At 38.8% G+C, this 69,880-nt stretch overlaps 2 protein-coding genes across 2 annotated transcripts; one reads left to right on the forward strand and one right to left on the reverse strand.

Annotated features, from left to right (window-relative positions):
• The first annotated feature begins 44 nt into the window (after positions 1-44).
• LOC110737486 lies at positions 45-839 on the forward strand. Its single transcript, XM_021917844.1, has 3 exons — positions 45-220; positions 362-530; positions 576-839. Exons 1-3 carry the CDS (start codon positions 45-47, stop codon positions 837-839), a joined length of 609 nt encoding a protein of 202 aa, XP_021773536.1.
• An 18,963-nt stretch (positions 840-19,802) lies between these two features.
• On the reverse strand, positions 19,803-32,964 carry LOC110737731 (protein SAWADEE HOMEODOMAIN HOMOLOG 2-like). Its single transcript, XM_021918062.1, has 9 exons — positions 32,713-32,964; positions 31,407-31,492; positions 31,279-31,324; positions 31,015-31,171; positions 24,688-24,763; positions 24,511-24,562; positions 22,041-22,184; positions 21,839-21,958; positions 19,803-21,121 (listed from the first exon to the last, which is right to left on the reverse strand). Exons 1-9 carry the CDS (start codon positions 32,764-32,766, stop codon positions 19,970-19,972), a joined length of 1,887 nt encoding a protein of 628 aa, XP_021773754.1. The 5' UTR covers positions 32,767-32,964; the 3' UTR covers positions 19,803-19,969.
• Between the last annotated feature and the right edge of the window lie 36,916 nt (positions 32,965-69,880).

Consider the following 69,880-nt stretch of genomic DNA (forward strand, 5'->3'; position numbering starts at 1 on the left):
TATTACAGAAGGTTTGTGAAAGATTTACAAGGATTGCGAAGCCCATGACAAGTTTGATGAAAAAGGAGCATAAGTTTGCATGGACCCAAGAGTGTGAGGAGGCGTTTAAGATCTTGAAAGAAAGGTTAACCACAACACCTGTGCTGGCTTTGCCGAATGGGAGTGATCTATATGACGTGTATAGTGATGCATCGAAGTTGGGATTGGGATGTGAGTTGATGTAAAATCGAAGAGTGATTGCGTATGCCTCAAGGCAGTTAAAGGTTCACGAAGGGAATTACCCAACCCATGATTTGGAGTTAGCTGCAATAGTGTTTGCCTTAAAAATTTTGAGACATTACTTGTGTGGGGTGACTTGTAGGATTTTCACGGACCATAAGAGTTTGAAGTACATTTTCACCCAGACGCACTTTAATGGGAGGCAGAGACGATGGTTAGAATATATGAGTGATTATACATTGGATATTCAGTATCACAAGGGAAAGGCTAATGTGGTGGCAGATGCTTTGAGCAGAAAGTCAGAACATATGGTGAATGTGATGGTAGTACTGGATCAGTTGTGTGTGGAATTTTAGAAGTTGAACTTGGAAGTAATAGAGCATGGTGACATGGCTAGGATGTTGAATACCTTGGTGGTTAAACCATCCATTTATGATAAGATAAGGGAAAGCCAATTGGAAGATGAGAAGTTAAAGGCAATTAAGAAGAAGATTGATGAAGGAGAAGTGTTGGATTTCACCATTGGTGATGAGGGGAGTATTCGATTTAAGGGAAGATGGTGTGCACCACAAAATTGTGGAAATCTAAAACAAATATTGATCGAAGAAGCCCATGAATAATTCTCCTTATTCAATGCATCCTGGAGGGATAAGTTGTATAAATACATGAAGAAGACTTTTTGGTGGCCCAATACGAAGAGAGAAGTGGCTGAATTTGTGGCTAAGTGTTTGACATGTCAGAAGGTGAAGATTGAGCATCGTAGGACCTAAGGAAAGGTCCAATCCTTGGAGGTGCCCAAGTGGAAATGGGATTCGATTTCTATGGATTTTGTGGGAGCTTTTCCAAAGACTAAGGCAGGGAATGACACTATTTGGGTAATAGTGGACAGGTTGACGGAGTCAGCAGCATTCATACCCATGAGAAGTACTTGGACCATGGATCAATTGGGAAGAGCATACGTGAAGTTTGTGGAGAAGTACCATGAGGTACCCACGGATATCATTTCGAATAGAGATTCATGATTTTGTGTAACTTTTGGCAAAGTTTGCAAAAGGCGATGGGATCTAAGTTGTTGATGAGCACAACATTTCACCCAACGACAGATGGTCAGACAGAAGAACGATTTAGACATTTGAGGACGTGTGAAGAGCTTGTCTGATGGAGTATCAAGGGTCTTGGGAAGAGCACTTGGACTTGTTAGAGTTCTCTTACAACAATAGTTACCATGCAAGCATTAGAATGGCACCGGTTGAAGCTTTGTATGGTCGGAAGTGTAGAAGCCTAGTTTGTTGGAATGATATAAGTGAGACTATGGTTCTTGGACCAGAGATGATTGAGGATATGGTGAAGCAGGTCAAGTTTATCTAATAAAAGATTAAAGCAATCTAAGATCGACAAAAACGTTATGTTGATTTGAAAAGGAGGGAAGAGGAATATGAAGTAGGAGAGAAAGTTTTGTTGAAAATTTCACCCATGAAAGGTGTGATGAAGTTCGGGAAGAAAGGGAAACTAAGCCAAAAGTAAATAGGGCCTTATGTGATCTTCTAAAAAGTGGGGAAAGTGGCTTATAAGTTGGATTTGTCTAACGAGCTTGAAAGGTTTCACAATGTGTTCCATGTGAGCCAAAATACCCTGATGTGACACATGTATTACAACCAAAAACCATTGAGATGGATGAAAATTTGACTTGTAAGGAAAGACAAGTAAAGATTCTTGACTCTAAGGTCAAAAGCACAAGGAACAAGGATGTGAGCATTGTGAAAGTGTTGTGGTAAAATCAGAAAACGAAAGAGGCTACATGGGAAGCTGAGGCTGATATGAGGAAACATTACCCAAAGTTGTTTGCCTTAAGTTAGTGGTCGAGTTACGGGGGCGTAACTCCTTTTAAGGGGGGTAAAGGGCGATAGAGTTTTGTGCGTCTACTTTTCGAGTCATTTTTGAGTGATTTGGAGTCTTACTTGAGTCTGGTTGGAGTCTTGAGTCAAGTTAGGATTGTGCATGAACCAATAATTTCAAAATGATTTTCGTTTCTTTTGGCTAAGTTTCGGGTCAAAACTTATTTTAAGGGGGTATACTGTAATACCCCGTATTTCATACGTATTTTCTAATTAATTAATTAAGAAGTATTTTATAAAAAGGGTATTTTAGTAAATTTATTATTTGGAGCCAAAATAATATTTGAATTTTAGCGCCAAAAGCATTTTGAAAACTAATAATTATTTTGGATAAGATTTATTTATCCATTTATCCTATTTAAAAATTGGATTATTTATATTATATCGGTTATTTTATTTAAGCCAAAAATATATTAATTCATTAATTAATATGTCTGAAAATTCCCATTAATTAGCTAGGAATTTTTTATTTCCTATGTGTAGAAAAATCTGATTTTTCTTAGTTATTTTGTTGGTGAATAATTGGTATTTAGTTAATTAATTATTTTATATTATTACACAATTATTTTATTCCTTAAAAACCTAGCAAATTCTTCTTAAATATATTTATAGGAGTCCGAAAATTTGAGCTATGATAAGCTAAATATTTTCGGCCGTATTGAATTATTTTGGGGGAATTTAATTAGTAAATTATATATTTTTTAATTATCTCCCAAATTCTCTTATTTTTCCTTAATTAATTCTCCATATTTTTAATATCTAATCATCATATTTTCTCGCCAATCATACTTCTTAATTATTCCGCAAGAAATTCTAATTTCCTTATTATTTTTCATGACATACATACCTTCCATATTCAAGTATACACAATCACCTTAATATCCAAACTTTCCTTAATTCTTTTACTCACTTCTCCAAGTAATCCCATAAACCCTACTTCCCATAATTCTTCCCACATTTTCTTGCCATAATTCTTGCATGAGCTAGCCTATAAATACCCCTTCATACCTCTCACATTCTTTCACACCAATTCTCTTCTATTCTTCTCCTCGATTTTACACAAATCATCTCGTTTATCTTTGAAGCCAATTTTTGGGCACTTCTGGTCAGTTTTTGGGGGTATTGACGTTTCACAGAAGATTGTTCCTCTTGAAAAATCCTTGAGTTTAGACTCAAGAATCACCAAATTAGGAGTTTTATAAAAAAGCAAAGTAACAATGAAAAACCATTGCCTATTATTAAAAAAGTGTTGCCTTGTACCTAAGGCAACACATATGAGGCGTAGTTTATGTCCCCGTTTTCTATTCCTAAGGCAACACATTTTAGTACAAAGAAAACATTTTAAAAGTCAAGGTAATATGATACCTAAGGCAACAATTTTACAAAGGCAATAAAAGAAAATTGTTGCCATCTTAGGAGACAATTTAAAATTATCACCTTATGTTTTGATATGCAACAATATGTTCACTTGTTGTATTTGATAGTAATAATATAAAAGCGTTGCCAAATATTTTAAAGACAATGTTTAGTAAAACTGTTATATAATGAATACTAAAATGAATCGGTAATTTTTTTTTTCTATTATAATATTTACTACGTTATGTTGAAAGAATGGAAATGCATCATATTCTTGTGAATTAGTTATATTAGAAAATTTTTAACATTAAAACATGTAATAAGCATTTAATTAGGAAATCCTAAACTTATAAAATTGATAAGTAAAAAAATAGTTAAAGGAATATCCAAATGTTTACAACATCATATCCTATCTAAATAAACTACTGTTTCATAATATTACTCTATCTAATAAATAAAAGAACATAATTGTGTCAGAGCAAGAAATAACATTAAAAAGTTTAGAGCAACTTCAAATTGAACTACGACGTCTGATATGTCTAATTTATATAGTGTTTTACCCCCGTCCCAAGGTCATAATTAGTAGTGTTTTTGGCTCTTTAGAGCCACTTTTATTACTAATTTGTGTTTTCTAGTGTTTTTGTAGTTTTGCTTGAGTTTTATAGGAAATTGCACACTTGGAGCGTTTTCCGGGTTTTTCACGAAGCAACTACGAGCATTAAGAGGACACGACCATTTTTGAAGCCCAGGACCGGTGAGAGCCAGTGATTAAGGGCTCGGTATGTGATACCGGGGCATATGGATCGAGTATTCAAGACCCGAAGGGGAAATCCGGATTGGGCCGAAGAATCGAGCCCAATTGAAGTCCAAGCCTCGAAGAAGAAGCCGGGCCCGATCGAGCAAGCTTGCGCCCGATCGGGCGGGCGCGCACAAAGATGCAGCAAGAAGAAACGCGTGCCCGATCGGGAGAGCATAGGCTCAATCGGGCACGGTTGTTTGGAAAAGTACGTAGAGAAAAAGGCGGGCCCGATCGGGCGGCCCATCGCCTGATCGGGCGCGTGTTTTTTTTAGAGACCTGATTAGTTTTCGTTTAGGATTTGTTTTAGGGATGTTTAAGTATGATTTTTGTACATAATTTTTGATTACCTTCTCTTTTAGATTTTCTCTCTCTACTTAGCTTTTAGATTAGTTTCTTTCTCTAATACTTTGTTCTTAACTTTATTCTTAATTCCAGATTTCTTTGGTAATAATTTCTCTTCTCTTAATCTTAGTTATTTATTTATATTCCTTTGATCATGTCTTGTTTTATTACTTTGATTAGTTTAGTTTAATTATGTGTGGGTAGTTCTATTTCGAGGGTTTGTGGGGATCCATAAATAATATGAAGGGGTAATTTATTGTTTTTAATTGTCAATGCTAGATTAATTTCCTATTGATTGATTTTAATGCTTTGTGACTAGATTTGCGTAGATCTTTTATGCATAAATTTAACAATATTGATTCGAGATTCGACAGATGAGAACTAATGTTTAGGTATAGTTTCAATAGGTAGGTTAATTTATAAATGATTAAGTCGAGAATCGAGAGATGAGATTTAATATCGGTAAATTAATTGTGTGATTGTAATACGTAGCGAAAGCCCTTTATAATCTGATTAATTTATGCATTGATGATTGGTTATTATGTTTTACCCTGGAATATTATTTATTGGTGAACCTATGCCCTAGGCCTTTTATTCATTGTTTTATCCTTATTCTTAATTTTTGTAGTTTAGTTTCCTTCGATTATAATATTTTGATTACCTAATAATCTAGATTATATTAATTAATTAGAAACAGAAAGACTCGTTTCTCTGTGGTTTCGACCCTACTTCCCTATCTACATTAGTTAGAGGATTTAGGAATTACTTTTGATTAGATGATACGACTTTAGCCTGTCAAAATTTGGCGTCGTTGCCGGGGAAACGGCTTTATTTTTATTTCTAATTATTATTAGAGTCTAGATTATTTTGTCTTTATTTTTATTTTTTTATGAGTTGAGAATATCCATGCGTACACCACTACAAGAATTATATGATTTTTATGCAGCACCTGAATACTGTTGTTGTGAATATCGTCTTTGTCATGAAAATCCTAAATGCCCTTATAGTGAGTTTTTTATGCGTGCTCCAGATGATTTTAGAGTCTTTCCACATACATATGATCATATTCGGAAACGATTAGTTGCTAATGAAAGTTATTGGAAGGATCTTGATGAAAAAGTCTATGGACACTATAATAATAAGAGTCCTATTAAGGATGAAGAACCTGTTATAGAATATGTGGTTGAAAAATCATTAGTTGACGAATCAGTGATTAAAAAATCATTAGTTGTAGAAACAGTGGTTGAAAATTCCTTTGTTGATGATGAGGTTATTCGTAAGGGTGAAATTTTCAAGTCATTATTGGATGATAAAGACAATGACTACCTCTATGTTCGTTCTATTAATTATAAATTTTTAATGGAGAAAGTAGAAGGTTGTGGTGTATTTTCATCTCTTTATTTTGATTTTTCCTTCTACCTTGAGTTCTCTTTATGTGCTCCTAACCTTTTCTTTGTAGGGATTAATGGACTTGCTATTAAGCCCTATATAGTGTTTAATGAAATGTTTGCAGGAGCGTTTGATAAGTTACTCAAGGCATTGAATTCTTCCGATTGAGAGAAAGAGTATGGTCGAGCGGGACCTTGATAAACTAGCGCCCGTGCTTTATTTTGCTTTTTAGTTTTTTTTTTTTTTTGTGTGTGTGTGTGTTATTTTATTTTATTTTATTTTTAGCGAGGTAATAAGAGTGTAACTTATGACTGTGGGAATTTGTTTTTGTGCACATTTTTAGATAGAGAAGGCTTCAATCACGCTGGAACTGCACTCGTATTCGATCGGGCAGAGCTCGCCCGATCGGGCGCACGTACGCGTCAGCAAAGTTTGTCAACTTTGAAAGGCCGTAACTTTTGCGTTTCTTATCGGGTTTTTGCGTGTTACCTATCATTGGAAAGCTCTTCAAGTCTAGTTTCCAACCCAATTGGAATAACTGTATTATCAATTATATATCAAAAGTTATGATCAAAATAGTTCACCTGACTCAAATTTGGACTTTTTCCCACCAACACTTTGTTTCTTTCTTGCCCAAATTTGTTCCAAAGAGATGCATTGCAATCCTCGAGGCTTTGGTGACATTATTGTGGTGATGTTGAGAAGTAGTCACCTTGACTACTAGCTTCCCTTTAAGACAATGAGGACATTGTCTGATTTAGCTTGGGGGGAGGTTCTCGTGTTCGTATGGTATATCTTTCACTCTCTCTTTTTATTTCTTTATTTATTTTTCTTGGTGTGCTTAGTATAGATTTTATTGCTTTTATAGGTTAGTTTTTATTGCTTTAAAAAATACTAAAATACGTTCCAATGAATTTTAAATCATGTTTCCCTGTGCCCCTTGATGAAATTTTTTCGAAATTGTTTTGATTCTTGGTTTTTGATGATAGATATTGTGGATTAGTTGATCATGATTTAATGTTTGATTGTCTTGGAACCTTAACATGAGTCAATTTTGCCCAACTACCATACTTGTGAATATAGTGCTTGACTAGTTGATTTGGCGAGGAATGTGTGTTAGTTCCTGGTATGTCAATGACTTTGAGTATTGGTTTTTAACTTTGAGTAATGTTTATATGACTCATTATTATGTACATTGAGGAGGAAGAAGGCGTTTATTCTATTAGGTGGCCTTTAGACGATATTATATACATTTGTTCTCTTCTTGTTACTCATGTTGTTGCTTGTGCCCTTTTATTGTTTATTTAGCCACATTACAAGCCTGTGAAAACAATTTTTTTTTTAAAAAAAAAACAAAACAAAAGCCTTGTAAAATTTTCAAACTTAATAATATCGCACAAATGCAACAAAAAAAAAATGAAAAACCTTAGCCACTTATCTACCTCTACTTGCGTAGTATAGAAATTAAAAGGTTTTTACCTTGGATGTAGAAGTTGAAGAATGAAGTCAAATCATTTATGCAATATTATCATCCTTATCAAATTGACTATCAAGAAATAAAGTGCCAAACATGCTTAGATCAAAAGACATTTGAGGATTTTGTTGTTGAAGTTGAGAAATGATGGAGCTAAGACCATTTGCAATCTCCTTTCTATCTTGTTGCCTTTTACCCTCATAATCTTTTAGTAAAGCTTAAACCTCTAGAGCATGCTTCTCTTCAACATCCTTCATCAAAGCCTTTTGCTTTAATTAAGTTGATGAAACACCTCTTCCATGAAAATTTAATCGAGACTTTTTCATGTTATCAAAACCAATAATAGTTGAAATCACACTTTTTTCAACCTCCTTTTCAGAATCTAATTTCTTAAGTTCATTCTTGATTTTAAAAGATAAAGAAAAAAAATTAATATTGATAAAATTTAATGCAAAAAAAATTAATATAAAATGAGAATGAATTTTACCATCAATTTGTCCCTTAGGTTACCAGGCTTACGCTTTGTTAGCTTTTCCTTGCGTGTTGCTATGAACATTTGAGCTAGAGTAGGATTTTGTGTTGTCTTATTATCCTTTTTCTATACAAGAGTGATGAGTGTAAATCATTTTAATGAAGAAAATAAAACCAATGAGAAAAGAAAACAAACACACACACAATAAACAAACTCACCCACTCATCATATAGAACCCTAGCAAAACTCTTTGATCCTAAAGTATGCATAATGTTCCGATCCTTTCCAACTAATAGATTTGCTTTATTTTGCATACATCGTTCCTGAAAAATAAAGAAGGTGAACTAAATAAAATAACCTAGCTTTTTCTTTATACAAGAAATATACAATCCGTTATAAAGGGGGAGAAATATAAAACTTGTATAAATGTAAATACCTCATATTTGTCATCATTCCAAATCTTTAACAAGTCCTGGAACATTTTTTTTGGGACTCGTTTTGGTCGTTTGATCATCCTTACTTTATCATTGTCATATTCATGAAAGTGTACTATTTTCAAATAACATTTATACCTTCTCCAAGCAGCGCCAATGGTTTGCAAAACCCATTTTTTGGGCTCAATTGGGACAATATATTGTTTCTACAACAATTAAAAAAAAGAGTAGGTTATACCAAATTGATCAAATTGGCAATGTTAAACAACTCACTGCCACTTAATTAATCTAATCACAAATCAAGAACATAAGAAAATAACTCACTGAAAGTCTGAAACCTATTCTACCACTTAGAAAACATGTCACCGAGCATAAAACGCAGTAGGCAGCCAAGCAGAACACCAGGTTGGCTCGCAACTGCTCTGCCAGCCGCATTAGATCAACAACAACAATGACAGTAGGGTATTCAATTTTTTTTTTACATAAGATATGTTAATCAAGAAAGTTTAATATGACATGATAGCAAGGACCATATAGGACAAGTTAAGCAGTTATTATAAAACATTTCTATCATATTTATTTAAATGAATAAGTAACTCACCAAGACATAATCCCAAAGTCCTTCTTTCTTCTCGTTCCTTAGTATGGGCCAATTCTTCACAGTCAATGGTAGGATATTTGCTTTTCTATCTATTATTCCTAAGAAGCTAATGAACTCATTGCATGTTTTTTCATCAGGACCAACAGGTTATCCATGTTCATTCAAAGTAATTTCCGAGCATTCTACTTCGCTGGGTCCATGGACTTTGTAGCACATAGTGGGTCCTCTTCTAGGCTTATCCTCTGCAGCTAACATGAGCAAAGAAATTCAAAAGTTAACACAAATAATGAATGATCATGCATGCAAGTAAAGATTTTTAAATACAAAAATGAAAGATAGCTTGCCATTTTCTTTATCATTCTTGTCATTTTTTAAGTGTTCAACTTCTAATCCGAGCATTTCAACCGGTTCTAGTGATGTATGATTAGGGGTTGATGAGCCACCATGTGAAGAACCCAAATCAACATTCTGCTGACATTTTGCCAAAGCTGTTGTCACTGCCTTTCGAGTTAGAGCCTTCATTTTGCGAATTTGCAATTAGGAACAAACATGGAAAACATAAAGAGATATAGTACTCTAATATATGTATGTACAAACGTTATATAATAAAACATAACTTCAAATAAAAAAAAAAGTTACACACAATAGCTCTTGCTAAATATATAAGCATTTTTTTAAACAATTTATAAGCAATTAAATGATCATAGACCACACATACATAAGAGCATATATAAGCAATTAAACATAATGTCTAACTAAGCATGTGCTTCATGTAGCCTTGGGAATTGTGTTCTTTAGTGTTTCAGACACCATATTAACATAAGAGGCCACATTTGAGCTGAACTTTAGGTATATGAGCATACAAGGAAAATGAGATGGACCAAACTAATGGGTCACCACAGCTCAAGCCCAAACCTGTATTGCAAAATCAGGGAAGGGGAAAACCACAGCGGCACAAGGGAACAAAATTAATTAATTGCTAACGAATGAAGGACCGGGGAAAAGGGAAGTCTGCAGGAAAGGGGAACAACACTCACTAGTGGAGCAGTAAACTTGGAGCAGCATGTCAGAGTAGCTGGATATAAGACAAAGTGAATTAAGGCAGCCTCTTCTATATTAGACAGAAGCCTTGTATATATAAGACAAAATATAGAAGCACATTCTAAATTTAATACCCACATTCTCAATTTTAAACCCACATATATATATATATATAGCAGCACATCACATTCTGATGCATACAAAAATTATATTTGCAAAGAACAAAGAGATGCTTATTTATAAATGTATAGCAGAAAAACAACTACCTTCCATTGAATAGAATTGGACTTGTCTCTACTGTTAGACTGTGGAACGGGTAACTCTTCATCGGTGGAATCAAGCTCATGCTCCATATCTTGGTTAGGCCTATAGAGCTCATTGTCTACCCAAACCTTTTTCTTTTTATTCTTACTTTGATTGCCTCTATTGTTTTGAACTTGCGCCATCAGTGACTTAGCCTGTTCCTTCAAATCTAATTCTTCCATTCTCGTTAATTTTTTTTTAATCGTTTACATTCTCAGCCTCTCATATTCTACCATTCTTGGTTCACGAATTTGATGCTCATCACCTGAACCTCTTATAGCTCTAAGCTTAGTGGAATTTTTCTTTGTCATACTTGGAGCTAATTGATTTCGAAAACGAATCCAATTTATACAGAAGAGAAAAAAGAATCATATATATATATATATATATATATATATATATATATATATATATATATATATATATATATATATATATATATATAATAAAGCAAAGTTGTACAAATAAAGAGTAAGGACTACACAACCAAACAATAGCTATATGCATATTGACTAACATAAAAACAAATGAGATGAAAAAACATGAATATCAAATTCCAATTTCAGTTCAGAATCAATTAAGAAATCATTGAAGAAATAATGTAGTTTTGGTAATGAGAGAAAAATGATGTAAAAGACCCAATATCCAGACCACAGTTACAGCTTTACACCAAGAGTAATCATAAAAGGGAAGGCCCTAGAGGAAAAGCACAAACAGCACACTCTGTAGGGCTAACAGGGCATTAAAGCACAACAGCACAAATGTAATTAATTCTTTACTCAAGGAGGGAGCTGAGCAAGGTGAAATTGGAGTTGCAGAGCTGATTCTTCAATAAAATAGTGAAAAAATCCTTTAATGTTAGGTTCACTTATAAACTTGTAAGCTTGAGTATATATAGGAATTAAGGCAGTAGTAGTCATTATGTTTGCATTGTGAGGAATTTTGTAAAAGAGACAGTTAACTGGAAGTTACCCATCATTGAGACTGATTGCCTAAGTTGTCAAGTTATCCCTTCTTGCCAGAGTTAATAAAAAATACTCACGCTTTATTTTTTCTTACATTGTTATTACAAGGTTGGTCTTCAAATATCAATCTATACCGAATGACACACAACGACTCCATAAAAAAAAAAAATATTGATGCTTCACAAGCAAATTTCGGCAACACATGCCTTAGCTTGAATCCCCTAACATAGTTCAATCATTAAAAAAAAGGGATGAGCTGTGACCTCAAGCTATAATTAACACATCTCTACCATACCTTGTTGCTTTTGAAAGACCGTCATCAAGGGACAATTCTATCATAAAGTATGTACTTTAATATTCTTAAGCAATTTAGCATAAAGTTGAATGCATTGGAAGCACTTTTACTAATAACAAATTGCCTACCATTCAGCACTGTTGGGGTTTGGTGAGTCCGACTCACCGCGGAAACAACCCCGACCCAAGGAACCACTCGCACTTAATAAAACCATAAAGCATAAATAAATAATCACAAGAAAGGAAGAACGAATCTTACCCTCGAAGCGAGCTTCGCCCTTACAAAAACGGGCTCTTACTTGAAAGCTTCGAGCACCGCAAGCGTCGTGCCTCCAACGGTATCCACCCACAAAGGACGAACACGACTTTAAGGTCCGCTACCTTGGAGTTAGCAAGGTCCGACCAAAACCCGAGTGTTATTAGAGTTTAAGAGTTTTCCCAAAAATATGGAATGCTCTTTCTAACTCTCACTCAAGCAAAGAATTCTCAAGCCATGCCATGACTATTTATAAGGAAGTATGCCTTGTGAATTTCACTCATCTTTCAATGTGGGACTTTTCACAAAAAGAACCCACATGGAAAGATTGGTGAATTCAATCCTTAGTTAAATAAACAAAGGAACAAGTAACAAGTGTCACATGGTTAGGTGTGGACCACTTTCTCACTTGGTCCCCAAGGCATTTCACATGCAATGTGAACTAACCATATGTCACCCAACCTTGAGCCCCAAGTTGGGTTCGGTTGGCCCATTTTATTTTGGCCCATGTCCATGACCCATCAACCCGGGTCCACGGCCATTTCCACATGTGTCGCCACCGTGGTGCGCCGCCACCATGGCGCTGCCACAGGCTCGCTGCCACTTGGTGGCTGCCACTAGGTGGCTGCCAATGTGGCGGTTGCCAACGTGGCGGCCACGTGTGCTGCCACATGGAGTTTTTGCCATGTGTGCTGCCACGTGGCATGCTCCTATTGGGCATGCATTCCTAGCCTTTTGCGTGGCTAGGATTTTACTTGTTACTTGATGCATTTTCCCGTCTCGCCAAATCCTAAATTTTGGCTCGACATTTGAGATTCTCCAACGCTCGGTTTCGACGCTCCAAACTCGAATTTCCGACGTCTAAATGTTTAACACTCGGGCGACGAATTAATTTCTTCCGAATTAATTCGTCGAGTCAGTTCGTATATTTTGCTTGGGTGTGACCCGAAGGGTTCAGTCAAGATTAAGCTATAATATTAATTATATTAATATTACTGATCGGAAGCAGCCTCCACCCAGGCATTCCGATCACTTGACCTTGCTGAATATATTAGCTTTCTAATAATTCTGAACCCGCTATAAGAATAATACACTTGTTGGAAGGACACCATTCCTTTCAATCTCCCACTTGTCCTTCCGGACAAGTGTGTATTTAGTGTATAGCCCCTTTCCTATGTCTCTTCATGAACTACAGAGTAAGATTACTCGTCATCTCTGTTACGTCCAGAAGTGTTTCTCGAAATCCGAGTTTGACTGTCGATAAGCAGATGATTTCTAAAATCCATCTGAGCATGGCCATGCATTTTCAAAGTCTCGCTCTTCGAGAGGCCTTGTAAACAACAAGACATGTTCCCTATTGTTAGTAGGGGGACATTTCCAGTCTTGTAATGTAGCTTCTCTTACTAAGAGGACTCACCCGCCTGATATCTGTCTTTATAATCCCCAGTTACGGCAGACGTTTGGCGGATACCAAAGCGGACCAGTACTCCAACAAGAGATCTCCCACTACTCATGGTCAAAGGAAAAGAGTTCCGATAGTAATAATGAGAAAATACTTATGACGATTTTTTAAATCTATTAAAGTATCCTCATAGGTAGATCCAGTATGGTTCTAAACCAATACCTGTGCAAATGATTTATATCCTCATAGCACAAGAAACGGTGCTATAAATCATACTACACACTAATCTCTGACCTTGATTAGGGATAATTTTCGATTAAAATATTCAATGTTCACTTAATAGGTGTTTCTTTATCCAAGCCATTGACTTGATACCCTATTTTGAATATTTATTAAAATCGAATGGACTCATTATTTAATTCTAAACCACAATTAAATAGTTTTGTGGAATATTTAGAAATATTTTATTCCACTATGAAACTTCACAATGTTTCATCTTATGATAAATGTTTTTTTCCCAAATGTTTTAAGAGTAGTACTCTTCATAAAACATTCATAAAAATCACACTCATATTTGATATGCTTGATTTCTTTCATGCAATTATGAATGTTGTCGTTCACTTATTGCATAGGTTTAGTTATAATTACTTTGCAAACCTTAGCATCTTCATTATCCACCATTTCCATAATAAGATGATAAAATTTTGAGAGTGTTAATGGATTACATGTGATTAAGGATTTATTGTCCAAGCAATGGCACCCACTCATTTTTATGATTCGAGACCTTCTACTTGACAACCTACAATCATCAACGTTCAACAACGAGCTTTTCCATTTAACATCTTTCCTTATTATTGCCTTTAAGGCAACAATATTCTCAACATATATTTTAGTAGACTCCCTGATGATGCCTTGCTTGGGTTTCACTCCAAGCGACTCACAACGATTTGGGATACCCTAATCACTTGTGAGCATGGAAATTTTCCTTAAATTCCCGCACATTATACATGGATGCACATCCATGTTACCATTCTCAAGCCACGACACTTCTTGCCTCGTGCTTATAAATGGCTTCCTTTCTAAGGATCTAATCCTTGTTAAGGTTTGTGCTTGCAACATCAAAACTCAAATTATATTTGTTTCCATGCGTCAAGAACTCATCCAACTACTTATCTAAGTTCTTTGGATGTTCTTGACTATAATCTAATGATCTAATACTTAGATTAATGTCGATTGGTATTATATACGTACTTCACATGCTCTAAGCATTTAAGTCATCTGACGATTCCATATCATAGCTTTACATGATGGATTTAATTCTAGAATTATTCTCAATTTTATTCCATCCATGTAACATTTAGCTCATACAGTTACACTGAGTCTTTCCAAGTTGTTCGCTATATGATGTGGTTGAAAGTCTCTTACTAGAGTCTTTCTCGTTTGACTTAGTACTTAGCCTGGCTTATACATAGGTCAAACATTTACTTAGCTTCATACATATGGGTCGAAAGCCTTTCAAAGTCCTTCATGTGTTAACATGGTAATTTCTTTTACTCATTTAAACATTTAATTAAGACTATACCATAGAACTTAATTCCCAACATGTACTAAGTATCGTCTTTAGCTCGGTCCATTGTCGAAAATACTTTCAAATCTAAACATTTAGCATTTGATGGTTATTTTACAATAGAGTTCGTAAACTTCTTGTTGGACCATTACTTTTGCTCCCACTAAAATTTTTGTTCATCAGAATTTCTATGTTTCTCCATAAGTCAATCCTCTTATTAACTTTATGAGAAAACACGTTCCAATTCCTTCATGCAATGCTTCCTTTAATCCTATGATGGATTCCATGTGCTTGCTTTCAAATCTAGCATTATTTAGATTTTCAAAACCCTTAGAATATTCCATAGTCACTTCCAAAATCCTATTTTGGGTAGGCGGTTTTTGTATCTATTTTGCCACATTTCATATGTGCAATTTTACTAGATCAATCACGAAAAGACTTGAGCATTCCGATTGGTGAATGGGATTTTATTAAAATCAACTCCTTGATATTAATTATATCCTTTACAACCAATCTAGCTATGTATGCATATACATTTCCACATTTGCTAGTTTTCTCCTTGAAAACTTATTTGCAATCGATGGGTCTTTCACCTTTCATGCAAATTAATCAAGTTTCAAACATGATTTTCAAACATGGAGTCTATTTTGGATTTTCATGGTCTTTAACCATTATTCGGAATTTGGATTTGTCGTAGCTATCTTACAAGACATTATTCCTTTACTATCTAATAGTAAATAGTATGCTTGTAAGTCTTAGTTTTGTTTCTAACTTAATAGAAAATTTATAGGATTCAATCCAAGCCTTTGGTGAATTCTATACCTATACGGGGCAATTGCATCAAACACTGAGTTTTAAGGCGCTTTCAAAGCCCTTTTATTATGTTGATCTTACTCCAACATTTTTAATGTTTTGTGAGTAATGAATTCTATTTTAAGGCACTTGTAAAATCCTTTTGAGTATTCTTGATCAAGCATTCTCATGAAGTCCTTTAAGGTCTTCCGAGATTCTCAGTTCTAGTTTGTTGCTAAGTTCGATGGTCATCGAGTTCATTTGTCTCCCACTTGTCGTTTTGGAAACATGTTACTTTCCAAAAAGACACTACTTAGAGCAACAAACAATTTTTGTTCTCAATTAGGATGTGGAGGTAATACCCGTAGTCTCACTTGTATGCTTACAAAGAGACATGTATATTGCCTTTGGGTAAAAGTTCGTTGTGAAACAAACAATTAGCTCCTACTTGAGCTATCTTAGTCTTTATTGAGCCATTCAGCTCCCACTGAGTCACCTAGCTCCCACTGAGCCACTTTGCTCCCACTAAGCTAGTGAACTCCCACTGAGACTAAGAGCCTTAGACATATACTTGAAAAGACTTTTAGAAGTTATTTCTATCCATAACTGAATATGGCGTCCTTTCTAAGCTTCGACACATTGTTTAGTGTAACATTAGTCATTTGTGAAAATCTTTAAGAACTTTATAGGAAGGGTTGTGAACCATCATTGTTCGAGTCATTTTCAAATGACACCGAGGTCTCCATGAAGACACACTATGTTCTTTGTGGAGTTATTTATGAAAATTTCCATTCATAACTTTGAGATAGTCACGCTGGGCTCAAGCAAACATCGCTCGATCTAATCTAGACGTTTTGATATATTGCCAAGTCGATTCTGTACTTCACTGAACTCTTGAGCTACTCAAGTCAAGTTTGTTCACATTTGATGAATATAGCCATATCCTTTCAAATTCTTTGTGAAACGTTGAAGTAATTGAATCCTCTTTAGCCTTCGGAGTCAACTGTCTATACCAAGAACAATAGCTCTCTGTTTTGTCGGTTTCAACAAGTAAGACTTGCTTGTCTTAGAACGATTCCAAATCGAGAAACTATCAAGAGTCTATCTAATAGAGCCTTTGAGTACGTTCTTGTCAATGTGACATTGCTAAAGATGTTCGGAATGCAAATCAAGCCCATGACTTGAACTTAGTGAGTTTATCATGTTTAGGGAAATGTTTGTTTATAATCAGGCATTCTTGACTCAATGCTTGGATAACCATGCCTTTCAAGTAAATCTCGCAACTATTGCTCATTACTTTAAATGTGAGTCTTTCCGTGTGTAAACGGATCAATTGCTGATTATGGGACATAATAACCATTACTTGTTCCAGCCTTTGGCTTAAAAGGTCTTTAAACAAAACATACGACCTTACAACTGATGTAGCTCTTCTTGCTTCATTCTAAGCTTGTAAGTCGATAACTTAGCTTAACTTCAATAGTTTGAGGTCACTATCATAGTGGAACACTCAAGCAGTATCCGATACTTGTGAAGATAACGAATTGCTAAGTTAACTACAATAACATGAACTCATGAGTTGAAATGAAATCTAATTCCTTTTCTTCGTTCCTTCTTTCCTATATTTCTTATCATACAATATCTCATAATCTTACTTTAAGAATCATTTCTTTAAGTACCTTGACTCTTATACTTTGTTAGGCATAATCAAGCACCTAGTGCGCCGTAAAACAAAGTTCCATCTTTTCCATTAATTCTTACTCGAATTACTACATCAATGAGTCCTACTCAATTATGTATGATGCGAAAGGATACGTTGGTTGTCAATCTTGAGATTGCAACTCAATTCCTCATGTTTTATCAAAACTACATAGTATTTTGAATACATGATGTCCAACCGTCATTTCGGACTTAGTTATAAAAGTCATTTATGAGAATTGTATTTTAGAAATGCTTCTTCCTGTCTTTGAGATCTATTCTCAAAGATTTCCTTTACCAATCATGGAAACAATATTATTTGATTTAGAATACTATAAATATAAGTGCTAAGTATAACCATTTATCAAGAACATAATAAGTTTGAAATTTAATAGCATTCATGCAAACTTCAATCTTATTAAACGTCTTATTTACGCATAATAATTGTCCCTATTTGGCGAAAATAAGGCGATTCCAAGATCCGAAGAAACAAAGAGTGGTTAAGCATGTTTTGGCTTGTCTTAAACACTCAATCTTCTAGGGTAAGCATTGCCTTGCTAATGGCTCTAAGCCACTCTTGGTTAGACAATCGTCCATCTAATGCATCTTTGACGATGTATCTCTTTTGCCACGGTATGTGAGGACTCCTCACTCATACCGATGAGTTAAACCAAAACCAACGTGCACACCCGGTGTGCCTTACGCGCCTTGGAGAAGTGATGGCACCTCGCTTTGGCGTGGCCTACCATCATCCTCGTCCGGTCAATAAGTGTCGTTTTGGAAAGGCAAGTTTGACTCAATATTATTAGGGACCTAGGATTTCTATGTTGGTTGATTTAAGTGAACTTAACTAATCATCGCAACATCAAGAAAACTAAACATGCATCTAACGAATAGTTCACATATATATAAGCATAAAATATAAAGCGAAATTATAGATGCATATTGGCAACTAGCATGAACCCTTGAATTCTTCAAATCTTCAAAAGGTCTTCATTTGCAATTCAAGGCTTTGTCTTCCAAGATACGCCATCTTCAAGACTTAACCAAACTATGCAAATTACTAGTGTCTACGACTAGGAATAATCTAAATATAAAGGTACAAAAATACTTAACGGTGCGTAGACCGTATTTAGATTTACAAAAATACATAACGACACGTAGTCCGTATTTTCTATCCTAGTCGGATCCCACTAGTTGCCATTTCATAAAACCTGTGAGAGAGAATATACATTCCATTCATCCATTCACTATTTGTGAATGGCCCATGCAATTTACAAAATCAAACAAGTAAAATGCATTTAAACAACTCGCACACTAGTAACTAATCTAGGTGGTTAATCCGATTAACACGCCTAATTAAAACTAGTCAAAGTTGTTTAACCGATTATGTAACTGACGTCATTAATAATTGAAGCTCCCACTAAATTCCGCATTTCCCTTAATTAATCTAATTAATTAAGTCGGTAGCACCCAAACTTGTCAAAATAAAATTTTGCCAATGCCGCACAAAACCGAGGCCTAGCCTCCCAAAATTTTAATTAAAATAAACAAAATTAATTAAAATAAATAAAATGGCAAAATAAGCAATATTACGGCTAGTCACCTCACCGCACCAAGCATACGCACACACCCAAAAACCCGCCCACACGGCCCACGGCACGCGGCCACATACTACTGCCACGGCACGCCCGCGCGTGGCTGCTGCAGCCTGTGTGCTGCTGCCGCGCGTGTGTTGCTGTCGCGCGTATGGGCGCACGCAAGGTGGGGCAGCCACCTTGGCAGCCACATGCGGGCTGCTGTGCAGCCCGGCTCGCCAAGGTGGTTCTTTGCCTCGTTTTGCGTGCCATGGCCTCGGGATTTGATCCCTTTTCGGGAGACAAAATTAATTAATTCTAAATTAATTTTAGAACTAATTTAATGAGCAAAATAAAAAAAAAAATCTAAACAAGTCTAACTTAATAAAATTTTTAAAGTGCAAATAACCAAAATAATTCCAAGAACCATTCTTAATTAAATTGGTTTAGCTTGGTGCAAAATTAAATTGAGGTAATTTCTCACTTTCAATTTAATCAATTTGAATTAAACTTGAGAATTTGACAAAGTAAGGGGAAGTAGGAAAAATATGAACTTTAATGTTCAAATGAAAATTCCAACATCTAAATTTTGTGAATCCTTGAAATTATATCTTCCAACATGAAGATAACCAAATTTCTATCACAAAAATTGAAACTTTATGTTTCCAATCAACTCAAAATGATTAAAACAACAAAGTTTAACATAAAATAACATGGAATTTAGTGGTTTTTAAAGTTTCAATCACTTATCACAAATAAAGATTGAATCTTTAACACTTAGGAAGCCTCAAAAATAAAATTTTCACACTAAAAAGCAATTAGTTTGCAATTATGTGAAAATAAATCAACCTTTAAGCATCAAATACTAGCAAGTAAGTGTGCTTTAAGGGGACTTAAAAATTCAGAAAATATACAACTACAATCAAGCATTGCGATAGTTATAGAGTTGATTTCTATATGAAGTATTAAAATACACTACAACTGTCAAATACTGCAGCAGTCAAAAGAGCAGCTGAGCAGATGAAGCAAGAAATAATGGGTCTAAAAACAAGATAAGAAATTAGGAACTAATTTAACCTAAGCTACATTCCATGTTTCATTCCTTTGTATCCTCAGCCGACACAGCCTGATTGCTACTCTCTGCCTTCGTTGAAAGACTTGAAACAATTGGACTACTACCGGTTGTTGCAGTGCTCACTGCCATAGCCTGTTCAATCGGTTCAATTACTCCAGGTTTTTCTGATCCAGGAATTGTTATTGAAGGATTATCACTTGTTTCTCCCTGAGAGATGTTGCTTCCTGCAAACATAGAACTTTCCAGATTTTGTCCCTCTTCCTTCTTGACTTCTACAATCTCGCTAGCAGCACCAGGATTGATAATGTTCTCAGCAAAAGCTTCAGTAGCTGAAGTTCTTAAATTGCCACTCTTAGTCTTTCCCAATTCTGGAGCTGCAGCTGGAATAGAAAACAGAACTGGAGCTGGAGTAGTAACTAGAACTGGGTCTGGAGGTGGAGCCGAAGCAGAATCTGGAACAGAAATCGGAATAGCAGTAGCACTCACAGATGGACTTGGAGCACAAGCCAGACTCGGAGACAGAGTTGAAGCACAAGTCAGACTCGGAGATGAATATGGTGCAGAAATTGGAATGGAAGATGAAGCTACAGCTGGATCTGGAGAAAGGGTTGGAGCCGGGATTAAAGCCGCAGCCGCAGCCGGAGCTGGAGCTGGAGCTTGAGCCAGATCTGGAGCCAAGGCTGGAGCCGAAGCCGCAGCCAGAGTTGCAATTGAAGTTGAATTTAAAGCAGGAGCCCGCTCAGCCTCAGCAGAAACAGCAACAGAAGTTGAATCTAAAGCAGGAGCTGGAACTGAAGTTGATGCTAAAGCATTAGCCAAAGCTGGAGCTGGAGTTGAAACTGAATTTGAAGTAGGAGCAGGAGATGGGATTGAAGCTAAAGCAGGACCAGTTGCTGGAGTTGGAGCAGGTGCTACAGTTGGAACTGGAGTTGCAGTTGTAGTTGGATGTGGACCACCAGCCCCTGCACTCATAATAGTAGGAGCAGATACTCCAACAAAAGCACTGGGATTATGACTAGTCACCCTCAATGAGCTGCTTGAAGCAGGGTCAACTACAGCCTTTTTGGAGTCTGCAGAAACAGATGCTGATGCTGATTCATTGGCAGCATGAAGCACCTGCAACCTGTAATCAGTTTCTGGCCGACGACATACTTTTCTTAAGGGCACAATTTCCTAAAGGCAGAAACAAAAGAACAATGAGTGTTTCTTTGATTAACTTTGAAAAGAATCAATAAATTAAATTAAAAAACCCTTTTCATCCTCCTAAGTTCATACATTAAAAAGTAAATTTAAAGCTGGATGTCAGGAGATTGTATGCATCAGGCCCATATAACTTCCATTTGGCTGGCTTCTTCCTTCGTTAAAGGGTGGGGGGGGGGGGGGAGTGCAGCAATTTAGGAGACCCATGTATCAGGGGAGGGAGAGAGATGAAATATCTTGCCCATGTGACTACTAAAAACCTAATTTGAAACTTCATACAAAGAAATGTATTACGACTATTAGAAAACTAAGAGAAACTGAGAAAGTAATCTTATTTTCCTTAACAAAACTTCAAACTCAAAGCATGGGAACATGGTCTTCTACTAAGTGCACCAAAATTTAAAGTATAGCCAAGATGTCAATTCAATGACAGGTAAGATAAATCATTCAGCTCCTATCGCACAAGATACACCATATGATTTCAGTGGGAATTACATAACCCGATACAAAAGGATAAATGCAGATATAAGATCTACAATTTGAGCCATTTCTTTGCACAAATTAAGGATTAACAACAACTTTCTACAGCTTCAAACACAGAGGTATTGTTTTTTCTCCCTCGGGTATCTCTTATGTTAAGAAATCTTGTAGAATATCAAAAGTAGCAGAAACACAGAGGTGGAGAAATACCTCAGACTGATCATGATCGTAACGGACCAGAAACCTGCAGCGACAGCCTCTTACATCATGTCTCCTCCTTTGAGCATCAAGGACATGAGCATCAAAGTAAAGAGCTTGCTCTTTTCCTTCCTGAATATATATTTGAAGTACAAAAGCACAGTGTCAGAATGTATTGCCAATTCTAAGTCATAATTGAATGATCAAGTCCTACCTGAAAGCAGAGGATGAGATCCCCAGGAAGAACTGCAACACACTCTGATGATTCACATGGAAGTGACCTCTGTCTAACATGTTTGCGAACATTAACCCACTCATCTTCTTCTGGCCCAAATCCAGAAAAACGGATCAGAACTTCCTGAAACCCATAATTCAGACATGGGTACGAGTGTCAGGTATGAGCACAAATTCAAGTGTTAGACATGCAAAGATCCAAATTTGGACAAGTATGCAGGGACACAGCATTAGTGAAACACATTCCTGATTCTACATTACTTATGTCAATTCACATTACAAATATTTTAGAATTACTTGTTTCCTAGTTGTGATTAACATCCTTATCTATAGCTCATATTTTAGCACATATTGGCTTATTTTCTTTCTGTTTGCCATCCTTCTATATTAAAGTTTATCTCTACCAATATGTTAATCAAGATCATTAGGTCTAGATGAAATCAAAGTGATGGGTAAAAATTTCATACACGTCACAGTGTCGAGTGTTGACATGAAAATCCAAGATAATAAGAAGAGTGATAAAATAGACAAGAACAAAGATAATTCTACATCTAGAATTATTCAGCACATATCTGATAAAGAGCTAAATATTAATCAACAACAAGACTGTCCTATATAGGATACCACAAATGAGCACAAGATGTAGATAGGCCAACACCCTAAACCAGCAACAACTCTGAATAACTAGGAGCCAAGCTATCATGGTTTTATTTAAAAGCAGCGTAACCAAAGATCACTAGTAAACTAGATCTACGTCACCATGGATCCATGAGAGAATCAAATAGGACTCATTTAACTAAAATTATATTGACTGTTGTAACAGAATCCAATTCTATTGTATTCTGCAAGTTATTAAGCTTCGAGAATATACTCAAATTTTTAAAGGTAAATATTAAGATATATTGATGAATGTTGAGATGATTTAATTTAAATGTGTTGTAGTCTAGTAGATATTTCTCATATCTTACTTGATTCCAAATTGATTCAGAAAGCTTTCTCTTCTGTAGAGTTATAAATAAGTTAATAAATATATAAATGATTATCAAGATTATAAAACAAGCAGAGAAGAGGGGAAAAGAAAGGCAGGCAAAGAGGTAACATTTTCCTACAAAATTTTGTAGTTGAAGAAGCATTTAGATTCCGATAACTCTTCTTGCTCCCAGACAGATACAGATAATCCATACACCAAAAAAAAACAAAAAAAAGGTGGGTGGGCGGAAGAACAAAGTGAATAGGGTAAGAAAGAGTGAGTGGAAATGTGTAAACATTGTGGACTAGGATAGTAAAGAGGATATGACAAAGCAACATGTTAAGAACATTTTTGAAACATACCAAAATGACAAATGTTAAAATCATTGTGAAACTAAGGTAGTATGTTCGTGCTTGACTTGTACAAATTCGGGCATATATTGTACAACTTGTACCTTGCGAAAGGCCTTAAAGCTGAAACCCCACGTATATGTGGAGCAGTGATAAAACACCCAGCTATAGCGACATATTTATATTGGTAAGCGAGTACCTGAATGGTCCATCATAATTAGATTGCAGTTATAAGTGTAATTTCTACCCATGACAACATAATACGTGATAAAAAATAATATAGAAGTATTCCGACATAAGATATAATTCTGATTACAGAGTTCTCTGTTCATTCACAAAAATCAAGTAATTTAATAATAAAGAAGTGAAACTTTTTCAAAAACTGAAAATATTTCGAGGTTGGTTCCAGCAACCACGACCAAATATGAGCCTTGGTAACTTTAAAGTTACAAACTTGCTTGCTGACACCAAGGAGGGTAACAGACAAGGTAGCAAGGGCTCTCTAACTTAGTCTTGATGGTAATGAAGGGGCTGAGGATTTGGTTAGATTCCTAGGCATTAATGAGTGATTTTTGAAGGTTTGGTAGGCCAAAGAAGAGGCTGTACTGAGGTATGAGAGGATTGGAGAGAAGAGGTTATAATTCTTGCCACAGGCTTTCTCTAGATCTCAACCAAAAAAAATAAAAATAGATAAATAGGATCAATTTCTTCCAATCTATTGACATTTTAAAATGTAAGAAAAAAGAAACATAGATTCAAACTTGGAACCACCATCATTATACTGGCCTCCAGAGTCCATACTCCATACCCACCTCCCAGCATTGTTATCGCTGGTCAACACAGGAAGTTTTTGTAATGAAATAAATGTGGAGGTGAAAGGTTGAAGTTGCGATTACCACCCCCCCTCCCCCCACCCCACCCACGCCGACTACAAAATATAATGGCAATGGGTTTCATGGGAAGAAAAGTGAGCTAAAATGACACAGAAGGAATGCAGATCCTCAAAACCTATTCATGAAGTCAGAAACCATCACTAAGTCTTTCTCGTAACTCGGCAAGGCCAAAAAGGTTACATATACCTCCAAATTTAATAGTTTTTTATGAAAATCAGATGAATTCTGAACACTTACGGGATTACCAGTCTCAAGATATCTATGAGAATGAAATGCTTGGACATCATACCTAACAGATAGAGATATCAAGTATTAGTTTCTGAATAAACAATTAATGACAAATATAAAAATTATAAAGTTACCAAAAGATTAAATATGTATTACTATCAATATTTAAATAGAAGATCTATTTACCATGCCCCATCCCTAGCAGATTTGGCTTCAAATTCCATTAAAGGATTTTCGGTTGTATTTTTTGCCACATTATGACCTAAAAAGACATATTAGGACTTGTTAGGATGTAAAGAACATTTATATCATTGTGCATTCTTATCAAAAGAGCAAATGCAACTCCATAAACACGCCTGGATATATCACTCCTTGACAAACAAAGTGCAAAAGATAAATAAACAAATACCATTCAGCAAACATGGAAAATATCTGTTCAGTATACAAGACATGACTATGCTACAAGTGATGCAGAGCAGATTAGTTGAAAGAGAGAAATCGAAAAGCTAGATGCATCCAACTACATAGAGAATTTGACTTTTAGTCTAAAAATCCACAGAATAATTTTCCTGCATCAAAATATCACTCTAAATCTAACTTTGTTCACATCACAGATTAGTAAAATTGCCTCTAAGAGCATCATGCTAGGTTCATATAAAGAGAGATAAGAGAGAGAGGAGGAAATATAAGTGAGGAATTCTCAGAATCTCAGCGCTAATTTGAGAAGAAAATAGAAGAGGAGATAAATCGATAATGGAGGGGACACAAAACCCTACTTCACGATACAATTTTACAAAAAACTCAAAAGAGGGATATAGAGTGACAGAAAGCATTCCAGCCACTACTACTCAACCTCGAATCTTACCGATTTTAGGTGCTGAGTATTCCTTCAAAGGAACAGAACGCTTCATGTTGTCGGATCAGAGGGTAAACAAAGCCCTGAGATCTCCTTTCAAAGGAAGAGAGAAGAGAGGCTCAAAAAGAGAGTTAAAGATGAAAAATGTGACAAGGGAAAAACAAACAAAAAACGGTAGCGAAATAAAGGCCGGAAAATCCGGATATAATGGCCAGAATTAAATGCTGAAGATATCTTTCCTCCATTCCTCTTCTTTCTCTCTATTCAAAAAAAATGAGGGGCAAATTTCCTCCATTCCCTTGTTCTTTACCCCTTCACATTACCCCTACTGGCCAAACAAGCCATAGTAAATTATGCTGCAAAAGTTCAACGTAAAAATTGATCAACTGAAGTGTCAACAACAAACACTTCTGCTATTTATGCAACAGTTGAGTTGACCAACAGGTTATATAGTGGTAGTATGTAAAACAGAGACACTATATATAAACTTGTCACAAAATAGGAATGCTAGAGAGTGCATTGTATACAGCGGAAAATCCCCATCACCATAACTTATAATTCTCCCTATTGCTATTTCTTAATTTTATTAAGGCTATATTTTATGAACAGTAAATTTTTCATTCTGGAAATTTATTTTGAGTCTCATTTGGTTAAAATGGGCAAGGGTTAATGCAACATTAAATTAGACTGCACAGTCTGGATTTAACTGTTGTTGTACCAGTATTTTGAAACATGCACAATCCATAAAGTAATAAATAACAATAATCATCATAAAGTAGGAAACAATAATTCTCATCCATTTCTTCTTTCCATCAGTTTACATCATTTATTCTTACCTGTGTCTCCTCGCTCTTCCAAGAAAAACTAACCAATATGCTAAAACAGAATAAATTAGTCTACTAGATTCAGATATGCCACCAATAATTCTCTTTAATGTAGAACAAGTTCAAAAATTAATTAGAACTAGGTTGTCATAAAAAGTGAAGGCCAGTTAGGTTACAATACTCCTTGAGCAGTTTATGTGAACAAGCTGTAAAAAGTTAGCCTTCAATATTATACAAGGTAGGCCAACTTCTTATATATGATAGCTTCTCAAGATCAGGAGGGTGGATCTTGTTCTTGCAACGATTTGTACTTTTGATTGATGTCCTGTTTGCTTTACGACTTAAATTATGCCTGGTAAAAGAAGAAAATCTTCCCAAACTACCAACACATGTAGAAGATTCTAGCCAATTCCATTCTTCTAGAGGTCTGTACAATTGTGTTTTTAGATATCTTAATTTCTTTTTAGTAACATTAATATAGCCATGAGAAAAAAATGTAAGTAAACCAATAATTTGTTCCCTTTGTTCCGATGGAGGTTGACAAAAAAATTATGGTTATAGGCCTTCCCGCCTGTTCCTTAAAAACATTAGTCAGTAAAACAGCACCAATTTGGCTTTCTTGCAGCGCTGTAAAGCTAAAAATCTAGGCATTCTCTACAAAGATGCAAATATTAACGAAGAATTGGACTAGGTCATTATTTCATTAACAGTCTTATGAGTAAAATTAATGCCCCGTTGTTAGCTTTCCACCCAATTTTGCATAACAAGGTAATTAATGTTAAAATATATATTATATTTCCTCTTGTTCTATATATTTGCAACACTTTGACTTTTGCACAATTCATATGATTGCTTTGACCACAATACCTCCTCAGTTCTCTTTTAATCGCAACGTTCGACTTTTTCCACAATTTACACTCTTTTAACCATCTTTTGTGATTTATATGTTAGAAGAAACACAATCATGTCTGATCTTGCTTGATTTACCTCGATTGCTTTTTATAATTTTAGATAAAATAAAAGATATTAATAGCATAAGATGTGCATCGACAAGCATGATATGCCTAATGTTGCAATTAAAAGAATGGAGAAAGTATATAAATGACAAAATCACCACGAGTATGTAAAATGTTTGATTTAGCTCAATATATAGTCAGATTTAGCTCAATGGATAATATCAATTTTGTAATCTTTACCAATATATAAGCGAAAATATAACTGGTCAATTTTGTACATTGGCAAACGTTAAAGTCAATGTGTTGAAAGTAATTTTAAAGCATGAAAAATCTGAACAATATTAAAGTATAATTAATTTAAATAAAAAATAATAATAATAATAATTAAAAAAAAAAAAAAAAAAAAAACACTACTCTATTTATACAGGAATATCTGAATATATGTTCATATGGCTATGGATTTTTTTTCTTTCAATTTATTAATTTACAATAAATGGGTGAACATTGGCCGTAAAAAATCATCATCACAAAAAAAATCAAACAAACTGAGGAATGTTGGATATGCTAATATTCCAGGAGAATAAAAACTTCTCATGACCACTTTATAAAACTACTTCCATAATGTTCTTACATAAGAATAAATGCAAAACTCAAGTAAAAGAAATCTAGTAGTGTCTACATCCATAAAATCTTAGAACTCAACTACTCATAGAAAAAATTCCCTCTATTCTCCTCCATTTATATTTATACAATATGTTGTTCAACCTATTCAACTACAATCGTCGAACTGGGTTTTTCATAAACTTTGAAAAGGTCGACAAATTGGTTTTGGGGAAAAGTGACCTTAAATGGTCATTTATATTCAGATAGAGTGAGTAAAAAGGTAATTTTGTAAAAGTGCACTATTAAGAATGCTTTCAAATATAAACCTATATAGCCTCTGTTTCTTTTTGATGTTCTTGTTTTGAATTACACACTTTTTTCAATGCACATTTTTTACCATTGAGATCTCTAATTGCGAATAGTAAATATACTATAAACTTGATATTCTAAAAGCACTCATCGAGACAAATTAAATAAGACCTCATATGTCATGTACTCGTGTTTTTACAACATGAATTGGAAAGAATTTAAAACATTTTCTCAAGTTGTGATTAGCTGCAAGATTTCAAACAAGAACATAAAAAAAAAAAAAAAAAAAAAAACGAAGGGTGGAGTATAACTCTTGATCCTAAGGTCTTAAAGAGAAAAGGAGGCAACCAAAAAGAATGCAAGGAGTTATATTAGAACATATTTCAAATCAACTTAATTTGCATATGAACTCAAAGAGGCAAAAGGTTAAGTTTCAAATTGTCCAAAGTCCAAACTAAACAATTCTTTAACGGATTAAATCTTTAAACATATGGAACTTTTGTTTGGAATTGGAATAGGATATCTGGATCCAAAAAAGACATAAATGTATCATTTTTAAAAATAATATACAATAGAGCACAAAAATTAGGCCCAAACAGGTGAATGTAATAGTGCATTTGAAGGTATGTGAGCCAAGTTATGAGTTTGATAAGGTTAATTATTCATTAATTTGTACATAAATGTATATGGCCCATCACAAAATATCAATATTCCCTCCATTCCGAGATATTTAATGTATATGGCCCATCACAAAATTTTAATATTCCCTCCGTTCCTACATAAAAAGTTGAATTGCTTTTTGCTCATGTTTGTAAGGATCAATCAATCAATCAAAGCCTTAATCCCATAAGTGGGGTCGGCTACATGAACCAAATTTGAATAAGAATTAATACAATGGGGTATAGTTGATTAAAAGTGAAAAATAAAAAACAAGATAGTGAATTTTGGTTTATTGAAAGGGGAAATACCTAATTCCTAACCTACAAATCAAGTGGCATTCTTGAAAATAAAATGAACTTTTATAATAATAATAATAAAAATAAATTAAAAAAAAAATAAATAATAATAATAATAATAATAATAAATGAAAAAGCAGAGTTAGCTGTTTATGCATTTAACGGTTGTCAACTCACAGAGTTATGTTTTATGTTTCCAAAAAGTGAAGTATGGTTCATGCAAAATTTCATTTTCTCTCCCAAAAAAATTCATGGCAGCAAACCACTTAAATTTGTCCACCCTTCACGCCACAAAACATAGAGAAAACTTCATGACGCTTTTTTTTTTTTGGTAATTGGTACCAAATGTATGTTAATTTTACCAAACAGAAGTCAGCTTGGTACTAAATTTATGTCAATATTACACCAATTGTTTCATTTGGTACCAAGTTGAAATCAATTTGGTACCTCCTTCCTTTGGATGATATTTGGGCAAATGGCTGTTGAATCTTCTTGAATTTATAAAACTCCATTTGGAAGAGGGATGAACAAAGATCTGATCAAAGTGAAGAGGGTTGACAATGATGAAGCTTCACGTTGAGGGGCGCAAATTTGTGCAAGAGAGGAGTGAGAAAAAAGTAACAGGAGAAAAAAGAGAAAGCACATAATCAAATAGCCAAGAACCGAAATCAACTCAAAAAGAAGAGTAAATTTAGATGAGGGCTTCAAAGAGGAAAATCCTAGCAAGAGGGCATGAAAGTACAAGAAGGAAGGAGAGAGAAATTATGAAAATGAAAGTTAAGGTTTTTGGGGTTTGAAAATGATCTGTAACATAAAACCATTACCGTCAATTGAAGGTCATTTGACAGTCTTTAAGGAACAAGTGGATAGTTAATATGCAATTACCGATTTGTCCCTTAATAAGTTTTATAAACTTATCAAGGTTAGAAATTGGGCAGCCTTCTATTCAAAATGAATAAAGTAATAAGAAAGTGGGGTTTGGTTGACTAAAAGTGAAATAAGAAATAGATAAGTGGAATGGGACTTTTTATAGACAAGTTTTTGGGTGAGATAGGACTTTTACTTAGGAGTGGAGGGAGTAATTTGGCTTGGATACAAAGTAGCAAGTTTAGATTTGGTTTCAATTAGGCTTAGATCGGGACTCAATCAAAAAAAACAAGAGGAATGTTTTCTGTTCGAATTTGGACTTAAGCCAAGTCCAAATTGTTTAATCTAATATAAAACCCTTATCAATCTAGTGTAAGAAAGAGTAGAGATTCAGCAGTACAAGCCATTTTCCCTTGCATGCTTTGTCAAATATGTAAAAAGTAATTCCTTGATTTGGCATTCTCGCTCTCAGTAACTTCTTTCAGTCATCAACTTGAAATTCCGATTGAAATGACTCAAATAGGTGCAATTAAAGCTAGAGTTTTAGTAATAAAATCTCAAGCTGCGTTGCAAGTGTTGTTTTGTCTTGCAACACATTTTCATTCATAAACCATATCGTGTTCCATTCAATAGCCCAAGGTCTAATCATTAACCAGCAAAATCAGCACTACCACCAAAGACGCACACAGGTTCACGTGTTCATCCACCAATCTTAATCTCCTCTACAAATCTAAACCATACTTTTTTAAAGGAGAGGGAAATGGTTATACTAAGGTGGTCCTTACAATGCATTGGCAAAAAAGTAAACAAAAATGAATATTGATATCCCTAGAGCAACAAACATATGATACAATGAATACAAAACCAGGAAATTGTTTGAGCATATATCCAAGGTAATTTTATAAATCAGAACTAACGCTCAATTCAAAATCAGTCTAGGTCTAGAAGCCAAATTGGAAAAACCATTTGTATTAGAGGTCAAGAAATCAATATGCCAAGGAAGAAGCAGGATGAAAGGATACATGATATTCATGTTACTGTTACATAAATACACATGATAATTCCAAAGTTAAATGTAGGGAAACGTCCTACGACTATAGATACTATGGGTATAGCATGCTTGGTGATCAAACTCATCCTACCTGACGGTGATGGTGCAATTGTCTGTTGAGGAACAGAGGGTACATTTCTCACTGGAGTAACTTCAGCCTGCGGATTAGGTGGCATATTCGGGTTCCCAGGTGCCTTGACCAATTTTGACCTCAGGGCATAACGCCTATTTTGGAACCAGTTCCAGACCTACAACATAAGCAATAGAAATTCAGTGATCAAACATTACTTTAAAAGCCAAGAACATAGTGACAGCCATGGGTTAATCAATTGATTTCTAAGATTTAATTCGATACCTGCTTCATTTGTACTGTGATTTTTCCAGATCGCTCCGATGAATTACTGCACTCATGATAAATATCCCTCGATCAGATAAACCAAAATAGGAATTAACAGCTTACCTTATTTGAAAAAGGTAACAAACCTGAATCTATCAGCAAGCGCCATAAGAACCTCTCTAGCTGGAACATGACCACCATGTTCTCGTAAAAGAGCTTCCATTTGTGCAACCTAAAAGCAAACAAATTCCACCTTGAATTAAAAGAAATGCAAACAGTTGAAATACTATGCAAGCAACCAAACAAATTCTTGATGCATATAATACAATTTACATAGTTGTCCATAGAGCTTCCACTAATAAGACAAGGTCAGTTTTCAGAAGAACGTATGCCTTGAACAAAACAACTCTAGAGATTGAAAGGGTGAATTATACACCTTTCACCAAATGCAATATTCTTCTATATTACTCCATAAAAATAGTCTAAACGGCTGAAACCTCCCCTCCTCCCCAACCCCACCCCCGGGCGCCCCATTTGTCAGTGTATAGGAGAAGACTTAGTAACAAATTGTCACAAATTAAAAATACAAAGGGCCAAAGGTCTGTACTGATACAAACCTTAAACACCCTCTACTTCTTTTTCTTTGACACATTTCTTTAGTCACACTTGCTAATTCACAAATTCAACCATTAATATCTTAATTACCAGTAAGCAAAAATTATAAATTCTTGATATATTTAAATTATGCATCGAAACAAATCTAACAAGACCTCACATGAATTCATAACAAAAATAAAAAAATAAAAACACGATCAAATACCAAAAAGAAACAGAGGAAGTATATGCAAAAACCCAGCAGCAGGAAATTGATTTTACAACCAAATTAAAAGCATAGCGTCCTAGTCAACTGCCATTCCACATGAAACATACAAGAATTTATATTTATCCGAATGCATCTCCTTTAGTAAGCAGAATTGTTTCAATCAAAGTATCAATTATGATACTCAAAGTATCCAATTAACTGGAATGGCGATTTCCATCAAGCAAATGAACTACAAGTGTCATTCACAGCATAAACCGAGTCATCTTCTTCAATCAGAATGAATAATTTAGCTGTATACAACATTCATATAAATACATCAAATTTTACATTAACAAAAAACCAAATTTTACATTAACAAAAAACCAAATTTTTTTTTATAAAAAAAATCAGATAATTAAAACAACTATGATCATGCTCATAATTTCAACAAAATTCAGACCAAAAAATGTACTTCAACAACACATTAAAATCCCAACATAACCCAAATTTTTAAAACACCAACATATTTAAATCCAATTTACAAAAAAATTCACTAAATTTGCATGTAACCCACATTGAATTATTCAAAAATACATGACCCCAGAAATGAAGTTGAATGAAAGACGGAAAAAGAGGAGGGAGAAAGTGACCTCGGCAGGGAAGAAGCGGAAAGACGGGGCGCCATGAGTAGGAGGACGACCCATGAATGAGTAATTGAATTGCAGAACCCTTCACTTGGATTCGTAAATTGAAGGCTAAATCCGCTTATATAGCGGGTCGGATTTTGAGAAATTCCGGTGAATTGATGTTGATTTGCTGTTTAATTGTCGCTGTTCATCAACTCCGGTTAAGCTTCTCTTCTCAGGATTTTTACCCTCTTCCTAGTACTGCTGATTTTCTTTCTTCGCTTCAAATAAAAAGAAAAAAACGTATGAGTAATTACTATTACGGTTTTTTTTACTACAAAGAGTGAAGAATTCTGAGGTGGCATGTGAAAAAAGTCTTATAATATCGGGTTAATCTTGAAAAACTTAAATAGAGTATTCTCTCGGTTTTTAATATTGGAAAAATTGAAATAACTAATATAATCTTTAAGCGGTTGAAATTAAATAAGACAACCTTTTGATTAATTCATAATATTACAACATTTGGGAAGTATTAATTTTAAACAAGTCGAAACCAATTGTAACCTGTTGAACAAGTTTACAATGTCACGTGCTGCTCTATGATTAGCTTAAAAAAAATTTAATTTTTTACTAGTATTTCTTTTCAATCACCACTCCACCACCAGCACTGCTCCACCTCCGGCACCCCCTCTTCCCATCCACAACCATCGGGAAATGTGCCACCTCCTAATCCCCACCCTTAAAACCCACCCCATCTCGAGCCCCATCGCCCCCTCCTCGAAACCCAACCCCAAAAACCGCCCTGCCCTTCCCGAAAACCACACCCTCTCAAAAACCCAGCCCCAAAAACCATCTTTCCCCTTCACAGACACCGCCTGCCCATAATACCCCACCCTTCACAAGCCCTAACCCCTCACCCCTCCACGAGCCCAGAAACCCGACCCCAACCTCCACCATAACAGAAAGCCCCTCAAAACAGGTCAAGGTCAGGTGGGAGAGAGGAGGGTCGGTGGTCGGTGGTGGGGGATAGCAAGATCAAGGGGGTTGGTGGTCATGGTGGGCGAGTGATATGTCTATTGTATATAATGATTTACCCCCGTCCCTTGGTCATATTTTGGAGTATTTTTGGCTCTACGGAGCCACTTTTATTACTAATATACGTTTTCTAGTGTTTCCGTAGTTTTGGTATTGTTTTATAGGAAATTGCGGATTTAGAGATTTTTTCCGGACTTATTTGAGCCACTACGAGCATTGGAGTAGGATCGCGTTCATATGACCACATTCCGTAGCCCAAGACCGTGTTGGGGCAATCAAGCTGGTGATTAAGGGCTCGCTGAAGAAGAAGAGACCAAGGCAATGGACCAAGTATTAAAGACCCAAGGAGGAAATTCCAGATTGGGCCAAGAAGGAGCCCAAATTGAAGAGTCCATGTAGCCTGGAAGCTCGCCCGAACGGGGAGTGTCCTCGCCCTGGGGCGTGCCCGGCCGGGCGAGGTAGAAAGAAGAAAAGCTCTCTTTGCCCGGAGGCGCGAGCGAAGCACTTTCCCAGCTAAAGGTGGGCTCGGCCGGGCGAGATGGCGCCCGACCGGGCGTGTGTTTATGAGGGGTGATTAGTGACTCTTTCACTTCGATTAGTCTTAGGATTTTCAGCTTATGTATAAGTACGCTTTGCTAAGTGAGATTTTGACTTACTTTTTTCATTAGTAAAAATTCCAGATTTTAGTTTTAAGCTTTTGGTTAATACTCTTGTCCTCTCAACACTTTTGGTTTATGCAATTCATTATTTCCGTTTATTTTGGTAACGATTTATTCTCCTTTTATTTCCAGTAATGTAATTGCTTTGGTTAATCATATCCTATTTATTTTCTTTGCTTAGTTTAGATTTAATAATATGTGTGAGTAGTTTTATTTCTAGGGTTTGTGAGGATCCATAAATAATATGAAGGGGTAATTTATTATTGTTGATTGTCAATGCTTGATTGATTTCCTATTGATTGATTTAATGCTATGCAATTAGATTAGGCCTGGTTTAATTGTGTGAGTTATGCAATATTGATTTGAGTTCAAGAGATGAGAATTGATGTAAAGGCTTAGTTTCAATAGGCAAATTAATTTATAAATAGTTAAGTTAAGATTCGAGAGATGCGATTTAATACCGGTAGATTAATTCTGTGATTGTAATACGTAGCGAAAGCCCTTTATGATCTGAATAATTGATGCATTGATAATTGATTGTTATGCTTTACCTTGGTATATTATTTATTAGTGAACCTATACCCTAGGCTTTGATATATTGATTTCTCCCTAGTTTAATTTGCTTTAGTTTAATTATTCTTCTTAGTTTAATTCCCCTAAAAAAATAATTTGGTTACTTAATAGTTTAGATTATATTAATTAATTAGGAATAGAAAGACTTGTTTCCCTGTGGATTCGACCCTACTTCCCTATATGCTTTAGTTAGAAGACTTAGGTAATTCTTTTAATTAGGAGATACGACTTTATCCTGTCAACGAGCAAGTAGGGTCGGGGTGGGGGAGGTAAGGCCGGTTTTGGGTCTATGCAAGCAGGCTTGTTACGCTTGGCCCTAAAACCAAAATGACCCATATATTTTTTTAAGCATTAAAATTAAGACTTATGAAACTTCCTTCCCTTCTTCCCTTAATGGCAGTGAACAACTTCTAAGAGTATCTACAATGGTTGTAAATAGGTCATTGCTTGCAATTTTTAAATAGTAAGTGAACAGCTCCTAAGAGTATCCACAATGGTTGTAAATAGGTCCTTGCTTGCAATTTTTAAATAGTTTGAGCTAGTAGCTCACCATTATGGAGCTAAAAGGGTTGACTACTTTTTGGTATTAGAGAGAGAAAGTGTGATCTCACTGATTTCTTTTTTTTTTTTTTTGGAAAATTATTAATGCAATTTATCTCTCTTTTTTTCTTTCTATCTTTTTACCTCTTTATTTATTTGTTGTATTCAAAATACTACATAGCTCTACAAAGCTATGTAGTTTCACTTCACCCAAAGCAGTTGTTGTCAACTTTGAATAATACTACCTCCTTTTTATTTAGTTGACACATATTCCTTTTTAAAAAGTTTATTTTAGTTGACACGTTTTTTTTTGGTAGGTTTTATACTTTGCATTTAATAGTCTACCCCACTTGTTTTATCATTCTCTCTCCTCTCCTTAATATGTGTGCCTAAATTAAACGCGTCAACTAAATAGAAATGGAGGAAGTAGGTCCTTGCTTGCAATTAACTCTCTCTTTTATTTATTTATTTATTTTGTAAAAGGTAGTAGTGCCATTATGAAGGTTGTAGCTTAAATGATGTAGTTTGAAAAATAATCGTGTGGCAAACCAAAGCTACAAGAGATGTAGCTAACCATTGTGGATGCTCTAATGTACTAAAAAAGAAACTCTAATTAACTTCCTAGTTTTTAACGAAAAGATTCAATTTTTCATATTCCAAATCTTTTACTTCTTTAATGTCTCCATTTAAAAAAAAAATCCCTTTAATTACTTTGTTATTCTAGTAATTCCCAAAAAAATCTCAAACCTTTCATATTATTTCTTTTAATTTCTGCAATATTACTCCGTAATTGTCAATGGAGCAATTAAATCCATTTTTCATTTAATTTCAGTTTTGAAGGTTAAAATTCTTCATTCAATATGTACTCCTACCAATTTCTATCTTTTCATAAAAGATTATTGATCGAATTTGTTGTTAAAGGAAAAAATAATAGATTGATTTTGCCTTACAAATCATCAAAGTATTTAAGTTGTCCGAAAGATTGATATATTTTAATTCTTGGAGAGGATTGATGAAAGCTTCCATGTTCTAGAAATTTTAGAACGAGGTATTGCGTGTTTTCTTTTTTTAATTCAATAAAAAAAGATTTTTTTTATTATAATTGAGAGAAGTAATTATTAAACCTACATTTTCTTTTAATTTTTTTTAATATTAGGGCTCATTTTTACGATTAGAACAGAGCACCTAAAATGTTTAAGACGACCCTGGGGGGAGATGGGCTGACCACACAATTATCTTTTTTCATTTGGATAAAATATATCATTTTCATAAGTGGCATAATCTCTTAAATAAACTCTTCTCACTTTTATTTTATTCAAACATTATCAAATCCCTTTTACACTTTTTCACTCACTATCCACATCTTCCCTAACACTTGCTCTATCTCTTTTATGTTATTTACATTTTGCTTACAATCACTCTAGCTATTTTTTGTAAACTTTTCCCAGAATAAGAATGTGAAAATTTTGTGTAGAACGAACTCACCATATGTACGCCTACATAAATACACTTCCCCCAATTTCGCACAATAACACTCCTCAATCATATCGTCATTCCTCTTCGGTGACGCTTCTGCAGTGGCGGATTCCTACAATCCCGACCTCTACACGAATCTCGAGACCATCACTGCCGAGCAGACTTGAATTTGCTGGAAGATCTAGTAGAAGACCGCCGATTCCGCCGCAGAATGTGCAGAATTTCGTTGATTTTCGGTGGCAGAGTTAGTAGGAAGCCTGGGGCGGCGTTTGCTGCTGCTACTTCGGCATCGAGAAATGTTCTAATGCCTCGTGCTGTGGTGATTAAGTCGAGGAGAGCTTTGAGTGTGAGTTTGGAGGGGAAGGTGTCGGATGGAGATGAATTGTTAGGGCTTGTTAGAGATGATGTGAAATATGAGGGTTGAGGAGTGAGAAAATATTGTAGCCATGAAAGAAGAAGAGGGTCAGTGGTGAAGGAGAAAATAATGTCAGGTATTAGATTATTATTGTTTAGTATTAAATTGTTATTGTCAAGTATTAGATTAGTATTGTTTGGTATTAGATTATTATTGTATATATTAGAATACCATTGTCAAATATTAGAATATTATTTCTTGTCAGACATATTGGACTCACGGTGAATCCGGTCACACGCAAAACCTTCTCAATAAGAATTTACCGTATGCGAGTCGAATTTTTAAGAACAGAGGGAGTATAAACTGGAACATTTTTCCAAAACTTTTTCTTTTATTTTGTAAGTATTATGAGTGACATTCCGCATTCTTGACCATTTCCCGAAATACTACCCTGTTCCTTTTTATTGCAACAAATGAATTTTCTTATGTCTCACATAAAATACCCATTTTTTGCAAATAAAAAGAAAAAGAGGTAGTATTTTTTCTAGCTAGTGAAGACTTATGATATGACTAGGGTGGCTAACGCATGCAATGCGCGCGCCATATCAAGTAATTTACAGGGAGCTCTTTCAGTGGTTGGCAACATAATGAGGGAAAATATGTAAGCAAATATTTTTAGGGGTATCAATGTTCACACATTATTCTTAAGAGTTTAAAAAAAAGCAATTAACGTTAACGAGGGCAACTAAGTAATAAATAATTTATAGGGTATAACTGTCCGAACACTATTCGTAAAAATTAAATCATTAAATCACACAAGGAAAAGGCAATTAATAGGGGCATAAAGGTAAACAAATATTTAAAGGATATAAGTGTCCTCACATTATTCATAAGTGTTTTCTCATACCTTTTAAAAGGTAGTGATTTGTAACATTATTTATGTATAAACAAAGGAATAAAATTTATCAGTCCGTTTTGTGTGCGGCTGACCACACCATGTGACCGCTTGTAAAAGAACAAAGTAACCCTTATAACGCTAACTGAGTAACTCATGTAATACTGAATAAATAAACCCTATAACATTGAACAAGTAACCCCAATAACACAGACAAATAACCCATGTAACACTGACCGAGTAACCCCTATAACACTAACGAAATAACCCCCATAATGATTGGCTACACCATGTAAAAGTAGGTGAGAATTTATTGTATTGCATTTACATAATTTACATAGAACTCGAAATGAACCATAATTGTATTGCATTTGATTTAGCCCATACTCAAAACCACTCGTAAGTATAGGGCTAATTTCAACTCTAATATCATATCACTAATAAATAAAGCTGGTCTCGCAGCCAGGCTATGAGACAGCGACTCTTGGCATTCCAATTTTTGCAACAAGTGTCAAGCCAGGTAGACGACACATAGGTATTATTGTGACACATCAATATTATTGTGACACATATGATGCTAAGTAAGCAAATTTTAGATAATTTTGTAAGATAAAAATGTTTTGTAGAGTTTTATTATCGATATACTTCTAATATTTCAAATATACAAAATTAATCATAACTTTAAACAAACATCTTCTAACTTAGTTCTATTTTCATTATAAAATTCATTTTAAAAAGTCCTTTAAAATGAGATCCATTTATAATATATTTAATTTATTTAAAAAAAAATAGAAAATCAGTAAAAAAAAAGTTTTAATCAGAAAAAATAATTTTAGTTTGGTAAAAATACTTTCAATTCAGTAGAAATAAGTTAAGTTCAATAAAAAAACAAGTTAATAATAGTAACATAGATATCTATTTACAAATAAAACTACAAAAAGTACACTATTATTTAAATATAAGTGATATGATATCGTATGTCTAAATATTTTGCATTATCAAAAAGGATAATAAGACCGTATTTAACATTCAAGACAAAAAATTTAATCTAAAAATTTATCAACAATCTGGGCATCGCCCGGGTACAAAACTAGTCTAATCTAATCTAATATATATAAATAAAAAAGTAGGCATTTTTGGAGAGCATTCGGAGCGCCACGTAAGAAATATACTTATTTCGACCAATAAGAAGAAAGATTTGTATTTTATTTTTGAACTAAAAAATTATGTCGCCACCTAGATAAAAGTAACGAATTAGATTTGATATATCTAAAATTTTAATGCCACGTAGGTTATAATCCACGAATTAAATTATTTTAATGAAAAAAATAAAGTAAAAATATAGGAAAAGATAAATTTATTAATTCAATACTACGAGTATAAGAAATCCAAAAAAAAATATACTAAGAAATATTTAAATGATAAACGCTTATAATAAGTTTGATACCTATCACTATAAGACAAATTTTGATAGTATTTTTGATAAGAAATACAAATTGTTCGTTAATTATAATTAAATTAAATTTAAGATACCTACCATTATAATTTGACACATCATACGACACAAACAAAATTTCGTATCAATAAAATCCCCCATCAAGCGAATTTTGTGTTAATTTTTGGTCATCGATGACCGGGTAATTTTTAGCTTAATTTTTAAAATCCTATGTTTAAATTAGTATTTCTAATTATTACTTACATTGTATTAATTTGGAAAACTCAACGATTATATGTTATGTTTTATTTACTAAATGTTTTTCTACATGCAGATTTAATACATCATACGACACAAATAAAATTTCGTATCAATACAAAACCCCATCAAGCGAATTTTGTGTTAGTAATTTTGTGTTAGTTTAGGTTATCAATGTCCAGGTAATTTTTAAAATCTTATGTTTAAATTTATATTTGTAATTATTAGTTACATTATATTTATTTAGGATACTTAACGATTATTTGTTTATATAATGGCATACGATTAGAATTTGTGTACTTAATATATGGATGGCTTTGGTTATTTGGAGATGATGAAAAAATTCCAATGCGTAGATTTGATTTTATGTCGCAACCATTTTTCGGTATATTCATTTATTTTATATAAATGTAAGGATTTAATTTATATTAATTTCAGTTTGACTAACATTTCACGGTTCAATTTATCTATTGATGTAGTAGGTTGGTTGTGGACGAGGTTGGTGATTTTATTGAAATAAAAGATATGGTAAAACAATGAATAATGATTTAGGATTTAAATTATCAAAAATTTATCATTTTACATTAAAGATTTTATATAACGGAAAAAAATATCATATTTACAATTTATTCATATTTAATAAATTCATTATAAATTATAGTAAAAAATATATATATTAAACTTTTGTAATTTTGTCTGAAATTATTAAATACAATAAATCAAGTAATTAAAAAACTTAGATGAAAAAATCGAGCATCGCACGTGCTTCCATCTAGTATATATTTAAAATAGAAATTTTTCAAAAGCATTTGGTGCGCCACATAAGCAAAGGTATTATTTTGACCAATCAAAAATTAGATTGGCATTTTATTGTAGAATTAAAAAATTCACGCTCCACCTAATCAAAAGTGACAAATGAGATTTAAGAATTTTGCCACGTAGGTAAAAACAACGAATAATGATTAATTAGGAATTAAATTATTTATAAAACTAAAAATTATCTTTTTTTAAGAGCTAAAATTTATCTTTGGATATTAATATTCAAATTATTTAAAAAACTAAAAATTATACAAAATGATATATTAAAAAAAATCTTGTATCGCACATAAAATCATATCCAATTATTAGGTGGCTTTTTATGTCTCTATGGAGTATTTAACATAACATACATTCAAATGTTTTATATAGGAAAAAATTAGTATACATTGTGAAACAAAAAGTTAAAAAATCAACATTTAAACTTAAAAATAATAATAATCATTGAAATTTTACCTTTGTAAAAAATATCGAAAAATAATAAACATAACATACGCTCTAATTAAAAATCTATTAAAAAAAAAAGAAAGACAAGGTAAAATAAGAAAAGTAATAAAAATAAAATATATGTACGTCATAAAATTAAATCTATATAAAATATTATCAGTTTATTTTTTATCAGCATCAAAAAGATTGAAAATACATAAAATACATTCAACTTAAAAATTGATTAAAAAAACATGAAATTCCAAAGATTTTAGAGTGCTGAAACTATTAATTTTTACAAATGAAAAAAGAGATTTGCAATTTAATTGTAAACTAAAATATTCAGTGGCCACATAAGCAAAATCAACAAATAAGGTTCAAGATTTTAAATTCAGTGTCACGAAACAAGAAAAAAAAAACAACGAAAAATAATTTTTGTTTCGGGGTTTTCTGATGTCCTGCGGGAGAGTTACAATTCCGAGACTGGAACCGGACGCCTGTACCTGCAAAATAACGGAGACTCCTGGTGGTGGGAGCTCCGCCTCCAACGGTCAAGTTAGTACTTGATTAAGGAGTAATTAATGCGGAAATTAAAGTGATTGGGTCTCTCTAGGTGAGAGTGTTTAATGTAGGTAATCTGCTTTGTTAGCGAGATCAGCCGGTTATTACTGTGTGTAATTAATGTGTTTTTTTGTTATCCCCCTTAATGAGGATTAAGGGAGGTATTTATAACCTTGGGAAACGTGCCCATCCTAGGTTTAGGTTAACCTAGGACTGATTGGGCTTCCCTCGGAAGTTGGGCCTGGGTGGCCGGTTTCTCCATTAGGCATGGAGTATGCCACATGTCATGACATAATAGGTCCAAGGTGGACGAATAAGCGCGTGCCACGTGGCAAGCCCTGACAGTTCCAACTGGGGGACACTTGGCAGGACCTGATTGGCCCACGTGGCGCATTCCGATTGGTGGGAGCAAAATCCCCTAATCATTTGCCCCTCACAGGTGGCACGTGACTGGTCACGTGTTACCTGTGACAGGTGTCGCAATGTAACAGGCGACGACCTTCTACAGATGTCAGTCGGCGAAAGGCCGAGAGATTTTCCCGCCCAAATTTTGAATTCTGAAAGTGACCCTTCGCCTTCTCACTTCGCCTATATAAGGGAGGATTGTCTTGAGTCATTTTCACACTTGAGAACTTTGAGAGAGAACATTCGGACCCCTGAACTTGCTCTGACATTTTGGACCTTTTCTGCCTACCGCCTGTTCTGACAAGCCGACTGCACAGGATTTTCACCACTTCATCAATCGTCACTCGTTCAGGTAACTGTCGGTTCTCTTACTCTTAATTTTCTTTTTATTTTTTGAAATGGCACCACGGAAGCACACGACAAGACCTAGGTTAGTGATCAGCCGGTCACCGGGGACGGCTGAATCTAGGACTAGGAGTGCCGCCTGCCCTTTTCCGGACCCATCTTTGCCCTTTATACAAAGTCCGACTGTATCTGTGTCTATGCAGAGCAGGATGGCCAGAACGAAAAAGACTGCTAGGATCTCAAATTCAGACGGCTCCTCCTACAGGGTGCCGCTTAGTGAAACATCTGACCAGGCGCCAGATGTGGAAGTGAAACAAGGCGGCCTGAAAGCCGGCAAATCTGTGGGAGGAGTCATAGTGACCCCTTCCCATTTAACAGTTAACAATTCTGCTCCTTTTCAAAGAGAGGAGGCGGGCCCCTCCGGGAGAGGGGAGGAGTCGTCCTCTTCGGACTCGTCAGAGGACGATTCCGAGTCAAGCTCTTCTGGCCAAGCTTCTTTGGACACAGAAGAGAAAAACAGTCGCCTGCAAGAGGCGAGACTTTCTCACGCAGTTGAGAAGGGGGACAATTGGGCGGAGCCATCCGCCTCTTACCGAGAGCTAAATACCCCCTATTACTGCACGGTACCTCGGGGCCGGATCACAGCCATGCAAGAGAAAGTGGAGAGCTTTATTGCAAACCACACCATGGGCCCCGACTTTCTAGTGTTTGTGCCGGATCCAGAAGACACAGTCGTCTGGCCGGCTGGTACCAGTTATGATAGCGCCTGCTTTGGCTGCTACGAGGCGGCCATCAAGGCAGGGCTGCGCTTCCCATTACATCCGGCTGTTCAGCGGATCTTGGATGGGTATGAGTTGGGGTTATGGCAGTTAGCCCCAAACTCCTGGGTCAACGTACTCGGCTATGTGGCCGGGTGCGAACTGCACGGGGTGGAGCCGAGCTTCGAGGCTTTCGCCCATATGAACTATCTCAGCCGGACCCCTAAGACAGGCGGTACCGGCTGGTATCAATTGACAAGCCACAGGGGCTACCTCATGACGAGAGGTAAAGCAAACAAGTGGAAGGACTGGCGGAGCACCTTCCTCATCATTGAGAGTTCAGACACTGAGCTGAACAAGCGCTTCAATAGGTGGAACATGAATCCGCCCCTTCTTGCAGGCGGCCGTAGCATGCCGCCTGTTCCCCACAAGGCTAAGAAAGAGATCCTTGATAAAGGACTCTTTAAAGTAGAGTCGAGGGTCGACTCTACTTCAGGGGTACGAGAGCAAGTACCCCTGCACTGCGTCCCGAGCTTCAAATGGCTCTACGACGAGTACTTTTTGGCCGCCTGTGGCCTCAGCAGTCGGTGCTCAAGAGGTAGTCGGCCTGTCGAATACTCTGTTGTTCCATACATTTCTTGTTTATTAACTTTGCTGTTTGTTTTTGCAGCTGACGCCATGAGCAAAATCACCGCCTCCAAGACTGCGGCGGCCATGTTGCGGGCCTCCATCATGCAACAAGCTTCAACCGACTCCCCCGAGAAGGGGGCACCCTTGGTGAGCTCCGAACCTTTCACCCTCTTTTTGGAGTTGTGTTTATGCATATACTGACTTTTTTTTTGTTTTTTTTTTTTTTTTTAGACGGGTGCTCCAAGAGCTTCATCTTCCCAACAGCCGGACCCCAAGGCCCGGAGGACGACTGTTGCGAGCTCTCCTGGTTCTGCCAGGAAACATGTGGCGGCTGAGAAACAGCCGGCCACTTCTTCTAAAACTCCAACTGGGCCGCCTAGAAGTATGAAGTTGTCCTTGTAAATTTAAGACTCGCTCCCTTTTTTACTAGGTCTAATCCGTTTGTTTATGCTTGATGCAGCCGGCCCTCAGGAGCTTGACTTGGTAGAGATGGCCAAGTCTATGATCAGGGCAGTTCCTCCAGCTGAAAGGGAGGCGGTCAGGGGTGTCGGCACCCTTGACCTAGACGGGATTGCAAGGGTCCTTGCTGAGGTATACTTAGCATATTTTTGAGTATTTGAATTTCTGGACGCCTGTTTTCTTTTTTGTTTGGAAACTGACGCCTGTTTCTTTTTACTTAGGCCCTGCTCCGAGTGAACGGCCTTTGCAAGCCGCTTGACCGGAAGAACAAAGAGGTAAAGGCAGCAAAAGCTATGGCCGCCTCCAACTGTGATAAGGCAATGTTTCAAATTGCCCAAAATGAAGTTCTGACCATTGATATTCTTTATTATCAGGCGCAGGCTACCGCCGCTGTTCGGGCTCAGTTAAAGGCGGCCCAGAAGAGGAATGGCGAGCTGGAGGCGACCATCACCAATCTTAAGGCCGAGCTGAAACCTCTTCGCCTAAAGATGTACTCATACGAAGCCTTGGAGAAATCCTTGGCCAACGTAAAGGAGCGCCTGGTGACCCAAGAGAAGAGTCTTACCCAGGAGCTCTCGGAAAAGGCCGAGCAAGAGAAGAAAGAGCTGGTCCGGGAGATGATGGAAGACTCCGCTCAAATCCAGCGCATGACTTGGGGCCGCCTCTTCCCTAATGCCGACTTTGCCTCATGGGACAAAACGTACCGCCAGTGTTCTGATACATATAATCAAGAGATCCTGGCGGCTGCTGAGGAAGAGGCGTTGGAGGAAGCGTTGGAGGAGGAGGAGCCGGTAGTGGCGCTTGTGCCGCTTGGGGGTAATGCATAAAAAAAGGATGCAGCTGAAGCCGAGTCCAGCAAGAAGAGTGTTGACCAGGCGGCAGCTGCTAATATTGAAGATCTGCCCCCTTCTTAAGCTTTATGTATTCTTTCCACGGCCTGCGTGCCGTTTGTTTTGTATTTACCCGGCCAGGGGGCCGGGGCTTTGAATATTTTGCTGGTCTTTAATGACCGGCTTCTTTTTAATGAATTTTTGTTTTGCCTCAAATTTGTCTAAGTATTCCATATTCTAATATCCAATTGTTCACTAGACCGACTGTTTTACATGGCCGATAGTTGCAGACAGGTACGGATAGTTAGTCACGCCGCCTATGCCCCTGGACGACTGGTTGTCTGTTTCCAGGATAGACGATCAGTCGGCCATTTATCCAATCGGTATTCGAACTATTTTAAGGTCTGGATCCTTTTTAGGCAGGCGGTCCTGTCATTTGTAAATTTAACCAAGTAGGAAAGTGGTCTGACTAAGTAAACATGAGTGTTACCTAGTCGCCAAGGAACTGAGTAGAAGAGATGACAAGCGGCGGGTACCGGTTGTTTCCCTTTATTCGCCAATGTTTGTTGGCTTTTAACTCATAATTTGTTAACCTAGCAGGAGTAGTGGTTGAGAGCCCCTGTTTGCTAAAAACAGGCGGACGACTCATACCTTTTAGGCTCCATACTAAGTTTGAGGGAGTGACTATAAGTTAACATAGGAGTTACTTAGTCTCCGCCACACTCTAGATTGAGTAGTAGAGGTACCAGGCGGCGGAGGCCGGCTGATCCCCTTGATTCGCCAATGTTTGTTGGCTATTAACTCAATAGGTTACCTAGTAGGAATAGGGGTTTGAGTGCCCCTGTTTGCCAAAAAACAGGCGGTCTACTCAAACCTTTTAGGTTCCATACCAAATTTGAGGGAGTGACTATGAGTTAACGTTGGAGTTACTCAGTCGCCGTCACTCTTGCTTGAGAAGTAGAGGTACCAGGCGGCGGAGGCCGGCTAGACCCCTTGATTCGCCAATGTTTGTTGGCTATTAACTCAAGAGGTACCCCCTGCATTTATCCCAAGTAATACAGGCGGTCATCTGACTCAGATGTCAACTGCTACCACTGGTTTGGTTAGTGATAGAGTTATCCTTGTCTCAAAAACGGCTACGTGGTTGCCCTTGGGGACAGTCGTATAGGTGCCGTGTAATTAGTTTATAGAGCAATGTTCCACCCAAAAGGGAGATGCTCTCTGCGACGAATTTCATCCGGAGGGATGCCGCCGGACGCCTGCTATGATGTTGGGACAGGTCGTATTAGTCTTGAAGGTTTGATCAGTTGGCTTGGCGCCTGGTCTGATCATTCGGCCTGTGGCCTTGGTTAGTTCTTGGTGAACGTAGGTGCTAAGTAAGAGGAGGGTAGCCACCTGTTAGGAACAGGGTCGGCCAGGCCCTAATCTTTTTTAGCTAAGTATAAGGGGGGTGGCTGTGTGTTTGGAACCAGTCGGTCCTCTTCTATGGAGAGTAGCCGACTATATGTCCAGACGGCATGCCCATATGGTGAGAAAATGGAGAGTAGCCGTTTGTAAAGGTACAGACGGCATGCCCCTCTGAAGATAGAGTGAAATACTCAATGGAGAGTAGCCGACTGTAAAGGTACAGACGGCATGCCCCTCTGAAGATAGAGTAAAATACTCAATGGAGAGTAGCCGACTGTAAAGGTACAGACGGCATGCCCCTCTGAAAATAGAGTAAAATACTCAATGGAGAGTAGCCAACTGTAAAGGTACAGACGACATGCCCCTCTTAAGTAAGAATAAAAATTAAACATGGAGAGTAGCCGACTATTTGTTAGTAGGCGTGCCCCTCTTAGTACAAAATTGAATAGTAAGTGCAAACTTTTATTAGGTAGCTCTTGACTATTTACATCATTCAAAAGAAATATTTCTTAAGATTATCTACATTCCAAGTTCGAGGCAACGGTTGTCCGTCTGGTGTTTCCAGACGGTAGGTACCGTCCCTGACTTCCTCACAGATTCGGTAGGGTCCTTCCCAGTTGGGAGTTAGTTTGCCAGACTCATTAGCCCTACCAACTGCTTCCATTTTTCTAAGTACAAAGTCCCCTACTTTGAGTGGACGCCTGTGTACTTTTTTGTTGTATGATCTAGTCATTCTCAGGCGATAGATTTCATGGCGCAAGACAGCATTGCCCCTCTTTTCAGGAAGTGAGTCTAATGCCAGGCGCATGGCTTCCCAGTTTGCCTCTTCGTCATATAGCATTACTCGAAGAGTCGGCTCGTAGTGTTCTATTGGAAGAACAGCTTCCGCACCGTAAGTTAGGAGGAATGGAGTTTCTCCAGTCGCCCCTTTTTCAGTCGTCCTAATGGCCCAGAGAACATGTGGTAGTTCATCCGCCCATAGGCCGCCTGCTCGTTCAATCTTTTTCTTGAGACCGTCCGAGATGATTTTATTAAAGGCTTCTACCTAGCCGTTTGCTTGTGGACGGCCGACAGATGCAAAGTAGTTTGCAATTCCTTGGTCACCCAACCAACTTTTGAGAACAGGCGTCTCAAATTGGGGACCATTATCAAAAACCATAGACATGGGAACCCCGAACCGAGTGATGAAATTTTTCCAAATGAATGAAATTACATCTTTCGTCTTGATTCCCTTTACAGCCTCCGCCTCTACCCATTTAGTGAAGTAGTCAACGACAACAAGTATGTACCTCCTTCCGCCTGTAGCAGGCGTATATGGACCCAGAATGTCCATGCCCCACTTAGCAAACGGTAGAGGGCTATGAATGGTAGTGAGGTCAGTAGCCGGACGGTGAATTAGTTTGCCAAACCTTTGGCACTTGTCACATTTTTTTCACCATCTCCATTGCATCTGCTTCCAAAGTAGGCCAAAAGTAGCCCTGCCGCCTTGCCCTTTGAGCAAGCGTCCTACCGCATATATGAGAAGCACAGTAACCAGAGTGAAGATCGTGTAGTATCTCTCGTCCCTTTTCTGGAGTAACACACTTTAAGAAGGGTTGAAGGTACCCCCTTTTGTGAAGTTCTCCCTTTATCATTTCAAAACAGGTGGCTCGTTTTTTTAGTGCTGCCGCCTGTTGAGGATCATCCGGCAGTGTACCGTTTGTCAGATATGCCCTGATTGAATCCATCCAGGTTGAGCTTCTGTCTAGGATTCCAACAGGGTTTTCCTCGATGCTTCTCCTCTCCATTACTTCCCAAAAAACAGTTCGAGGAGTATCACAGGAGGCGGATGATGCTAATTTTGACAGTGCATCCGCCTGGTTGTTTTCTGATCTCGGCACTTGGATCAGATGGAAATCCTCAAGGGAGCCGACTGCTTGTCGGACCGCCTGTAAATACTTGATCATGGCCGAATGGGTTGCTTCGTATTCGCCATTGTACTGACTCACTATCAATTGTGAATCGGAACAGGCGTCTATTTTTCTTGCCCCTGCCGCCTTGCACATGCGGATCCCGGCTAGTAAAGCTTCATATTCTGCCTCATTGTTTGAAGCCTGAAAACTGAAGCGTAGAGCATACTCGTACCTGTCGCCCTCTGGCGACTGACATATGACGCCTGCTCCACAACCATTTGAAGTAGAGCTTCCGTCCACATATACCTTCCATACTTGGTCTGGAACTTGAGAGTCAGGAGGACGAGTCATCTCTACAATAAAGTCAGCAAAGGCTTGCCCCTTCACTGCTTTTCTAGGCTCGAAAGTAACTTCAAGGCTCTGTATTTCTATGGCCCATTTGATCATTCGGCCTGACGACTCCATGATGGTAAGTGGCCGCTTGATAGGGTGGTCTGTATACACGACGTCTGCATGTGCCAAAAAGTAGGGCTTCAATTTTTTAACAGCCATGAAGAGTGCAAGACCAAATTTCTCCACTAGGGGATACCTTAACTCGGCATTTTTCAGTACGTGACTGACAAAGTAGACCGGGAGCTGACAACCGTCTCTTTCAGCAAGGAGAACAGCGCTTAACGCATGATCAGAGACGGCCAGGTACATGTAGAGTACTTCTTTGGGCAAAGGGCTGACCAGCCTCGGCAAGGAATGCAAGTGAACTTTCAATTTCTGGAAGGCGGCCTCAGCATCCGGCCCCCATTCAAACCTTGCCTTTTTCTTAATTGCCTGGAAAAAGTATAGGCATTTGTCGCCTGATCGGTTTAGAAATCTTCCCAAGGCCGCCAGACAACCTGTTAACTTCTGAACCTCTCGGATGGTACAAGGCGACTGCATGTCAATGACCGCCTGCACCTTCTCAGGGTTCGCCTCTATTCCTCTCTGATTGATAAGGAATCCGAGAAATTTCCCAAACTCAACTCCAAATACACATTTCTTGGGATTGAGCATGACATGGTGCCGCCTGAGTGTGGCGAAAGTTTCTCGGAGGTCCGACAGATGATCTTTCTGAAGTTTAGTCTTGACAATCATATCACCAATGTATGTCTCGACGTTTCTCCCAATCTGATCAAAGAACACAGTGTTTATCATTCGCTGGAAGGTAGTCGGGGCATTCTTAAGACCAAACGGCATGACCGTGTAACAGTATAACCCCTGATCAATGACGAAGGCCGTCTTCTCCTGATCTTTCTTCCATAAAGGAATTTGATGGAAACCAGAATAGGCGTCCATAAAGCTCATCAAAGCATGGCCGGCTATTGAGTCGACCAGGTTATCAATTTTAGGCAGAGGGTAATAGTCTTTGGGGCACGCCTTGTTTAAGTCTGTGTAGTCTACACACATTCGCCAGGTGCCATTCGGCTTTTTAACAAGCACCACATTTGCAACCCAGTCTGGGAAGTAACATTGCCGAATGAACCCTGCATCAAGTAATTTTTTATCTTCGGCGGCTGCCGCCTGACTTCTTTCTTCGCCATGGTTCCGCTTCTTTTGCCGTACCGGCTTCTTTTTCGGATCCACGGCCAGTTTATGTACCGCCAGATCAGGACTAATGCCTGGCATTTCATGGACTTCGAATGCAAAGATGTCCTTGTATTCTTTCAATAGTTTGTGAAAGTCGTCACCAAGGTCTCTCAGAGCAGTCGTCCCAACTTTGACTGTTCGGTCAGGCGTGAGTCGTCTAAGATCAGGTCCGCATGCTCACCAGCCGGCTGAGGTCGGAACTCATCCGACCGCTCCTCTGCCAATGATTACTATTTTCTTTCTTTTCTTGCGGCCCCTGTCTGGGATGCCTTTCTCTTCTTGCCGCCTGCTTCTTGAACAGGCGCACTCTCCTTGACATTGTCAAGGTCTGTTTTTTCACCGCTTGACCCAGTGGCCATAACAGTGGGCTTGACATCCGAGAGATAGCACTCTCGGGCCATCCTCTGATCTCCCCTTAGGGAGCCGACTGTTCCATTATCCCTCTCAAACTTGAGCAACATAAGAGATGGGATTATAACAGCCTTGGAATTATTCAGGGTTGGTCGACCCAGAATCATGTTGTAGGCCGAGAGTTCTTCTACTACCAGGAACCGGACTACCATGTGTCGTCCTTCCCCTTTTTTGCCCAGGCGGATGGGTAAATCCACTCGTCCCAGTGGGTGCACGACTCCTCCTCCAAACCCTACTAAAGGGTGGGAGGCCGGATGTATGCAATCAGTCTGATATTTTAGTTTCGACAGACATTTGCTACTGATGAGATCTGAGGAGCTTCCGGTATCTATGAGGATTCGGCCAACTCTCTGGTTGGCCACTTTACATTCAATAACGATAGGGTCGTCATGCGGCCCTCTTACCCCTCCTAGATCTTCTTCAGTGATGACAATCTCAGGAAATGAATATTTGGACGGCCTTTCTTGGTGAACGGAATTTACATCTAACCGCCTGATATTGTCTTTGTTGCCCCTAATAGTGGGGCCGCCTCCTGAGAAGCCGCCTGCAATGGTGTAGACGACTGCATCATCTGTATCGGAGCTGTCGGCCTGTTGATTCTTTTTGGCCGACTGCTTTTTTTAGGAAGTGTTCCCCGTAGATTTCTTGACATAAGTGTCAAGATCACCTTGCTCAGCCAGGCGGTCCAGATACCGTATGAGACTGATGCAGTCATTGGTGTGATGACCAACATCATCATGATAAGCACAGAATTTATCTTGGTTCCGGTTGTTTGCAGAACCCTTCATGGGGACCGGCTTCTCAATTGAGATCCGTCCCTTGATTTCTTTTAGGATAAACTGGTTATCTTTGTTAAACGCACACTTTGGGGAGTATGGTTTGAATTCTTTTTTTCTTTTTCTGGGCCGGCTGTTTAGAGGAATCAGCCGCCCAGACCTCTTTTCTCTTCTCATCTTTGTTTGACGACTGTTTCTGTCGTCCTTCTCTTTTGTCGAACCTTTTCCCGTCCGACTGTTTTACCGTACAAAGATCAGTCGCCTGTATATAGGCTTCTTCTTCAATCAAGGCCTCTTGAAGAGTCGCCACCCTCTTTCGAACCAAATCAAATTTGAAGGTAGACCCGTCTTTGAGACCTCTGAAAAAGTCAGTATAGGCTACCTCATCCGGTAACCCTTGAATCTGTATTCTCATCAGGTTAAACCGCCTGATGTAAGAACGAATCCCCTCCTTCTCGCCCTGCTGAATTGTTCCTAAATCAAGGGTCGTTTTCTTCGCAGGGATGTTCATGGCGAAGTTGGAGGTGAATAAGTAAGCAAGCGTCCTGAAGCTATTTACACAACCAGTCGGCAGGTTGCCGAACCATTGTTGTGCGATTCCTTTGAGATTCGTTGGGAAACACTTGCACCAAGTTGGATCATCCAACCCTTGAAGGTACATCAGGTTGGTGAATGCCATCAGATGGTCTTTTGGGTTAGTAGTGCCGTCATAGGCGCCTACTAGTACATTTTTCACTTTGGCCGGCTGAGCGGCTTCAGTAATTTCCTTGGAGAAGGCCGACGGCTGTTCACCAAGTCTAAGCAACCGTAGCTGCCAGTCCATAGGTTGGACGTTTTTTGCTGCAGGTCCTCCAAACGGAGGTGGCTGCAAAAAATACTGTTGTTGCGGCACAAATGGTAAGTTTGGTACCGCCTGGTCGCTATGAAAGCCGGACTGACGGGAGGTGCCGCCTGACTGACTCTCATGATACGACTGAGTATGCCTCATCGAGGCATTTCGCAGACTGTCTTGAAAGTTTGAAGTAGAGGCCGACTCTGACAATCGGTCACTCTTCTTCTGCTCTAGCAGTAGCCGAGCGTCTGTGAATGTTTACTTCGACCCGTCCGCCTAAATATGACGAACAGGTTTCCTATTTCCTGTAGGAAAACGAAATTTTGTGAAATCAAGGGCAGGTGGCTCCCGCTTCCTAGATTTAGGATGAGGAGTCGCCTCTCGCCCTTGAACTGGCTTCCTCTTCAGTGAAGTGGAGGGTTTCTTAGCCGACTGCTCCTTGACTGGAGCAGGCGGCTTCTTGTTTATCAACTCTTGAATCTCTCCCTTGAAGTTCCTCATGAAGGTCATGAGTTCGTTCCTTGTAATGGGAGCAGACCCATCAGTCGGCTGTTGCCGAACAGGCGGTGCGCCTGCTGGCTCACTTCCAGTTTGAAGATGTTCCCGTTCCCTCCTTTCGGTATGACGGGTACGTCGGGCCCTTAGGGTCCCGTCTGAAGCTGTGTGAGCTTCAACTTCAAATTCACTCTCGGTATCATGGTCCGACTGAACTTGAGGGTCGTCTAGGGGATGCCTCTCTTCAGGAGTCGGTACAGACTTGGATGCCACCTCAGAAGTACTCTCCCCACAGACGGCGCCAAATGTTTCGGGGTTTTCTGATGTCCTGCGGGAGAGTTACAATTCCGAGACTGGAACCGGACGCCTGTACCTGTAAAATAACGGAGACTCCTGGTGGTGGGAGCTCCGCCTCCAACGGTCAAGTTAGTACTTGATTAAGGAGTAATTAATGCGGAAATTAAAGTGATTGGGTCTCTCTAGGTGAGAGTGTTTAATGTAGGTAATCTGCTTTGTTAGCGAGATCAGCCGGTTATTACTGTGTGTAATTAATGTGTTTTTTTGTTATCCCCCTTAATGAGGATTAAGGGAGGTATTTATAACCTTGGGAAACGTGCCCATCCTAGGTTTAGGTTAACCTAGGACTGATTGGGCTTCCCTCGGAAGTTGGGCCTGGGTGGCCGATTTCTCCATTAGGCATGGAGTATGCCACATGTCATGACATAATAGGTCCAAGGTGGACGAATAAGCGCGTGCCACGTGGCAAGCCCTGACAGTTCCAACTGGGGGACACTTGGCAGGACCTGATTGGCCCACGTGGCGCATTCCGATTGGTGGGAGCAAAATCCCCTAATCAATTTTAGTGTTTAAATTAAATACAAATAAAATTTAGCATAAGATATTAGGAAATATCATTAAGAAATATAACGAATGAGATCCATGAGAAATATACGAAATCTTAATGAAATAAAAAATTATAATTTGCCAAATTTTTATATGTGGCTGGCCACACCGTATGGCCAGCAACAATTTTTTTTTCCCAGTTGTTTCGGAGTTTTTTGATGTGTCCTACGGGAGAGTTAAAATTCCTAATATGTGCCACCGACGCCTGTACCTGCAAAACCACGAAGACTCCGGTTGGTGGGAGCTTCGCCTCCGAGAATCTAGTCAGTAACATACAGGAGGTAATAAGTGCGAAAAAAGTAAACTCCTCGCTAATACAGGAGGATTCTGCAATTAATATTGCTCGGGATCTATGTTTGTATTTTTTGAATATCCAATAAATGAGGTCTGACCCACTATTTATAGTGAGGAAACAAGTACCCCATCTAGGGTTCAAAGGACACGTGTCAACAGGGGATTTGCGCCCTGTTGACCTATGGCTGGATGCCACGTGTCGCAGGGCCATTGGGCCACGTGTCTAGGGTAATTTTTACCCTAAAGATTTTCCCCTCTCAGGTGCTGATGTGGCGGTGCCACGTGGCACCAGAGACACATACACTTTTTTTTTTTTTGAATTTGAATTTTGGAAGTTCAAAGGGCAGAAGGTGAAAGGGCGCGAGGGTTCACCTTCTGAGGATTGCCTATAAGTAGCAGAGCTCCTCTCTCGCGTTCACATTTACAACCTTGAACACTTTTTTTTTTTTTTGAATTTGAATTTTGGAAGTTCAAAGGGCAGAAGGTGAAAAGGCGCGAGGGTTCACCTTCTGAGGCTTGCCTATAAGTAGCACAGCTTCTCTCTCGCGTTCACATTTACAACCTTGAACAATTTTCAAAGATTTTGAGAGCAGGCGGTATTGAGAGCAGACTTCCCTCGAATTCTACCGAGTGTACATCCGGTATTTTCCGTCTTTCTTAGAGAATCTTCTACCGTCTGCGGGTATTGTGAACAACATTGCAAATTTGCAGCTGCTACTTCAGAGAACACATCCGGCTACGAGGACGCCTGAGTCTTTGCAAGCCATTTGAAGTTTTCCCAGCTTGGTCAAACGGTTTTCTCCTCTTCTCAATTAACTTAGGTACCGCCTCTGCTCTTTCTAGCTCTTCCATGTATTTACGTTTGTGCTTCTTTCTTGCTTTTTCCTTTATTAGTTCCATAAGTAGATGGACCATTTATACCCACACCCGGAATATAGTTTTGAGACCAACCGGTCCCTCAGCACGGCTAAGTCTAGGACTGGGGATGCCGCCTCTGGGTTTTGGAATCTTTCTTGTTCATCTCCCAATCTGACCGTCTCCGTGTCTGTGCAGGACACAATGGCCAGAACAAAGAAGACGGCTATGGAATTCTAAGGCCCTCTAGTGGAGGCGGTGAGGAAGCCGCCTCTGTTTCTGGAGCTGAGGACCAAGAACCCTCAGCAAGAAATGAGAACCCCACTTCAAGTTCCGGTTCTGATGGGGTGACAACAAAAGCAGCTATCTCACAACGTCTATGGATAGCGAGGAGGAGGAGAGGCCTTTATGGAACGCTAAAGGCGATCCTCTCATGATCTCCGTCTCTGCAAAAGACAGGGCTAGCATGCAAAAAAACCTAGCTGACTTCGTACTCAAGCGACCCTTAGGAGAAGGGTATAAGTTAATCGTCCAGCCTGAGATGGGGACCATTGCCTGGGAGGACAACCAGCGCAATATAGACGGCTTTTTTGGCTGCAATGAGGCAGCTTTTCTAGCGGGGCTCTGCTTCCCCCTTCACAACACAATAAAGGCCATACTCAGAGGTTATGGCCTAGGCGTCTGGCAACTTACCCCCAATTCTTCGGTAAATATTTTGGGGTATATTGCCGCCTGCGAAATGCAGAACCTGAACCCTGGTTAGGAGGCTTTCGCTCACATGCACTATCTAAGCCGGAGTCCAGGCAGTTGGAGGGCCTGGTACACACTAACAACATATCCCAAGTACCTGATGACACTTGACAAGCCGTCAAAATGGTCCGATTGGAAAAACCGCTTCTACTTGGTCAAAGCCCCGACCAATTAAGAAAATCATGAATTCCGGAGATATAACCGGAAGCCTGAGCTGCTTGGGCAGAAATGCAAAATGCCCACGATACCAGATGGGGACTATGAAGCGATCATAGAATCCAAGTTTTTCGAGCTCACCACTTCCACCATCTCATCCGGTGAGGTTATCAGCGTACCCAGGAATTGGGTATCAAAACATGAGTTCCTAAGGGACGAGGCGTTCTTGTCCGCATGCGGGCTTAGCACCATGTTCAAAGATAAATGTAGGTTGAGAGCCTCAGCCGGAAAATTTGTGCCGGGTGTATAATTTTGCTTGGCTCATGTTTTTGGGAACTTTTCTAACCAGGCGTCTCTTGTCATTTTGCTGCTGAGGCCAAAGGTATGTTGCCATCATACAAGACGCCTGCCAAGAAGGCCTCGGATATCCGTAAAGAGCACGCGGAGAAAAAAGATGCCCAGGCGGCTAAAAAAGTAAGTCCACCTGACCTTATTGCGTATTGCTTGTTTTCTCTTTTATCCTTAGTTGTTTCAGATCTATCCGTCTGACCTTTTTTTGCCTCGTTTCAGGGAGCAAGGTTCCTCGCTCTCTCTCTAAACAACACCGGCCAAAGCCGGATGGAGAGGAGGCTGCTCCTAAAATTCAAAAAACCTCACACACCGACCGGCTGACTGTTGGCGGCAAATCGGTGAAGAACACCGGGATGGGGCTCGACCTTTCCCATAGGAAGATGGATGCCCCTCCTTCCCTGCATACAACAGGCGGTACATCCGCCGAAAAAGGCCCACGCGGCCCTCAGGAGACCCAAGGTACGGATGACCCCTTCAATCTCACTCTACTTGGCCTGCCCATGCGGGTCAAGTCTTACTCCCAACTCTAGCCGGAGGACTCGTCATCCAGCCGGCAATCTATTAGAGGGGAGTTTGCTCGTTTCTCACCGTCTGTTTCTGGTGCAGATCAATCTCCTTGCTGGCCGGACGTGACTCAATACGCCCGGGCCATGCTGAAAGCCATCCCTAAGGACGTGAAGGAAGCGATCCTTGGGATCAACACTTTCACTACTGACCGTGTGATGGTCAGCTTGGCTGAGGTATTCTTCTACACCCGCCTCTTTTTACACCGATCTCATACTTATCTGGTATTTTCTAAACCGGCTGTGTCTTCGCAGACTTAGCTGCGCGTAGAGGGGCTGAAGAAGGCCTATGTACGCAAGCAAGAAGAGGTAAGAAGAGCCAAACGGAACGCCAATGACGCCCATAATGTAGCTCAGTATTCAATGATTGTGCATGACTTAGAAACTAAATCTATAATCATGCAACACGCGGACCAGGTCAAGACCCTTCAAAAGGCCCTCAATGAGTCCAAGGTTAAGATGGACAATCTTCAGGCGTCGCTGGATAATGCCGAGAAGGAGCTGAATGAGAACAAGGAATCCCTCCAGCGCCTGGAGAAGGACAGCGAACGCCTGAAGAAGAAGAATGACCGTCTGAAGAAGGAGGTTGCCACTTCTCAGAAAAATTTCGAGGCAACCCTTCAGGCGGAACAGAGTTGGCTCATTGAGGAGAATGAGCAAGACTGCGAGAACCGCATGAGGAAGGCGTTCTCCCTTATTCATCCGGATGCAGACTATACTGTCTGGGAGCTCACCTATCGATACACAGATCTTGCCATTTTGGCGCAAGAGGAGGGTCAGCCGAGACTTGAGCCCTATGAGGAGTGGGCAAGGAAGGAGATAGAGAAGGTGCAGGTTGAGGCGGCTGAAGAGGAGGAGGAGACCGAGGAAAATGCTGAAGTTCCCGTCTCCGTGGCCGCTTCCACTCAAACTCAGCCAGAGCAAACTCAGACGCCTGTTACCCAAAATCCGGCTGACCGCGTCACAGTTCAAATAGAGTAGCAATTACCTCCCGGCCTGCGTGCCGTGTTTTTCTTTGTAATTTCACCGGATGAGGATCCGGTTAACAGTATAACAATTTAAATTTTTGAGTATTAGTTAAAATATATTTTTCCGACTGTGTCGGCTTTGCCTTAATATGATTCTCAGTATTTCACAAGTTTTTCTATTTTTTCATTTTTCGCGAATTTTTGCAAGTATAATGACGCCTGTTAACTTCAAAAGGTTAACAGGCAGGTGTCCATGCGCGCACCCGGTTAGAAAGACAAGCGGAGCTTTATTGTTTGAAGCGAACTGATCGTATTACTAACCAGCTGGGGTATGCTCATAAAGCACCCCATTTTGCCATGTTTGTATGCAGCCGGTTATGGGCCGGCTGTAGGTCAGTAATTGGTTTGATGCCAAGGTTTGGACCTTGCTAGATTTAGTCGCATAACCGTTTGTGGTGCCTTTGTATAAAAGCTGGTTATGGCATGACCAAGATTTCGCAGGCCGTCTGTATTGTTTGGTAGTACACGCGGCTGCATTTTCCTACTGGGGTACCGGCTGTATTATTTGGAATAAATCCCAGGGGGTACCGCTTTTGCGGAAATGACCGGTTGTACTGTTTTGCAGTGAAGACCGATCATATCTTGGTTACAAAGGATCATTCAAACAGCTGGTTGGAGCCGTTTGATTTATGATCACTAGAACAATGTACCACCCGGAAGGGAGATGTTCTCTTCGACGAATTCACCTCAAACGGGCGTCGCCGGGTGCTTGCTCTTTAGGGAGAGACGGTTTTTAATTATTAATTGGCCAGTTGACCTTTAAATTTATTTCTGCCGCCTGCATATTGCGCAGGACATGGCGAATGTATGCAAAAAAGGAAAATTTGGAAATAAAGCATTCTCATTAATACACTATTTACAAAAGTTTACACTTTTCTCAGAAGTATTACTTTTTCAAGTTGTCTACATTCCAAGTTCTGGCTAGCTTCCTACCGTCTGGGGTCTCTAGGCGGTAAGTGCCGCCTCTGACCTCTTTAAAAATCCGGCAGGGGCCTTCCCAATCGGGAGTTAGCTTCCCTTGCTCATTCTCCCTACCGGTTGCCTCCATTTTCCGTAGCATAAAGTCCCCCACATTGATGGGCCGTTGATAACTTGTTATTTGGCATGATTTTAGGGTACTTTTGAACCTTGTTTTCGTTATTAATCGACATCAAAGTTCATTTTTTATCCTATTTTTATGCAAATTTTGTACCATCCATGCTTCACCGGTTGTTTGTGTTTTTGATGTAATGTAGCTATTTTTAGCACTATGGACGTGATCAAGAATGAGTGAGCAAGGAAAAGGGCAAGCTTGGTTGATAGAGCCATGGAGGAAGAAGGAGGAATGCCTTAAAGGGAAATGAAAAGCTTTTGGAGAACCTTGAAAGGTCGTTTGCATAAGCTTCAACTTCCACCAACCATAACTTTTGATCTACTCAACCTTTCGAAGCGATTCAAATTGGAGATTAAATTTCGTCTCAAGAGCTTTCCAACGACTGGTCACAAGTCCATTTCCGGCAAGAAACGAAGAAGTTAAAGCCTCCCAAAGTTAAGTTGTCTAGGCAGGGCATTCTGCATGGACGTGCAAGAGGATAGCACGTCCGTGCAAGTCTGCACGCCCGTGCCAAAAGCTGCACGTTCGTGCAGACCTTGGCAGATTTTGGCCCTCCTGCACGTCCGTGCCAAACTTGGCACGACCGTGCTGAGCCTTGCACGTCCGTGCAGACCTGTAGTCGAACTCCTTCCTCGTTTTCTCCGTCCTTTTTATTTGGGGGTCATATAAATACCCCTTTAGAGCTCATTTGTAGGGGGAAGGAATGTTTTTAGAGCTTTTTCTTAGTTTTGTAAGCATAGAACATTAAATTCTCAAATCATTAGTTAGTTCTTAATTATTAGCTTGGAATTATTCAAATTCAATCATTGTAGAAGACAAAGTCCACCATTGTTGCTCACTTTGAAGCTTCATAGTAACCATTTCTTACTCATCTTTTCTACTTCTCTTTACTTTGTTGTTAATTATTTGTTAATTCTTGCATGCTTAGATTGTTAATTAGCTTAATCCTTAGTTTGAACTTGTTCATGAATTGCTTGAAACCTCTAATTGCTTTAACCTCCATGGATTGTGAGTAGTCTAAATTCTAGGGTTTGGGTAAAACCCTCAATGTAGTCACTAATTACTTGTTGCATGTGCTAATTTGGTTGTTGTGGGATGATGATTAGTTGAGCTTAAGTGGTTTAATTGCTTAGTTCTTGTATATGGCCATTGCTAGAACTATTTATCCAAGCTTTCTCAACGAAGGATCGAGAGATGAACTTGAGTTAGCTCCCTTATGCTTAATTAACCTGAAATTCCATGAGAATAGGGATTACCGGTCAAGGGAATGTTTATGTCATCGTGATTATGCTTTAACACTTGTTTTATGCTATGTAACCACGAGAGTAGGTTGTATTCATGATTCAAGTAATCCCTCTAGCTTGAGAGAGTAGTTGGGTGCTTTAGATGACTTCCCCTAATTTGTCCCATTAATTTACCTTGATTGTAGCATGCTAATTGTGATTTGTGATGAAATTGAGTGGTATAACCCAAGCCCTAGATTCCTCTAAATATTGTTAATCTCCTCTTAGTTTTAGTTGAATTGAATTAGTAGAAGTTACTCAAAACCAACCCAATTCGACTTCATTTAGCTTATTTAAACGATAGTACTCGGTGGTTGATTCAACGCCTCTCTTGGGTTCGACCCTTTCTTACTCTTACTATTGTTAGTGAGATCAAGATAGGAATTATTATCTTTGGTAGGCTCGACGACGGCCTATCAGCCGTTTGTGCACTTTTTTGTTGTAGGACCTCATCATTCTCAGACGGTATATCTCATGACGCAAGGCGGCATTGCCCCTGCGCTCCGGGAGTGAATCCAATGCTAGACGCATGGCTTCCCAATTAGCCTCCTCATCATAGAGCATGACTCGGAGTGTTGGTTCATAAAGTTCAATGGGCAGGACGGCTTCTGTGCCGTATGTCATGAGAAACGGGGTTTCACCGGTTGCCCTCTTTTCGGTAGTTCTGATGGCCCAAAGGACTTGAGGTAGCTCATCCGCCCAAAGACCGCCGCTCTTTCAACTTTCTTTTTTATGCCGTCTGAGATGAGTTTGTTGAAGGCTTCAACTTGACCGATTGCCTGAGGTCGACCAATGGATGCAAAATAATGTGAGATCCCTTGATCTCCCAACCAACTCTTGAGGACAGGCGTTTCAAACTGAGGGCCATTGTCAAATACCATGGACATGGGAACCCCAAATCGGGTGACTATATTTCTCCAGATGTGATGCAAAAAAAACCCGCATGCAGATCCTCTAGGACTTCTCTCCCCCTCTCTGGGGTAACACATTTCAAAAACGGCTGCAAGTACCCCTTCCGAAGGAGTTCCCCTTGATGCATTACAAAGCTCAGAGCTCGTTTTTTTAGAGTAGTCGCTTCTGTGAGGACCTCCGGCAAGGTGCCGTCTGCCAGATAAGCCCAGATGGGGTCCATCCAGGTAGAGCTTCGGTCAAGAACTCCAATGGGATCATGTTCAATACTTCTTTTTTCCATGACCTCCCAAAAGACTGATCTAGGCGCATCACAGGAGGCGGGTGATGCTAACTTGGACAGTGCATCCGCCTGATTGTTCTCAGACCGTGGTACTTGACGAAGATTGAATTCGTCGAGTGCCGTAGCCTCCTCTCTTACCGCCTGCAGATATTTGATCATAGTCGGATAGGTGGCTTCATAGTCCCCATGGATTTAGCTAACTATCAATTGAGAATCAGAGCAGGCATCAACTTTCCTAGCCTCTACCGCCTTACACATGCGGATACCAGCCAGCAGTTCCTCGTACTCCGCCTCATTGTTTGAGGCTTGGAACTTAAACCGTAGTGCATATTCATATTTGTCCCCTTTTGGAGAATGACAGATTACGCCTGCACCACAGCCGTTCATAGTGGAGCTTCCGTCTACAAATAACTTCCAGACCTGGTCCAGATTTGCCAGCTACACCGGCCTGGTCATTTCGACAATGAAGTCGGCAAACGCCTGACTTTTCACTGCCCGCCTAGGTTCGAAAGTTATTTCCAGGCCTTGTATTTCAACAGCCCATTTGATCATTCTGCCGGATGACTCTATTGTAGTCATAGGCCGCTTAAGTGGCGATCAATATACACAATCACCGGATGTGCCAAAAAGTAGGGCTTCAACCGCTTTACTGCTTTGTAAAGAGCCAGCCCAAATTTTTCAATCATTGGGTACCGGAGTTCAGCGTTTCTAAGAACATGGCTGATGAAATACACCGGGAGCTGATTGCCATCTCTCTCAGCAAGGAGAACAACACTAAGGGAGTGATCTGAGACGGCTAGGTACATGTAGAGAACCTTCTGGGGCAGGGGGCTCACTAGCCTTGGCAAAGAGTGCAGATGTTGCTTTAGCCTCTAAAATGCCGCCTCAGCCTCTTCACCCCACTCGAATCTTGACCTCTTCCTGATTGCTTGGAAGAATTAGAGGCATTTGTCTCCTGACCGGCTGAGGAACCTCCCCAATGCCGCAAGGCAGCCGATAAGTTTCTGGACTTCCTTTACAGTGCGGGGTGACTGCATGTCAATAACCGCCTGTACTTTTTCCGGATTAGCCTTTATGCCTCTTTGATCAATTAGAAATCCGAGAAACTTCCCAGACTCAACACCAAAGACACACTTCTTGGGGTTAAGCATGAACTTGTGTCGCCCGAGGGTGTTGAAGGTTTCTCGGAGGTCAGCCAGGTGATCTGTCTGTAGCTTGGATTTGACTATCATGTCATCAATATACGCCTCTACATTCCTTCCGATTTGATTGATGAAAATTGTGTTTATCATTCGTTGGAAAGTAGCAGGCGCATTTTTCAACCCAAACGACATCACCGTGTAACAATATAACCCCTGATCAGTGACGAAAGCCGTCTTCTCCTGATCCTTCCTCCATAGGGGAATCTGATGGAAGCCTGAGTAGGCGTCCATGAAGCTCATCAGAGCATGACCGGCTGTAGAGTCGACTAAGCTGTCGATATTTGGAAGCGGATAACTATCCTTCGGACATGCCCTGTTCAGATCTATGTAGTCTACACACATCCGCCAGGTGCCATTCGGCTTTTTCACAAGGACAACGTTTGCTACCCAATCCGGGTAGTAGCATTGCCGAATGAACCTAGCATCTAGTAATTTTTTGACCTCAGTGGTTGCCGCCTGAGATCTTTCCTCTCCGTGATTCCTCTTCTTCTGCTTAACCGGCTTCTTTTTGGGATCAACGGCGAGTTTGTGGACAGCGAGATCCGGGCTGACGCCTGGCATCTCTTCCACTTTAAAGGCAAAGATGTCTTTGAACTCTCTCAGTAGTTGGAGCAAGCCTGCCCCCAATTTCTCAAAAGCAACCGTCCCAACCTTGACGGTTCTGTCGGGCCAGCTATCGTCTAGGACGACATCAATGCTCTCACCAGTCGGCCGGGGTCAGAGATCATCCGACCGTTCTCTAGTCAGTGATTGTTATTGTTTTTCTTTTTTGAAGGGTGCCAATTGGTCCGCCTTTCTCTTCTTACCGGCGCCCTTGGAGCCGGCACTGCATGCTCGCAGTTATCCAGTTCTATGGGATCTTTGCCATGACTGGCTGAAGCCATAGTTGGTTTAACGTCTGAGAGGTAGCACTCTCTAGCCGTCTTTTGGTCCCCATTCAGGGCACCGATTGTCACATCATCCTTTTGAAATTTGATCATCATGAGAGACGGGATGATGACAGCCTTTGACTCGTTGAGGGTAGGGCGACCAAAAATCATATTATAGGCGGTCAGCTCCTCAACAACAAGGAACTTGACGACCATGTGTCGCCCTTGCCCCTTCTCGCCCAACCGGATGGGTAGGGCTATCCTTCCCACCGGATGTACTACTCCTCCCCCAAAACCAACTAAGGGGTGAGAAGCCTTCTGCATATTGTTTGTCTTGTACTTGAGCTTTGTCAAGCACTGGTAGGTTATCAGGTCAGGCGAGCTCCCGGTATCAATTAAGATCCGACCAACTCGTTGGTTGGCAACCTTACATTCGATGACAATAGGGTCATCGTGAGGCCGCCTGACCTGGCCTCGGTCCTTTTCAGAGATAAGGACCTCAGGAAAGGTATCTTTCGACGCCTGGCCCTCATCTACCGAGTTGACCAGCTTCCTAATATTGTCCTTGGCGCCCCGAATGGTGGGACCCCCACCCGCAAAACCGCCTGCTATAGTAAAGATTGTTTCTTCATCTGTTTCAGAGTTAGCAGCAGTTGATTTGGATGGGTATCCCTTGTTTGTCTTGGGGGCACCCTTGGACTTGGGAAAATAGGACTTTAGAGCCCCCTCCTCAGCCAGACGGTCCAACAGGCGCCTGAGACTGTAGCAACCGTTGGTGTCATGGCCAACATCCTCATGGTATTGGCTGTATTTTCTCTTATCCCGGCTGCTGACAGGGCTTTTCATTGCTGCCGGTTTTTTGAGAGACATTCGGTCTTTGATCTCCATGAGGATGGAGGAGAAGTCCTTGGTGAACTCGTACTTTGGGACGTACGGTTCTGATTTTCTTCTGTTCTTCTGGGCCGGCTGACCAAATCGGTCTGCTGCCCAGACTTCTTTTCTTTTCTTTTATTCTTTCTTTGCCGGCTGGGATGGTTGGCTCTTTCTCCGTTCGGACTTTTTGGGGTCCGACGAGTGCCTCACGGCACAAAGCTTTGTCGCTTGTATGTAGGCTTCAGCTTCCATTAATGCCTCTTGGAGGGTGGCAACCCTTTTTTTGACTAGGTTGAACTTGAAGGTCGACCCGTCTTTCAGACCCTTGAAGAAGTCTGTGTAGGCAACATCGTCAGACAGCCCTTGTATCTGAATTCTCATCAGATTGAACCGCCTAGCGTAGGACCTAAGTCCTTCCTTCTCTCCCTGCTGTATGGCCCCAAGATCGAGGCTTGTTTTCTTGGCAGGGATGTTCATTGAGAAGTTTGACGTAAACAAGTACGCCAAAGTTCTGAAATTGTTGATGCATCCGGCTGGCAGGTTGCCAAACCCATTTTGGGCTATGCCCTTCAACGTAGCCGGGAAGCATCGACACCAGGCGGCATCATCCAACCCCTGTAAATACATGAGGTTGGTATAGGCCATTGGTGATCCTCTGGGTTGGCGGTACCGTCATAAGCACCGACCAACACGTTTTTCACCTTAGCCGGCTGTGCCGCCTCGGTGATTTCCCTGGAGAATGCCGTTGGCTGTTCCTTAAGGTTAAGCAGCCGGAGCTGCCAGTCTATAGGATGGACTGGTTGTGCCGCCTGACCCCCAAAGAGGGCCGGCTGCATGTATGGGCACTATTACATTTTTTATCTAAAGTAACGGTATAAAATTAGCTAATACAACGGTTAATTTCATAGCGTTGTATTAGACTAGGCTAATACAACGGTTTATACTAAAACAGGTCTAATACAACGGTTTAGACTAACCCTAGTATTAGATGAACCAATCCGTTGTATTAGCTGAGCTAATCCAACAGATTACTCATCTAACACAACGAAGTGTATACTGGGCTAATCCAACGGATTGCCCAAAGACCTAATCCAACGGCCCAGAGACCTAATCCAACGATTAGGTAAACAAATTTGGGTATAAATTAAACTCTTCACTCTCTTTTGTCTCTCATCTATCGCCTCTTCACTCTCCTCAATCTTCCGGTTGTATCTCTCACTCTCCTTAGTCTCAATCTTTAAGGTATTGTTTCGTTTTTTGGGTTTTTTTTTTGGGTTTTTTGGATTTTTAGATCTTTTGTTGGGTTTTTCATATTTTTGTTTCGGTTTTTCGTTTTTTTTTGTTTTTTGGTTTTTCAGATCTTTGTTTCGTTTTTTGTTTTCAGATTTTTTTTTTGGGTTTTTTGGGTTTCTAGATTGTTTTTTTTGGGTTTTTCTTATATTTGTTTCGTTTTTTCGTTTTTCAAGATCTTTGTTTCGTTTTTTTTTTGGTTTTTCAAATTTTTGATTTTTCAATTTTTGTTTCGTTTTTTTTTTTCATTTTTCAGATCTTTGTTTTCGTTATTTGTTTTTCAGATCTTCAATTTTCGTTTTTTGTTTCTTTTTCAGATCTTTGCTTCGTTCTCTCATTTTTCTAGATTTTTCCCATTTTCAATTTTTGTAGATCTTTTTTTGTTTACTGGTTTTTTTAGATTTTTCCCATTTTCAATTTTTTTAGATCTTTGTTTCGTTTTCTCGTTTTTCAGATTTTTTCCATTTTCAATTTTTCGTTTTCGTTTTTTGTTTGGTTTTCAGATCTTCGTTTTTTCAAATTTCAGATCTTCGTTTTTCGTTTTCGTTTTATGTTTCATTTTTTTATTTCCATATTTCGTTTTCGTTTTTTGTTTCCGTTTCAGAATCGTTTTTTCGAATTCTTGATCTGGGTTTCATTCCTTTTTTTTGTTTCGTTTGCGTTTTTCGTTTTTTCAGTTTTTCGGTTTTCAATTTTTCGGATCTTTTTTTACAGCTTTTCTTGTCTTAGCTAGAAAAATGTGATATAGATACAATATCAATATTAAGTTGCAAACTAAGAAGACATTGATCTGTTCTGGACTTGGACAATCTGGAAACTTCTGGACATGGACAATATAATAATAATGATGATAATAATAATGATAATAATTAATAATAATAATAATGATAATAATAATAATAATAATAATAATAATAATAATAATAATAATAATAAAAGACCTAATACAACGGATAGAAAGACCTAATACAACGGATTGGGGAGCAATCCGTTGTATTAGGTTCAGTTATTCCAAAAAAAAAAAAGAAAGGAACCTAATCCAACGGATTGAGCAATCCGTTGGATTAGGTCCATTTTACCGTTGTATTAGACCTAATCCAACCCTAGCAAATATGACGGTTGCTAGTCGTTGTATTAGGTCTAATACAACGGTTTTCAACACCTAATACAACGAAAAAATCCGTTGTATTAGGTCTAAAATGTAGTAGTGGGGGATCCATACGGCAAGTACGGTGACCCGTACTGTACCGACTAGATAATTTTAGGACTAGAGCGTGTGGACGGACCGCACGACTGAGTTCATGCACTTGATTCCTAATGCTTTATGGAAGCATTTCGGAAGCTGTCTGGGTAGGTCGACATTGAAGCCGACGCAGACAGCTGCAGACTTCTCTTTTCCTGGATAAACAACCGGGCATCAGAGTAAGTCTTCTTGGATCCATCCAGCTGTACTTGCCGGATGGGCTTCCGTTGCTCTGTCTCAGGGAAACGAAGCTTTGAGACGTCAATCGTGGACCCATCCGCCACCTTTGGCTTCGGATGAGGGGTAGGCACACGATCCTTGAGTTGCTTCTTCCCGGAGGAAGGTTTCTTTGTCGTCTGACCCTTTTGAAGGCCATTGGACTTTTTTAGAAGGCTCTTGATCTCGCCTTTAAAACTTGTCATGAATTTCATGAGTTCGTCTCTCGTGACGGGAGCAATACCTTCTGCCGCTTGGGTTGCCCCAGTCGATCTGCCGCTTGGGCTGCCTGGAGCAGCCTGACTTTCACCCCGCTCCTTTATTTCTTTGGAGCGGACGTGTTTTGATCTGAAGGACCCGTCTGGGGCCACATAGGTGTTGATTTCGTAATCGTCACCACTTTCTTGGTCCGTATGGACCTCAGGATCGACCGTAGGCTGTTTTCCTTCATTCGTTGGTACAGTTTCAGAAGCCATCTAGAAAGTACCCTCCCCACAGACGGCGCCAAATGTTTCGGGGTTTTTTGATGTGTCTTACGGGAGAGTTACAATTCCTAGTATGTGCCATCGACGCCTGTACCTGCAAAACCACGAAGACTCCGGTTGGTGGGAGCTTCGCCTCCGACGATCTAGTCAGTATCGTATAGGAGGTAATAAGTGCGGAAAAAGTAAACTCCTCGCTAATACAGGAGGATTCTGCAATTAATATTGCTCGGGATCTGTGTTTGTATTTTTTGAATATCTAATAAATAAGGTCTGACCCACTATTTATAGTGAGGAGACAAGTACCCCATCTAGGGTTCAAAGGACACGTGTCAACAGGGGATTGGCGCCCTGTTGACCTATGGCTGGATGCAACTTGTGGCAAGGCCATTGGGCCACGTGTCTAGGGTAATTTTTACCCTAAACACCAGTTCTCACTCCTCATTGTATTTCTCTTCTCATGCTTTTCTCTCTCCTACCTTCGATGAAGATGATTTCTCTCTCATACCTTCCATGAGGATGATTTCTCTCTCCTACCCTCCTTGAGAATGATTGGTACAACATACAAACAAATTCATGCAAGAAATTACACAAAGAGCAAGTAATTTGAAAACCCCCAAATTGATTTTTGGGGTTTTTATTTACGTGCGATTTTCGGCAAAATTCTCAAGCAATTCCGCAACAAAAGCATAAAAACGGGGCTGTTGGCCTGGGTTTCTAGGTTAATTTGGTGGAGTGGGGGTTGTTCGTCGTCATCGTCTTCTTTGGCACCATTGGAGTAGCTTCGAAGGAGATCTATTAAAGAAGAAGATGAAGAAAAGAGGTTACTTATAATATGGGTTAACTGTTGAGGGGTTACTGATAGTATTGGTTACTTGAAATTAGGGAAAATTTATAATATGGGTTACTTGAAATTAGGGGTTACTTTTGTTAAAAAAAAAAAGAATAAAATAAATAAATTAGGGGTTACCTATAATATGGGTTACATGAAATTAGGGGTTACTACTTGAAATTAAGGGTTACTTGAAATTAGGGGTTACTTGAAATTGGGGGTTACTTGAGATTGCTCGTGAGTGTTAGACTCTGTTATTTTTGCTGAGTTGGCAGCAGGCCAGACGATGTGGCATGCTGCACCAAAAAAGTGATGTTATAATTTAACTAAGAATTAAACTATTGGCAAACAAACGAGGGGTTATATTAATAAAAAATAATTATTTGATATTATAGATCTTAACCAAATATCTAAATTAAAAGAATAATTTATAACTTTAAATTTATTTAAATCGTGCATCGCATGGACTTACATTTAGTTCCAACTAAATACAGGTAATTTTCTACTCAAAGCCAACCGCTAGAATGTGGACAATAAGTTGTTTATTTGCTCATAAATCAAGCGAAAAATACATCCCAAAGATACAATGAAAGTTTAAACGATCCTTCTCTTAAGGGAGAAATCTAAACTACGTTGTTTATTACTACGCGAGTTTAACACAAAGCATATCATAAAAAAGGGCTACAGCAAGCAAGCTTTCCCGCCTAGCAGGCAAAGATTTACCTCCGTGGAAAGGATGATTCATTCGGATCGACATGAGAGGCCAAATAAAAGGTTGCTCATCCAGCCCAGCGGATCCATTGTTTATGCGGCAGTGCTCGGAAATTCTCAGTTATATGGGGGCTTAGATAGTGAGCAAAAACAATTGATCAAGAAATTGGTCACATTTAGCGCACTACAGCATACACTCCAATTTCTAGCTTTAAGGTGCTGCCACTAGTACAGTCCTTAAGTACATAGAATTGACTATTAATGCTTGTGAGCTCTTGAAGCACAGCAACAAGTGTCGATAGCAATGCATTTCCCAGTTGAATGTGACACTTTGCGCCGGCAGTCCGAAGCACATTGAGGAATTGAGCATCTTGTCATTTCCACCGTTCCAAAAGAACATAATTGACATTCTCCTGTTTTCATCTCTTTTGTAAGGGGAAAAAAACAACAATAAAATAAAAAATTGTAGACATATTAGTTTAATAATTACCTTAATAATTCACTACAACATAAATTAATAATGAAATTAGTTTAACATAAATTAAGGTGTACTAAGAAAATCATTACTTTCAAAATTAATTAAAAAGGCATTTTTTCTATGAAGTTCATAAAAAAATTAAACAAAGAAATTCTAATTTGTATTGATCATTATATAATACCTTTTATATACACCCGTGTACACATAAAATTATAGAAATAGGTGCACCTAAAGGTAGGTTTTTGCTCATTTGACTTTTTTTTTTTGGCTCATTTTAAGATTTTGAAATGAGCGGCAAAAAATATTAAATAAGGAGAAAAAACCCTTAAGTGCACCTTGCATCTGGGTGTGTATAAATTTTTTTTATTATTATATGACTGAAATTTGACAATTTGGGTTTGAATTTCATTAGCATAATGGTGCAAGTGGTTACTTAAGGGTCAATTTTATTACTTTATAGTTCAAAATAATAGTTAATACTTAATAACAAGAAAAGCATCACACAAGTGATCATTTTTTTTTCTAGAATCAAAACTAATCACGGAGTACTCCTAATTAGATTAATGCATCCAAGCAAGAATATAATCCCTCAAATCAAATTAAGAATTGTTTAGCCTACTGTTCAAAACATTTATAAGG

Source organism: Chenopodium quinoa, unplaced genomic scaffold (assembly GCF_001683475.1).
Source record: "Chenopodium quinoa cultivar QQ74 unplaced genomic scaffold, ASM168347v1, whole genome shotgun sequence".
NCBI lineage: Eukaryota > Viridiplantae > Streptophyta > Magnoliopsida > Caryophyllales > Amaranthaceae > Chenopodium > Chenopodium quinoa.

Coding starts and splice junctions, on each gene's coding strand:
- LOC110737486 (XM_021917844.1), top strand. CDS start 45: ATGACAAGTTTGATGAAAAAGGAGCATAAGTTTGCATGGACCCAAGAG. Junction 221..361: donor GGATTGGGATGTGAGTTGAT/GTAAAATCGAAG, acceptor GGTGACTTGTAG/GATTTTCACGGACCATAAGA. Junction 531..575: donor GCAGAAAGTCAGAACATATG/GTGAATGTGATG, acceptor GTGGAATTTTAG/AAGTTGAACTTGGAAGTAAT.
- LOC110737731 (XM_021918062.1), bottom strand. CDS start 32,766: ATGGGTCGTCCTCCTACTCATGGCGCCCCGTCTTTCCGCTTCTTCCCT. Junction 24,764..31,014: donor AATTGCACCATCACCGTCAG/GTAGGATGAGTT, acceptor ATGTCTTTTTAG/GTCATAATGTGGCAAAAAAT. Junction 21,122..21,838: donor ACGATCATGATCAGTCTGAG/GTATTTCTCCAC, acceptor TTCTGCCTTTAG/GAAATTGTGCCCTTAAGAAA.